At 48.9% G+C, this 60,948-nt stretch overlaps 1 long non-coding RNA gene across 1 annotated transcript; it reads right to left on the bottom strand.

Moving 5' to 3' along the window:
* Positions 1-19,832: 19,832 nt before the first annotated feature.
* Positions 19,833-24,680, bottom strand: LOC144163324 (uncharacterized). Its single transcript, XR_013320887.1, has 3 exons — positions 24,555-24,680; positions 24,346-24,468; positions 19,833-20,361 (listed from the first exon to the last, which is right to left on the bottom strand). It is a non-coding gene; the product is annotated as an uncharacterized LOC144163324 (long non-coding RNA).
* Positions 24,681-60,948: the final 36,268 nt, after the last annotated feature.

Below are 60,948 nucleotides of genomic sequence, written 5' to 3'. Positions count from 1 at the left end.
TTTATTTATTTATTTATTTATTTATTTGTACAGCAAGCCTCTATTTAGGCCCAGCACAGGAGGGTGAACAGAACAACTTCGACAACAACAAAAAGACTGATCAGCACGTACGAGACTAGCATCGTCCCGGACAAAGGAAGCACATCAAATACACAGCTTACAAAAGTTGATAATCTGCGTAAGAAGTTCTGAAACAGGCGCTACAAGGATGGGATGCACAGTCAAGGGCGCCGATTGTATCAAGTGACCATCGCAATGAAACCCCATGCTAGCGCCGATTTAGCTTAGTCATAACCAGCGCATATGACACGAATCGTGAGATCAGCTGTTCATCGCTGGGCTGAGCAAAATGTGCCCAATGCCTAGATCGCATACGCGGCTACACGCTTCTCGTTGCCGACGGCGTGCCGCGCGCCATGGAGGCCGCGCGCTCCCGTTTGACTTCGGCTCGCGGAGCGCAGCCACGGCGGAGAGGAAGCAGGCGGCGGAGGGGAAGCAGACGACGCAGGCGACGCGTCTCCGTTGCCATAACAACGCGGCGCATGCGCAGAGAGCAGTGGGGGTGAGATCAAGTGCGAAAAACCGCTCCCCAAAATAGCCGCTCTCGAGTAATGTTGACCTGTGACCGCTTGTTATGCTTGGTGTAGTACGCCGATGGTACCTGCGTACAGTTTCAGCGTACGTGAAGCGACATCGCACAGCTGACTGGCCCCGTTCGAACAAGCTACGTTCCACACAAGAAAAGACCCCGTCCGAGCGTAATTCTGTGAACCTTCCGACAGTTTATTCTAGTAACGTTGCCTTCCGACGCATGTCGGCGCGGCGGCATCTGCTATCAACAGTTTGCACCACGGCAAGTTCAGAATGCTTAAATGGGCGACCTGAAATCGCGGTGTGTGTTCTCTAAATGAAAGCAGCGCCAAAAGATAATCGGAATGTACAGTGCCGAGGACGAAGGGTAGTGGCGGCAACTGTTTTTTACTAGGCACATGTGCGCATTACAATTAGAACAAGACAATTGCGCCAAGAATAGGAAAGGTAATCTTTGGTGTCCCCACACATGTACCGCGTACGTACCACTACAGCAGATCTCCTCTTCTGAAATATTAGCAAGGAAAACTTCCGAAAATCGGGAAGTTCTTATTTTCTAGTGGGCGAAATTGTAGCTTAAAATTTGTTTTACACCCACGATACGTTTTATGAGCAGAAAAGTCATGTGAGCATGCGCCACAAGCATCATAATTGCGTGATATTCAGCGCTTAAAAAGATTTCCTAGTAGAAACCAAAGATTTTGTAGTAGAATACATGATTCTACGACAGTGTAGGACCTGCGACCTTCAAAAGGTAGACTAGCTAGGCGCTTCATCTCATAGCTACTGCACTGGTAACTTTCACGTCTCACTGTACCATGGTATACGCTATGTTGGCCAGACTTGACTGAGTCCCTCATGCAAAGGAAGTTAATTCAGGACACCCAGACGATAGGGTCAGAGAAGAGGCTGTACAGACGGTAATAGGAAGGGTGTACACTTGGCCGGCCATCATGTCTAATACACATACATGCACTCCAGCATATGAAAACCTATGGGTTCTGCACAGGCTCAATAAGCAACGTCAAAGAGGATCTTAAGATGTGCCTGGAACGTGAAAGCATCTACGGATTGTTTGTGTAAACAGGTATAAGCAGCGAGCATGCTGCAAATATAATTGATAGGCAAACGTCAAGGGTGTCATGGGGCGAATTTAACAAAAAGAAATGGTGAAAAAGATCCCAATTTCAAACTACATTGATTTTATATGTGCATGCACTATAAACACAGTCATCAGTATGTTAACTGTACGTAAACACTCAAGTGATATGATCAAACGGAACTAGAGGCCCTACTGCAATCGCCCAGTTATATTTCTTTGCATTGGAATTGGTCGGTATCTGTTAGTTGCACAAACAAAATTCTGTGATGGCATGGGGAAATAGCTGGAAAGTGGTTATGGAGCTCCGGCTGCTTTACACATTTTCTGTAATACCAATTATTTGTTTGAAGTTTGCAATAAAATTGATGTCATTTGTTAGTCTTTTTTAATGAACGAAACTTTTCGTAGCCACAAAACAGTGGTCGACAAACAAATGCTCACTTTCTTTGGTGGCTTGTAACGATTCACTAGAATTTCACATGGCCAACCCAAGGAACCCATGGCTCGTACACTGCAGGGTAGAGCTAGTCTCCAAAAACATTTGACAGGAGGACTGGAAACTAGCGCGGTCCACAGGCTCCATAGGTGGAAACCAGTAGCCCACCCACAGTGCCATAAAACAGCTAATGAATGGAGTGAGTCTCTGCTAAATATTAAGCAGGTTCAAAGGGTAGGTTCGCATTGATAGATCTTATGCCATCGTTCACTGTGCGTAGATTAACTATTTAACGAGCACAAGAGTAATTTTTGTTATTTCGGACAGTTCTTGAAGGGTTGCCTAAATGTTCTTTAACAAAACAAAAAGTGAAAGCTCTCAGTTAGAGATTTTAAAAACATTGTTTAGCCTCTCCAGCAATTGTCCCAGCCTGAAGGAACTCGGCTGATAGTTGGTGCCGACTGTCGTCCTCGCTTGCTAGCTCCCTGACCAAGCACATGAATGCAATGACTAAGAAAGATGGTGACCAAAGTGAGAAGAGAAGGTGGATCCCGTACAACAGCCCTTGATCATCTAAACACCAGAAAAAAGCGCCTATGACTCATAGGCCACAACTAGGGCGTTAAAATACCTTTTGACATACATTTACAGGGCATTTACAACCTTTTATAAAAAAAAAATCTTATGATTACACACAGTCCTTCCATGGAAGGGGTTTGTTTCTGACAAGGTAGTTGAAATTTGTTATTAGTGACAACATAAACTCATCGTTGGTCCCTTTCATTCAGCACACTTACGGGCTTCGTTTTAAAAACCCTGCTGTTTCTATTTCACGTAAAAATGAACTGCTTATGCAATATTCTCTTATTTACCTATGTTCGAAGTAAACTGTGATGTGCCGAGTGCATGCAGGTGTAACATTCTTCAATGGGACATGCGGAACATGAAGCTCAGTGCTGATAAACTTAAATCAGGAAAAGTAAAGCTTCCCATGTTGCTTCTTTATTTTTGTAACTATTCTCTCTACCAAATACCTTGGTGGTAACTCAACTAAGCTCACCTTTTCCCTAGGCCTTTATCATTGTTTTGCTCTGCAATTATACATTCTCAGCTGGTGCATGCCTGCTGAATTCAGGCCCCAACCACGCTTTGCAATTTCTCAATTGCAGCTGTATGAAATGTTGCCCTTTAGGTTTTGCCAATGATTTCCAACAGGCCATTTAATTGGTGTCAAAACCATTTTATTCCTTTAATTGCTATTTATAGCAAACAGTATTATATCATTTTTCATAACACATTTTGTTGTAACCTCATTCAATGATTTTGTTACCCCGCCAGCCTGGTTCATAAATTTTTGCGTGAACATGCCCGTCTCGCAGCTAATCTGCAGTAACAGACAGCACACATTTTGGCTTTCCAGCGTAGCTTTGGTGTCCGCAAAAAGGAATCTTTTTCTTGGCTCCTCTGCAGCGCTTTGTAGAAAAAGATCACTTGCTGGTTTGGCTTTCCCGCAGGGCTCTAGTGTAGTGCAAGAAAGTATCGCTTGCTTATTCCTTTTTTGTTGAGGTTTTAATGCTGTGCATCTTCCAGAGGAACCCTGGTATTTTGTTCAGAAATGGAGCTTCACAGCACAAACAGTGCACAGTAAGTAGAGCTACTCACTTTTTGCATAGACACGGAAGTTTGGCAGATCACTTGTCATTGACAAGCAAGTGTTTGATTTCTGGCTTAAGGTGCAACGCTGGGATAGTTTACTAGTTGGGGGGGAAAAAAACACAGCACTGATAAACGGTACTGAAGTACTAGGAAAGGTGCCGTGATCAACATGGTTTCCATGTGTTGGCAGCTTTTTGGTCCAGTGTTTTTCATGAATATTTGCCAGGGGGCCTCAACATGGCCTGCTTTTGTGTAACAAAAATGTCAACAGTGAAGCACTTATCAATGCTCACATGCTGCTCATTGATACCAGAGCAAAAGTACGTTCAGCAGTCATTTTATTGTTAAAGCCACCCATGATCCATACACCTTCCAGCTGTACTGCAACTTTCACAAACACCGATAGACATTCACATCCACGCATGTGGCCTTGGCTCCAGTTCTTGCACAAGGTATTAAGAAGTACTCTCGGGAGTGGGCAACCATTTTTTAAGCCTGTTGGCTTAAAGGATTGTTTAAGTGCCCGTTTTGTGGAAGAAAAAGAAACAGCTAATGGGCACACAACACACCCCGCGAATGTGTTTTCTAGCAGCTGGCTTCTGACGAGACTTGCATCATTGTGAACGAAATATGGGACATTTTATAATGCCCCTTACCACTAAGTAAATTCACTTGAGCAATTTTCCAAAACAGTTTACACAGTGTGGAGTTAAAAAGCAATAGAATGTGAAACGTCCCCTCACAATTGGAAACTCTTCCTGTTCACTACCCCAAAGTCTTGGACAGTAGACGCTTAAGCACGCTTCACCAGTTGCGAATACAACCATTAGTGTCAAGTTGAACTCCGCAGAGTGCTTGGGATGGGCCACTTGGAATTTGTGCATAGACTGCAAGCCTCTGAGATAAGCTCTCATCATCATTAGCCCATCCTGCTGAGAGTGAATTAAAGTATTGTGGCTTGTTATGTTCAGTTCCATCCAAGCCAAACACAAGAGTAAAGGAACGAGCCTATCAAAATACATACTCAAAGCAGATGCAGGAGGCAGTTTTGTTGCCTAACCAGGTTAGAGGAGGCGAAAGGTACTGGAGCGAAGGAAAGGAAAATAAAAGCCAAGCAGTAATTTTAAGCCTTGCCTATCATTTCACTAAGACTTTCTAAGTTGAAAGCACAATGGTACTCTAAGAAACAAATCTGAGCATAGACGAACAATAACTGAACTGTCACTTGTTAACCTTATGCACACCATAATTTTAAAGGACTATTAGCAGAAATTCCAAACTTGGCTCACACGGCGATCTTATCGGCTGCACTTCTCCCATGCTCGCACAGTTGGAGCTTGAGCCTCCTTGCACAAGAAGCCAGCCAGTCAGCGAATGGTTTCAGTAGTATCTTGAGTAGATATCTTTGGACGGGCAGTTGGGCTGCACCCACGGAAGTGAAACTGCGCTCCCTGCACGGATTCTGCAGCACCGCGTGCACAGATCGTTTCTGCGGAATAGTCAGGATACATTTCTCGGCGATAGTACTACTGCCCCAGGGGAAAAATTGCAGAAGCTACATGCGAGGTCGGATTGCGTTCGACGATGCCGTGCGCTACCTGACGACACTCCATTCGTGCACACGCTCACTACGTCGCTCGCGTTGGCATGTCATCAAAGACAGCTACCTCGTTAGCCACGGCGCGACGCGATGGAAAATACTGATCCCCACGTTTTATAATTGAGCCCCCACTCCAGAATTAGAACACAAGTCTTGGCATGGAAGAAGCGAGGCACAAGTAGACAACAAATGCAGGCGCGTAAAGCCGATAACACGCGAACTGCAAGACAACGTGAAGCTTACAAAATATTAAACGACAACACTACAGTTCTAGGAGCATGTAAAAAGCGGGGAGAAGCAGCGTGCAGAAAACAATGCGTTAGGCTTACCAAGACGTGCAACAGCAAGTTCACAAAAAATACCCAATCTAAATAATTACAAGCACACCTCCCAACAAGAAAAAAGCGCCCCGACGCAGCCGCTGTACAGGGAGATAAGGACGTAACGATGCGTCAGGCCTGCCATTCGAACCACGGGCGGAGAACATCGGGACACAAGACGTGAACACCCGGCTGCCGTCGTCGTCATCGTACACAAAATAAGCGTCATGATCAAATAACGTAAATATGACGTTTGTTTTGTGACGTCACAGGAAGTCACGTGATTACTTTAGCTTGACGTCACTTCTGCGTGGCAGCAGCCGTTACCAGGGGGGCGCAGCTCGTGCCACGCGTGTGGCAGGAGACTTAACCAAAATAAAAATCCCCATAACTGGAATGACATAAATGCGGGATACAAACTCTAGGAGAGTGCAGTGGCCCCTGGCCCGCGCATTTACGTTTCTGTGTTTCAAGCTGTAAAAGACCCCTTTGCAAAGCCGACAACACCGAAAACGGAATAATCTGTTCTGAAAGGCAACGGCATGTAGACAATGTAGATGCCGTTGATGCCCACATCAACGGCATCTATAACGGCATCTATAACGGCCCACATCAACGGCATCTATTATACTAGAGTGAACTAGAATTCTAGTTCACTCTAATTATACATACCACGGCCGCTGGATGAGAGCTTTCATCCAGCAGCCGTGTACATACCCATCAAGACCTCGGAATGTTGCTCCACCACATGGCTCCACCACAGAGCAAAGATCAGGGTGTTGCGACGATAGTTGGAACACTTTAAAAAAGTTTCCTGAGCGAACCGCCGCTCTGTTCGCGCTCAAACTTGCCACGAAGGTCTCAATTTGTGGTCTATTTTGTTTGATACCGGGAGCAACGATAGTACTTACCTGTGTATACTGAAAACAAATAAAAACGATTTTCGCCTATGGGAAAATGGCGGCTGATTTGGACGTGATGGTCCCGTCCCTAGAAATACTTGCTCATATTTCTAGGGACCATAGCAAGTTGAAGTCGGAACGACGGAACCACCTGCATAGTGAAACGCATGTTAGGAATTTACGTACGGAGCCAAATGGTGCAGCAGACGATATCAGAAAATGCACCGAGAAATGAGCTAACAGACAATCAGAAAACCCGGTTTTCGGGCTCGCACGTCCAAATCACCGCCATTTTCCCATAGGCAAAAATCATTTTTATTTATTTTCAGGATAATCAGGTAAGTACCGTCGTTGCTACCGGTGTCAAACAAAATAGACCACAAAATGCGACCTTCGTGTGAAGTTTGAGCGCGAACAGAGCGGCGATTCGCTCAGGAAAATTTTTTAGTGTTCCAATTACCGTCGCAACACACTGTATAGGAGGCGAAACGGCCCATTGCTGCAAGCGCGGGCAAATCGAAGAGACCCATTGGGTCTCTTCGATTTACAGTCTCGGACGCACCGCGGATAGTCCGCTGGTATACCGAGGATTCCCCGAAGCCATAGGGATACATGGGGAAAATCGAATGCCGGACGGCCGGACTGCTTCTCGGGGAGTCCGCAGTGAGTCGGAAACTGTAAATCGAAGAGCCCCAATTATCACAATGAAAACCTATGATGAAAACCTAGGCGGACTGTCCTCAACTTTGTACCATTGCTACTGTTGCTACCGCTCGAGAGAGGAGAGCATTTTGGGAGGCGATCTGAGGTCTGACGTCATGTCACATGACAACAGCTGCCTGCTTCCTGCTGGATGATGGAGTGACGTCACTTAAAGGCGGCAAATTTTGGCGCCTTGAATAGATACAGAACCGATCCCGATCCGGTAGGTTGCCAGAGTTCAGTGGCAGTACCAAAGGGAAAGGGGGGAGGGGAGAAGGGGGAGGGGGTTCTCGGCTTCTTGTGAGGAGGAGACTTAAACGCTAACCACATGGAGCGATTTTTCCAGCGACGCGACGAGCGACGCGACTAGGATCCGCAGTCGCTGATCCGAAGTCACTCGCCGAGGCAAGCGCATTGTTAATAAATAAAGATGCGCAGGCAGGGGGCGACAGTAGGGGGAGTAGAAGAAAAGGAGGAGAAGGATCGGGGGCGCACTGTCTCGCTAATCGACTCGATCACCACATCGGACGCCAGACGCTGGTCTTCTTTCGCTACACAATTTCTGGTGCCGAAACCCGGGAAACGAGGCACGAGCGGACCCACGTTCGACGGTGCATGCGGCTCCGAGGCACGCGAGGCTTGGATACCTTCGTACTGCTTTATCCTGGGAGCCTTGCCCTCGGCCGCCGCCCCTTTCGGCTCTTGCCCAAGCCCGCCCTTGACCCCTACAACTCGAAATCCCAGCGTCTTGCTTCATCGGCTGGTGCCATGGACGATCCTCGTATTCGCCGAGATTTCCTGCGAGCAACCATCTCCGGGACCATGACAGTCCTCGACGCCTTGCTGCGGAGCCAGGCAGCAACGGCCCTTGACCGACAAAATGTCCTCGACCTCATCTTGCGTGACCAGGTGAGCTTTCACAAACTCGACGCTCAAGTTCAGGAGAACATGAAGGATGAAGAATTTGATGCTGACGTTTTGGAGGCGATCGATTACGGCGAGCGTATCTGCGCCCTGCGAGCGCGCGTACGCTTCTCCGCGAGCCAAGACTCTTCCGCAAGCCCCGTACTTCAACCTAAGGCGGCCCTGTTTACCACCCGCATCGCAACCTCGACTATTCGCTCACTTCCCAAGGAGGCCTGGCGGACAATGGTCCCGGGTGACGTGCCGCCCGTCCGGGAAATAACTGGTGCGGCGGTAGAAGAACAGGACAACGACGACGGAGGCGCTGCAGCCTTTCAGGACGCCAAGCAAGACCCCCTGGGCTCAGCCCGGGAGAGTGGCTCCAGCGACCGTCCAACCCTGGTGTTGCCGAGATTTCCGTTGTGGAGAAATCTGAGGGACCCTGCTAAGACCTCGCCGTCGCTGACACGACCATCGTTTCCGAGACGTCTGACCGGCCTTGCCTCAGCGATGGCGTCACCGACGCGGCTCTCACGTCAGAGGCGTCATTACAGCCCTTCCGCAACCCTCGCATTCACGATTTGACTACCGCTACGGAGACGTCGGACCCGTTCTGCCACGGCCCTAGATTCGATGATGCGACTCTTGTTTTGGAGACCTCCGAGTTTGCCTGTTGCGACCCTTACGTCGGCGACGCATCTCTCGTTTTGCAAGCATTTCAGCAACACAGTTTCGAGTCAAATATATTTTAATTGGGTCCAGCAGCGAAAACGTGGTTTGTGCAGAAGATGGACTCGCTTCAGGGGACAACGAAGCGCCTGCTTCTCCGGCGCTCCGTGAGCGAGGTTCGACTCCAGAGGCGAGCAGCGGCCGCTCTCATACTATCCCGTTGGCGACAAATCCACGCGGCGGCACAGGACGGTTGCTTCCATGGTCGCGACCCCTTCTCTGGCAAGCACGATTCCATGCTGGACGCGCCTTTCTGCTACGCTTACGTGCCTGACCAAAGCAAAGTCTCCTTGTCCGCGGACGAAACAGCATTGTTACTTCAGCGCATCGATCGATTTGTGGAGGCCGGACAGGATATGAACACGACCACAGTGACACTGCATTCGCTGCATGTTCTCTGGGCACTTGGCTGCCCGCATGATTTGTTTCCTTTTGATCCTGGCGGGTGCCTTCTGACCGAAAACCGCGAGCACAGCCTGTTATCCCGGCTGACCTTATGAACATTCGTAGTCTTCACTTTTAGATCTAACTCACTTTGACCCAACAACTCCGCAAGCGCTCGTTGCCCGTGACGCTAGCTATGGACTTGTACTACCTCGCTCGAATGACAAGGCCGTGTACCGAGATCGACGGCACCGAGACACCCAGCCGAAGGCCCCACTAGATCCCCCAGCCAGCTTACAAGCATCGCTGCTGTGGAATCATGCACCGCTGCGGAAGTCGGACAACATGTCGTAGTGGGACCCAGACTTTGCCACTACCCCTGCAACTGCCTGCTAGGTCCTAACCAACTTGGCGCAGGCAGGGGGCGACAGTAGGGGGAGTAGAAGAAAAGGAGGAGGAGGATCGGGGGCGCACTGTCTCGCTAATCGACTCGATCACCACGTCGGAAGCCAGACGCTGGTCTTCTTTCGCTACACACATGACAGCGACGGCTCGAGCGACTGAGGACGGCGATTTCAATGTTGCCGCACTGCGCACAGTAACGCGCTTGGTACGCTGGTTGTTAACAAACACTTGTTTTATCATTTGTCATAACAAGCATGACTAAAAAGTATTACGCCTTTCTACCTTGCTTTTTGCACTTCATTGCATCTCTAAAACTGGTTTGGGTATGCATAGCGCGCGCTTTTCCTTCTGCGCCTCGTCTCTCGTGTCCAACATGAACGCCGTGAAGAATTCGCTTTCTTGACGTCGTTTTTGTCAAACGGGTCTCACTCAGTGTGTGCGGGAGCCTTCTTGCTTCTGCTTCAACATGTACAAAAGCTTTGCCATGCAAAGCTTTCTTTGCCGCTCTATCGCAAACGCCGTCTGCGCGGATTTTGCCGATTTTGCCCACGCGCCAAATCTTTCCCCCGTTCTCTTCCAAAACCGGAGGTTGCGTGCTTACGTAGGGGCTCTCCTATTGGCTAGTCGCTGAGGCCACTTCCGGGAGGCGAGCGACTGTTTCTGGCGACCCAGAACCGAGCGATTCGATGAGCGACTTGGTCCGCGGCGAAAAGTAGTTCGTCGCTAGTCGCGTCGCTCCCCAAGTCGCTTGCAAAATCGCTCCATGTGGTTAGCGCTTTATCGCTTTACGCCTCCTCACTTTCGCTCTTTCTGTGACCGCCGGAATTGCTTGCTTGTGGTCTGTCAGAGATCTATCAGAGATCTGACAGAGATCTGTCTGTCAGAGGTACAAATATCATTTGATACAAATATCATTTTTGAAAATGATATGTTAAAATCATTTTAAACCAAATCATTAAAAAAATGGTAAAAATGTCGTTTGTCCCTAAAACAAACAGGGTCATTCCACGCCAAACGTCCCAGAGAGTTCGCTCGACCACCCCCGATTACACTATAAAAATTTATGGTTGATCTCTTCCCCACACTATTCATTCTCCTAGACGATTTCTGCCGGGAAAAAAAATTTCCTGTTTCTTACAGCTATTTGAAAACCGCGGTGGTGACGACAACCATAATTGCGAGAAAAAAAATCGCAAAAATCAAATAATATACCGAGCAAAGTGAAATAATTCCAAGTGATAGAAAAAGAAGCGCGCTGACTTGCTACAACGCATTGAGAGTTTCTAGTGTGTTTCAAAATAGGCTTTGCGGTGAAGCAAAGTGGCGTTTCTGAGCAAATTTTTACACATTTTTTGCAGCTATTGAAACGTTTTTAGAGACAATGCAGCTGCATACATCGCTTATATTGTGGACGGTAAGTGCGGAAGAAACATATGGGAGCCGGGAAGCGGGTAGTTTCTGCGCGACAAAGTCATTAACTTTGAAAAATTTGCACAATTGTCTATGTTGAGACGCTTATCGCGCTGTGCGGCGGTCCATGTAAAAATACAGGGTTGGGTTCGTTTGAAAGGGAGTACAAAGGGGATTTATTTCAGAAAGTTTAATCGGAGTACGTTTGGTTTTAAACGAGAAAGTAATTTTTATATTGAGCACTCACCACGGCCCCAGACGGCGGGCCGTAAGTCCGCTTCACTGCAACGACGCTTCCTGCGCGGCAGCGGAGAGGTGGGGCGTCAGCGCCGGTCGCTCGCGTTTTGAGTTTTCACGCAGCTAGCTGTTCTAAAGGAGGGCGGCTGGCTGGTGCTGGATTTCGGAAGGGCGTCATCGGCAGATGATTAGTTGTTGGTGTTCTTAAATTAATTCCGCAAAGCTGCGTGAATGGAGGGGATACAGATGTAGTAGGAGGTCGCCTGCTGGTCCGGTCTTGATGTATTTACAGTCGACAGTTTTCATCGTGGTCGCGCAAGTAGGTTCTAGCGCCTAGTGACGGTGATTCTGACGATGGCTTCCAACTCTACCTTCTAAAAAGGGGTTAAAGGAGGCGGCACCCTCGCTGTCGCGCACCTCGACGGTGAGGCCCATGCCTATAGACGCCTTGTGCACACGATACTGTTGGTGCCGGAGGCCAAGACGGTTAAATTGAGGATGCTCAACAAGCAAGCGGTCTCCGCGTTCCTCGAGGCCACTGGGCCTGGAGAAGTCAAGGACGTAAGGGTCAATTCTCGAATAAACATCTTGGCTATCCACGTGGAGCATCGAAGTGCACTGAAGGTTTTGAGGAAGGTCACGTAATTACAGAACATAAAAGTGCAAGCTCATGACACACTGTATGGAGACACGACGGTAGGCGTGATTTACGGCGTGGATGCATCCATCCCTGAGAAGGACTTGCCTATACTAATCAAACCTGCGGATGAAGGTATTGTCATCAGACAAGTGAGCCGCATTGGCGCGTCCGGATGCGTGAAGATATAATTTTCAAAGGCGACAGCCTTCCCGCCCATGTTAAGGTGTGTCATTCCGTCAGCCTGTGCGACATTATGAGCCCAAACCCCTTCAGTGCCGCAAGTGCTTAAATGTTGGTCACGTAGCTGCAGTCTGCGAGAGCGCCACTATATGCCCCAAATGTGCTGGGCCCCACAAGGCTATAGCGACTGTAGTGAAGGTACCCTCAAGTGCGCCAACTGTGAGGGCCCTCACGATGCCTCATCGAAGAAGTGCCCACGTATGGAGAGGGAAGCCGCCTTCTTGAAGCAGGTGGCGAGGGACCACTCCACGTATAAGGAGGCTGCTGCGACGGTACGGCAGCGGCGCCGCCACCGGTCCGCCGGAGGTCTTCACGGAAGGCAGGTCATTCTCCAGCCAACGCTTCTACGCAAACGGCTCCTCCACCAGTGCAATTACTACGTTGCTACCACCACCGCTACCCCCGCGGCCGCTGCCGCCCCCGCCGCCTCCGCCGCCCCTGGCCCAGCAGGATTCGCCTAGCAGCCGTCGCAGCCAGGTACAACAGCCCTTGTCGGCTGACTCGTGCCCCCACCGCCACCGATCATACCGCCACCTGAGCCCCAACGCTCAGTGCTGAAGAAACCCATGCGATCTCCCGCCCCGACTTCAGGCCCAGATCGGCAGGCCGTAGCGGTCACCTCAGGTCCCTTATGAATGCCGGCCGCACTTTGCTCACTAGCATAAACACCACATCTGCGCTGAGTGCACGGCAGGTGCTGGAGGCCCTGGATCCAGTACTGGCAAGCCTCGAGTGAACAAATACCATGGCCGACGTGCGTCCTTCCCCGAGTGCAGACGTCAAGGACGCTTCCATTTTTCAGGGGAATGCCAGAGGATTGCTATCACGCATCGCTGATCTTCGCCAATTTGTGTTCATGAAGTCGATTCCCATCCTTTCATTTGTGAGCCGTACCTGCGTAAGCCTATTAGACTATCTGGCTATGACTTTTTCACTCAACCACAGACGGTGAGCCAAGTAAAGTCGTCGTTTTCATCAGGCGTGCGCTCACCTATGTACACCACCCCGTGAAAGCTTACAGGGGTAATGAGTACGTCTGCCTGACCATCAAGAAAAGCGACCTCACATTCCCACTTGTGGGTGCGTATATACACCCGGCATCTCGCTTTAATCGCAAGAGGCTGCAGGACATCTTAAGTGCAACGGCTGGTCCGTGGGTTATTACGGGTGATTTTAATGCCCACCACGTGGGGAAGCTCAAGCACTAACAGCAGAGGCCGGGACCTGGTGTCCTTTACGTCAGACCATGTCCTGTGCTTACTGAACGATGGAAGTCCGACTTTTCTACGTGGCACAAACTACGGCAGTTGCTTGGACCTAACGTTTGTGTCGCGATGCTTGTACGGACATACCCAATGGTTTGCAGACATAGAAACTCATGGAACACACAAAACACAAGTTAGCCTGAATGGGAGTTTTTTGGCTGGAATACGTCTTTTAAACTCCTCACGGCAGGCGGCCTGCTCCCATGTGTGGTAGTATGATGGTGGAAAAATTTACACCATCTTCCCGCGAGGGGAACCATGGGGTAGATGCGACGCATCGGGGGTTTCCGTTGCGTTTCCGTTATGTTAGCGTGTCCATTGTTGTGTGTTCATATTTTACGCAGCATGTTCACCCCCGATGCGTCGCATCTACCCCATGGTTCCCCTCGCGGGAAGATGGTCTAAATTGTTATCGGGGTGGCCGGTGCTTGTTACGGTTGCGCCGACCATCGCGATAGCAGGCCTGTTGGTCTCCATTCAAATCATCGGTGGTCATCGGAGGATGTCATCGGCAGAGCGGCGGCGGAATGACTGAGCGGAGCGGCGCAGTTACTGCGCTTATATGCAGCGGAATGAGAGAGAGCAGCGCATGCGCATGTGTTAACCGAGCGCAAGCTGCGCGCTAACCCGCACCCACGCACAGCTGGCACGGCGACGGAGCGAGCGCCGGCGAGCGCTAACACGCAGATGGCGCTGCGGTGAGAGCGGCGCTAGCGCGCAGCTGGCGCGGCGAGGAGAATGGGGGAGGGATGCGGACTACGCCGGATGACGCCGGAGGGACAAAGCGAGTGACAGAGATCCGTCGCATCTAAAAACTGCCAGTTTACACCGGGGGCCACAAGCCGTCGTAAATAGGCGCATTTACTACGATTGTACCTCTTCACAAAACGCAGTATCTAGCTGTGAATACTGTGTTTGTCCTAATGGGAGTATTAACAACTCCCACGCCTCCTCCATTTCTTTCTCCTCCTCCTTCACCCCTTCCTCCTCTACGCCTCCTTACAAAATGGCTGCCAGTTGGTGTCGTGTGTCGTGAGCTCCAGCTTCCCCGAAAATTTATTGTCGATGTGAACTGCGGCCGCACGTATGGACGTCGCGACAATCGAAGCTCGTTGCGGACATTGTGGAACCGGCCTGCACTGACGTGCGACACACTGCAACGTCGCCTAGGTGTCACCGACCTTCGAGCCGACGGAATACGCCAGCGAGCCGACGCTAGACCTAAATGCAGTGATCGCCGACTGGCTCGTTAAAAATAACGTGGTTGTGCTTCTGCGAGGTGGTTGAAGGTAAGATTTTCACGTTTTTTATTGTACCCAACATTTTGGGAGACTTGTGCCCCTTCTAGTGTCAAATAAACTCAGCCTGTTTCCCGCGTCACTGCACGGGCGATTCTCCGCCACTGGAGGTGAGCGTTGTGCGTGAGAGAGGGCGCCATGCCCGGAACGTCATTGGGGAGGCCCAACGGTGTGAAAGCAATGCGTATTTGCGCGGGTCTCGAGCAGACCACTCACTCATTCACACTCGCGAGCACAATGAAAACTGTCCGCACTGTGAACGGTAGGCTGTGTGTATGGCTTATTGGCAGGCGAAGGTGAAGTTGGCCGGTCAAACGTCGCAGGGCGGCCGCTTTTCTTGAGAAGTACGTGTGGTGCCAGCCGCGCCTGCTACGAGGAGAGTGACTGCCGCGCGCCGCCGGAGATTAATTGCTTTCACTGGAAAGGGAGAAGGTCGGGCCCCGTGGGAGCTCTCCGTACGCTAGGCCCGTGTAACTATAACCAGCAAACTCCAACGCATGTAATAAGTGCGGTGAAATATCCACCCTATTCCATGCATCCTGGGGTTGTCGTACTAATGGCCCTCAGTAAACGCCATTCGAGGGAGCATTCTGTAGAGTCGACGGACGACTGCGTTTTTTTTTTTGAAGGGGGGAGGGGCAGGCGCATGCGTCACACCGGCCGAATTTTTCCCTTAACTTTGGGTGAGGGGAGAGAGGGGCAGTGCGAGTGGTAAAACCTGAAGCTCGCTCCCGGAGCACTACACGCAAGGAAAAGAGGGAAAGGAAGCATTTTAAGAAGTTGGTCGCCACAAGGGTCGCGCTGCCTTTTGAACAGCAGATCACTTGGTTTTGACGAACCTGTGAGCGCTGGTGTCTCGGACGGAAGTGCAATTTTGCGTAGCTTTAAATAAACATTCAGACATTACGGAAAGTTGGACACAAGAGTGACAAGTTCAGCGTCTTTACAATGCCGTTTCTTTTTCTTTTTTTTTCAGTTTAGATGCCCAATATGCTTCTGTATTTGTTGCCGCAGATTTAAAGCGTTTTGCTATCCCTCTAATGCATGTGCTGCTGTAGCTTCCTGGGGAACGCGCCAGGAGGTGCGGAAACATCAGCGTTCGGGAGGAAGGTGCAAGCAAACAACGCACCGACGACATGCTGACCTCATTGTTTGCAAATGGCTTACATTTTTTTTGTTGTTGAGGAGTGTTGTAGTAGATAACGTTCTTACCAAGATACCTTGCGTTCTCGATGTAGGTGTTTTGTCGATTCAGTTTTTAAAGACGATAGTCTTTCTTGGGCTACTTAAACCCATAAATTTTGGTCTGTCTGTATGTCTGTCTGTCCGTCTGTCTGTCTGTGACTCGATTCAGCCACCCGGCCAAAGTAAAACAATGCCTGCGCAATAGTCTTATATAATCACAGCTAAATCTACCCGTCTAAGTCCGGTGTAATGTTCACACTTGTCAACATTGTTGAAGAAGAACAAGACATTACGCAAATATAAGACAACAAATTAATACAGAAGTGATAATTACAGTGTTCCTTTATAAACAATCATACATGCTTGACTTTTGCGAAATTAAATACTTCATCAACTGCAGAAAAAAAAATTTCCTTCGCCTTCGCCTGCTGTCGCCCGCGCAGCTTCTGGCGCCATTTTAAGAAATCAACCGGCAACAGTTACGAAAGGTTCCACTAGATAGGTTCCACGTTCTGCTGGCAACGCACGTGGAGTAGGGAAACGCAGTTCTATAGGAAACGCGGTTCTATAAACAATGAAGTAGGCCGCCTCGATTCACGCGTGTCTTCGCCGCACGGCAGCGTTGACATCGAGACACCCAGTTTTGAGCAGTGGAACGCGGGAAATTTCAAAGGATTTAAGCAAACCTGTGGCGTCTTTACCTTGGGAGGAGCGCGACGCAAGAGGAACAACATGAGAGGTGAGGGGGAAAGCGAAGGGAGGCATTTACTTGGCAAAAGTCGATAAAGACTATCGTCTTTTGACGACATTTGCAACGAAAGGAGCAGATACGCGGCCAATTTTTTATTGTGTTATTAACGTGTTCACACGTATATCGTATTTATGTAATTTTTATGCAATAAATTCACTCGGTGCTGAAAACAAACTTTTCACGTTTCGCCATTCAACGTTTGAAGCGGAAAAAGACTAGAAATTACGTAATCCTAAACGAAAAATGAAAATGCGGCCTGTGCGCTCATTAAGAACTTCCAAATACAGTAATAAATTCCTCTGCAGCGCTTATATCAAGCGCACAAAGACCAAAAAAATACCTCGAATGCAGGTCAGCACTGCTCCCAACGCGCCCCCTGAAAACTCCCAGTTGGAGGAAACCACACTCCCAATGGTACTTTCCACTCAAAAACGTTCCATTCAGCCAATAAATTGACTCATCTTCATGTCAGCACAAATTTAGACAAGTGTTCTTATTCTTGTACTGGAGTGATGCCCTATCGGAAAAATAGTGAATTTTTTTGGACAGCGGGGAATTCTTATTTGCGACGTTTTAGTGCCTTAGCTTGAAATGTAGCCACGGCCGCTGTCGTGTGGTCAAGACAGTCCTAAATGAGGGAAATCGATTTTACACAGAGGTCCCGAGAATTCCGAGCGATGGTATGCCGTGAATGGGTGTATCGTGGCTTGCGTATATAACCAGAGGTACGAATGTGGAGCGTCTTGCATGACGAAGCTGCAATTGTCTTCGAGTTCTAAAACAACAATCTTCCCGTCATTTTCGGCTGGTTTTTCTCTCTAGCAGGAACTTTGCCTGCTGTTTGCTTATTAAGTGGTGCATCTTGAGATCTGCTACACTCTTAATCTGGTTCCACGTAAGATCCACTTAGTAACTGGAACTTTTTTGCAAAAAAGTTCCAGTTATATATTTGGAACCGTGTTCCACATATCCTGAAAATTAAGTGGAACAGTGCACCACATATTTTTGCAACTAAATTATGTGGATCGGTGTTCCAAATACAAGTATACGGATCACTGTTCCAAATAAACGGGTAGTGTAAGTTACTGGAACATTGATCCATGTAAAATGATTATGGAATTTATCCGGTGCGCTGTTCCAGGTACCTTCAGGCCAGCTGTTTATATAAAACGGTGTTCCTATAGACATTGGGAAGCTGTCTATGGGACTCCACTTTTCCAATATTTCTGCTTTCCTCTCGGTATACACCGAGGTCATATGCCAGGCTGGTGGATGCATTGGTATTAGCAGGAAACCGCAAGCACCATTTTAACACAGCCTTGATATATGACCCGCAGTGATACCAATAATTGGAAAGCAGAAACCACCGCAGCAGTGTGGTCCCTGACAGTTCCCAACATTTGCCTATCGGAGCACAGTTCTATATAAAAGTTGGTCTGAGGCACCTGGAGCGGCACACAGTCTTTTGCTTCACCCGCAGAATCCTGTTCTGGGTTTCAGCTGCATGTAAAAGAAACAATACACTTGCATTAAAATACGCACGCAACCAACTATTATGACTCATACACTGATTTTCAACATACTATACAACTTTATTGGGTGTTAGTATGATACATTTGAGATTTGAATAGCTGTCTATTTTAAATTGCACAGAAAATGACCAACGTGCAAGGAATAAATACCATAACGATAACACTAGGCTCCAAGTGGCATTTTCACATATTCACCTTTACTCAAAAGCATGGTTAATAAAGACGGTATTAGGGCAACTGCTTCACAAATAAATAGACGTGTGCGTCTACCGCGGCACTGACACAGACATTATACAACAGTGAGCATCAAATATGCTGTCTTATCAGATAAATCAAGGTAATTCAAAAGCGGAATGACTCATTGCGCTTGCCATACTATGTTTACGCATAACTGTTTGGGAAAATGCAGTTTGCTATGAAATTGTAGGGAAAGGCCTAAAAACAAGCCATACACGGTTGTATTATCACAAACCTACAACACTGCAGTGCAAGAGTTTAGGAAAACAACGCTCGAGCCAAGATTAACGATAAAACATTTTGGCACGAGAGGTCACATGTGGCAGTATGCCACCATTAAAAGATGATTATTAAAGATAGTAGTTTCCTGACAGCACACATAAGTGTAAAATCAAGCTATTTGTAGGCAAAATAGACTTTATGAGCGTTCTGAAAAGGCCTTTGACTTAAGGCACGTCACTTGCCCAAACAATTTGTAGTTGTTTAAAATATTTCATCCCAAGAAGTCTCAGAAAAGCCAGCGTGAATCTTATATAATTTTGCAAACCAGGTAGCTGGAAGCATTTTACACATATTAAAATTTAACAAGCAGACTAATTATATACGTCATCAATTCAAGCGGGAACAAGTCAGACATCCTTAAGAAGCAAACAAGCCAGCGTTGAATCATACAGGTGACCAGTTTTATTGATTGATTGATTGAGGGGTTTAACGCGCCGACGCAACGCAGGCGATGAGGCGCGCCGTAGTGGAGGGCTCCGGATTAATTTTGACCACCTGGGGATCTTTATCGTGCGCCGAAATCTCGTACACACGGGCGTTTTTGCTTTCCGCCTCCATCAGAAAAGCGGCCGCCGCGGCCGGGAATCGAACCCGCGACCTCGTGCTCAGCAGCGCAACGCCTTAGCCACTGAACCACCGTGGCGGGTAGGTGACCAGTTTTACAAAGCAGACTTGAAAGCATTTTTTTTTTCCAGCCTCAACATTTTACCTTAGGTGAAATTCACAGTTGCGTGCTATAAAAACCCCCCTGTCTTGCTATCAGTGTAATTGTGACCAAAGCCCTGCTTCTGCCAAGCAAGAAATGCAGCTTTGTTCAAAGAAGAAAACTTGTTCAAGCCAAATACGCAAATTTTCAATTCTTCTAGGTCATGGGTGTAAGCTCACATCCGGTGCTAAAATTTATGAATGAAGGCGGAAGCCATCTGCGTAAATAATCACTGTAACTTTTGCATCAGCAGCAGCACTGCCATGAAAAAAATCTCATAAGCTACACTTGAATAATAAGGACGTTACAATGCGGTGCCATGAACTACATTAACGCCCACTATAGATTCAAAGGCAGCCTGCGCATTGTGCCAATGATGAAAAATAAGGCACGACTTCAGTGTTCAGTTGACATGAAACTTGCATGTGCCAGTAACTTAAACCTCTTCATCTGATTTCACCCCCTTCATGCCTTTCATCTGACCTCCTTCATGCCTTTCAAGAGATACTTAAACCTCTACCAATAATTTAAAATCCCAAGTAGAGCTGAACACTTCAAGTATTTCAACAGAGACTCCAACTTAAATGACACCAGGCAACTGTCAAACTTCTCATGCTTTTCAAGAACTCCCTGCAAAAGTCCCAAGAACTCTCCAAAGGCACACAACCATATGAACATGACGACACGATGAAAAAGATGACATATGCGGCGAAGAGGATGACCACATCCTGAAGTGACAATGCAGGCGGCGAATCCGTGATGTGTTTCTTGCGGGCAATATTGATGCCGCCAGTCCCTTCTCTCAGAATAACCGGGCCTCGAGAAGACTTACTGCTCACCTCATGTACCTTCAAGGAAACAAGAAACTTTTGTTACATGGTTGCTTTAAATGAGCGAGTTGCTTAGGCCCTTTCATAACACAGTAATTGATTTAAAATCAGTGATTCCTTGGGTTTTTTCTCGGAGTGCTATTAAAGGTGAAAGTGTGCTAAACAATATCACCATAGACAATGAATGAAATTGCCCTGATTCTGGAAAGTATCCAACTTTGCTGCCTTGGTATCCTGATTATAAGGTTTTTTTATCCTAGAGAGGTTTCGTTTATAATCAAATAATAATTACTATAATCGCCTTTCGGCATTATATTTTACACACCTTCTCTCTGCAAAAAATGTTCTCTGTACTGTATGATGTGCTTCCTAGAATGCTGTAGTGAGGCTGGCTTATTATAACTTACAGCTAAACCATGTTTCTACTACAAAGAAATAAATGGCCAGTCATAGGAAATCATAAATATCGCACTGTGGCAGAAATTTTTTGTCGAATTAGTTCCACCTAAAATATTTCCCTCTCGATATGTATTACCTCCATGGTTCGTAGTGGTATGAGGCAGAAGTTGAGTTGACTAATGCTGAACTAGGCTTGTGACAAGTGTGTGGCGCCCCCCATCCCTGATATTCGTTGGTCGCTAAGTTCAGGGGCCCCACCAGGCTCGGTGGGCAACCTTGTGTGTGGCCGGGCAATAAACACCGCCGAGCACGGTTGCTCGGGGGTCAGTCACCGTCACCACCAGCAAGGTCTATGTATTCTCTCGGCAGGAGGGTACCCCTACCCTCCAAGGTTCACGAACGCGGGTCTAGATCGTGACACTGGCGACGAGGATGGGATTCGTCGCCACTCGTCGCCACTGACACTGGCGACGAGGGAAGAAGCCCGCGGAGCGGCCGAAGCCACTGTGAACGCCGCCACCGAGAACGCCGAGACACCGCCCCCTCAAGCCAGCCGCCATTACGCCATGCCGCTGTACGGGAGGCTCGAGCCTTTCGAGGGTGAAGGGTCCGCCTGGCCGGTCTACGAGGAGCAAGTCGGCGTGTTTTTCCGGGCGAATGACACACCCGAGGCGAAACAGCGCGACATCTTCCTGGCCAGCTGCGGGACCCGCGTCTTCGCTCTCCTGCTCGACCTGCTCAAGCCGGCCAAGCCGCACGACAAGCCGCTGGGTGAGCTGCTCGCTACGCTACGCTCGCACTACAGCCCGGCTCCGTCGACTTTAATGGAGCGTTTTCGCTTCAATAACCGGAGCCGCCGAGACGGAGAGACGCTCGGGCAGTTCGTCGCAGCGCTGCGAGGGTTGGCGAGCGGCTGCGCCTTCGGGGAGCAGCTCTACTCGCTGCTCCGGGACCGTTTCGTTTGCGGCATCAACGACCCCGCCATGCAGACGCGACTCCTGGAGCTTCCCGACCCCTCGCTGGACGACGCCGTGAAGGCAGCGCTGGCGATGGAGGCTGCGGCCAAGGACGCGGGCGAGCTAGCGCGTGCGGCCGGCTCACCGTCGGCGGAGGCGGCGGTGAACAAGATGGCGGCACGGCATGGCAGGTGCAGTCGCTGCGGTGGTGACCACCCCCCTTCACAGTGCCAGTTCGCGGAAGCGGAGTGCTTTGCGTGCGGACGAACTGGGCACATTGCTCGGGCGTGCCGAGGGGGGACGACGGCGGACGGACGGAAGCAGCAGCCGGCGTCGAGCGCAGGTTCCGCGCCAGCCCACGGCCGAGGGAGTCCGCGCAAGGGTAGGCGGCGGGGGCGTGCGGCAGCAGCTTCGGGTGCAACGGCTAGGCTTCACGTCGTGGCCGAAGACCCGCAGATTTTCGACATGTGGCACGCGGCCACAGTGCAGTCGCCGGTGCCACCATACTGGCTGACCGTCAAAGTCTGCGGGCGCCCCATCTCCATGGAGCTGGACACAGGGGCCAGTGTGTCGGTCATGGCCGGGAAAGCCTTCAAGCGCACCTTCCCTGGCGTGGCCGTCGAGGCGTCGGGCGTCATGCTGCGCAGCTACTCCGGACAGCTCGCCCAAGTCGAGGGTAAAGCCCAGGTCAGCGTCCGCCTTGGCGACAGGGAGGCCACCCTTCCCCTGTACCTGACCAAGGGGCCGTCACCGACGCTGCTGGGCCGGAACTGGATCCTGGCGTTGGGCGTGAGGCTGCCGGAGTACCAGGAAGCAGTGCATGCAGTGGCAGACGGCCCGAGCCTCCTGACCAAGTTCGAGGCCCTGTTCCAGCCCGAGGTGGGGACATTCACCGGCACAGCGGCAAGTGTTGAGGTGCCAGAGGGAGCACTGCCCCGTCTAGCCCGACTACATGGACGGCGTCATCGAGCAGCTGCTGCACCGGCGATAGGCCGGCACCATCGGCGGCGGGGTGCTGGGCACCAACGGCCGCCTGCTGCACCTGGTGGTGCTGGGTGCCAGGGCCAGCGCCCAGCAGGTGGCGCAGGCTATGCGGTAGGCGCTCCCGCAGGGTTTCCGGCTCGACGACAAGGCACAGTACGCGCTGGATTTCAGGATCATCGATGGCGACGTGGGCCTGCCGCACAACTCGTTCCGCACGGAGCCCCTGCCCCACGGCTGCCTGTGCGTGTACGCCAGCCAGCCGGGGCTGGAGTACATCTGCGGGAGCCTCGAGAAGACCCTGCTGGCCAATCTGGAGCAGGAGGACCGGCTGCCCTTCCACGGCCTGCCCCTGGTCATGGTGTTTGCGGGCCAGGGGGACTTCCTGCGCGAGGAGGGCATCAACCGGGCCAAGAGCCTGCAGTGCCCCTTCGTGGACGACAGCGGCGGCCTGGACCCCGTGCGGCTGGAGCAGGCGCTGTGCGCGCTGGTGGAGAGCATCGAGCGGCGGGCGGGCCGGCTTCACATCTACCAGGTGCTGCCCGCGGTCGCGGGGCCCCGGCCGGACCTGCGGATGATGCTGTGCATGGTGTGCGGGGACCCGTACGCGCCCGAGCAGGTGCTGGCGCCCCTGCTGGCGCAGCCGGGCTGCCGGGCCACGGGCCCGCTGCACTGCCTCAGCCTGGACTCCTTCAAGGGGAGCCAGCTTCACCGACCGCTGCCAGCACAGCACCAGGGGCTGGTGCTACTCGTGCCACTGTGGCGCCACGCGCAAGTCCTTCGACACCAGGAAGGCTGACAGCTGGTGCAAGTGTGACACAGGTGGCACCCAATGCTGCCACACCTGCATCGACACCTGTGCCCAGGCGGAGTGCGAGACTGCGGAGACCTCCGGACCGGTACTCGCCGGGGGGACAGGTGTTGTTTTGTGTTTGTGTAGGACAAACAAACTTGGGGGTGAGGGGTGTGACAAGTGTGTGGCGCCCCACATCCCTGATATTCGTTGGCCGCTAAGTTCAGTGGCCCCACCAGGCTCGGTGGGCAACCTTGTGTGTGGCCGGGCAATAAACACCGCCGAGCACGGCTGCTCGGGGGTCAGTCACCGTCACCACCAGCACGCTGCATGTAGTCTCTCGGCAGGAGGGTACCCCTACCCTCCAAGGTTCACGAACGCGGGTCCAGATCGTGACAAGGCTGTTACACAATTTTCTTATAAATCGCAACTATAGCACATTTTCTAGCAGACGTCACTTTCTGTGCTTAAACAATTCCCTTAAAAAATTACCCCTTATTTAACCCCCTGTCAAAATCCAATGCAAGCATTACTCATGCTACGCCTGTATTTGGGAGTATTATTGGTGCTACGGGCGTATTAAAAGCGGGAAATTTCAATCGTCAGTTGCCACCGTATTGTAGCAGCAACCACGTTGGGCGTGTCCATGGTGCTGGCAAATCCCAGCAACAACTCTCAAGGTGTAAAAGCTAAATATTTAGAAAACTAAAATACAAAATACTGTTTTTTTGGCCACTGTTGGAGCATTCGTAATAGGCGGAATGTGAACACAATGGCCAATATTGGCGTGCACGATAACTTCTTAACAGTGAGATTTTATTAGGACGAACAGACCCAGAAATTGAGTCTCGCAAAAACAAAATGCCAGCTTACCCAACCAAAATTAAGACCCGGGTGTTTCTGCCAGGGCCGTCTCAAAGTGCACTTCCAGGAAAGTTTCGCTGACGTGTTCCGAAAAGCTCGTACTGTCACCTTGAGCCACAGGCCAAGCTGTCACTGAAAAGAAGTTTCAAACCATTAGTTATAAAGAAACTACCTAAAAACGTGCCATGAAAGACCCAAAAATGGCAGTGCGTACTTACTTGTAGAATGCAATGATTTCATCCCGTGCAAGAGCTTTAATGTGTTGCCTTCTGATGATACACTTCCAAGAAGGGGTCCAAAAACAATTAAAATGGCCCTATGCATTCCTTGTACCGCTGTTTTAGGTCTATTTTCGCCCTATTGCCTAGAAAATAAACAGTACAAAAATATCAGAGAATAAATTTATGCCTTGCTTTACCCAGGTAGCACGAGAAAATATTGAACAATGTCTGATTCGTTCCACGAAAGTAGAATGTCTTTTTTACAGCGGAAGCCCTGATAGTCTTTTTTTGCTAAACAATTTGAGATATGAAAATATTTGAATATACTTTAAGCTCACCTGTCCTTGGTCTATGAGAACTGGTGAATATCTGCACAATATGCACGACTCAAAAAGTACTCTTTTGTGGCTTATGAACTCCACAGGGCATTCATAATCCGCCACACTCTCCCCGACGACCCTTCAGCATGCCAAAGATGTCTTCAGCCAGTGAATGCCACAACCATGACTTCGCAGGAGCATGTAAAGAAATGAAATAATTTGTTTTCATTTTTTTTTGCAGAGGAACAAAAACATTTGTCACAACCTATCAGTGGAGGGCCAAATGTCTCCACAGTCAGCCATATACTCTTTCTGAACAGGTCATAGAGTATGAATACAGAATGTAGCAATCTGCTTTTGCAGTATAATTTCCACGTTCAAAGGAGAACAGAAATGGATTAATGTTTGGTGCACATCATGATGCAACAACTTTGCACCCGAGCGTTTTGAAAATTATTCCAACTCTCGAGCTTCCACTGACATTGATAGCATAAAATGGCAGGAATGGATTATTTCTAAACTTACTTTGTGACGTTAAAACTTCTAATAGTCCACACGGGAGTTTTATGGGCAATTATTCTGAGGTCTCAGGTTACCACTGACATTGACAGCATAGAAACGGCACCACACTTTCTGCGTGTTTCCACCTGCCTTCCCCTCCACAAAATGAACGTTTTGTTACTACGCTACTGCTCAGACAACCACTTTCCCTTGCATTTCACTACACGTCAGGGAGCCAACTAACGTTGACTAGTGTAAATAGACCATCTAAATTCATCGAAGGCATTGGAAGAAACAAGGAACAACTACACACACAGCACAGATAAAAAGCAGTGCTGCCGCCAACGCCTTGAACGCTCATCAACATTAGGCGGAATATCGTGATTAGCACAGTAAATTTATGGCTCTCAGAAGACCAACACAACGCAATTAACACGGAAGTTCGAAAATACCGATAAGTCTAAAGACAGACGCTCCGACAAACATGTTGTGTAGTGTGTGCGCGTGAGACAATAGCGTGCGACTAACCCGAGAAGATTCAGTACCGCTGACAGGTACAGCAACCGTCAATATACAACTAAGCAACACCACACCATAAGGGGACATGCAGACTCGAGAAATGCGCGCACCAGCCACTTTCTAAATAGCACTAGCTAACCTACGCAGTCAGAAATGTCAAGCCGACTCCGACCCACAAACACACAAGCTATACGCCTCGAGCGTGGCCTGTAGGGGCGCCACTGAAATCCCCCTAGCGGCCCGTTTCGAAAGCAGACGCGGGAGTCTCCGTGCAGCTCCCCACTGCCGCCGCTGCTTTTGCGGCATGTTCACGACTGAGATTCAGCGTTTGCGGGCGTTGGAAATCCATGGTTATGTGGAGCAGTCACTCTGTTCGCAACTGGGGTGTGTTTACGAGAGTGTACATGTTTCTGACGCGACCTTAGTGTGGTATATTCGGTCTGGTGTGTGTCACAGGCCAGGGTCGCGGAACCGGCGTATGCATGAACCTGATTGTAGTTACACTGCCCTGAATTTACTAGCACTGTCTCCGTAACCACCGGTTCCTCAGATGTTCATGCTACGGGTGTAAATCAGTTTTGTGCGCTTACATATTCAGCGGAACACTCATACCTGACAGCACTCCAGTTACTTTTGCCAATAATATACCTCAGATATTGATCACCACCATTTACAAGCCAGTGTGTGTTAATTTCGGGAATATTCAACGTAAGTAGCATGGATAATGCAGAATTATATTCAGGGATCAGCACACGACAAAGAGTCGTCTTGTCGTGAGGTGAGCGCCGGCAAACATTCATCCGCAACATATATCCTCGCAAGCAGCAAGCAGATGGGCTTAGAATATAATCGGCATCCGCGACTAAACTCTTCTTCGAAATATCGTCACATGGCACAGGGAGCCTGAAGAATAAAGCACAAACTGAAATCAGAAGGCCTTATTTAATACCACACTCTTCTAACGGCACCTTTCATCGCTTGTGGACTGTATACTTCCAAAAATGCGTCCGCCGAACGATCAGCTGTTCGTTGAAGTCGAAAAACAAAACGACAGTGAAGGCGAGATTTGTGTGTGTGATTACTAAAACGTTCAATGCTTGATTCCGCTCTGCATTTGTACACAGCGTCCCCGTCCCCTACACCCCACCTATGTCTCGCGAAATAGCAGTGCATTTCGCATATAGTACGTTGGTGTGATGAACCCTACCTGGCTTAAAGGGACACTGAAGTGAATTTGTCAAGCTCCCGTTTTTGCTTGCACTGCGTAGACTGGCTCAAATTAGCACACTTTTCATCGTTTATCCGGTTGACAAATCGGTAATTATTTTACAAAGCGCGAAAGAAGAAAAACTACCATGCGCGGTTTGCGGCGGCCCCACCAACTAAAGCTGTGACGTTGGGAGGAGCGGACACTGTGATTGGACGATGCCCAAGGTGAGCAACCAAACAAGTTTCGGTTCCGGTTCTGTAAAACACAACCGGTGGCGTTGTTGGATGGGCATTCTCAATAACTCAGTAATCATCTTACCGCGCTTCTGCCATGTTGTCAGCTGTAAAAATGCATAAAGATGAGCCTCCTGGGACGGCTTGGAATCGTAGCATTCACTAGCCGAGGCCTACGCAGTGCATGGACGCCCTCCGCGTACCCGCAGACGACCAAATGTCATGCGCTTTTCCCCCATATTTGGAGCTTGCCTCTCTCATGCCTGTACCGTTAAAAAACGTGTTCGCACAAGGCCAAGGGTCTGTTCATTCTGGCCTGTGCCCATTGCCCGCAAGCAGTCGGTGCTTATGGCAACAGCACGCCAACGAGAACTCGCTAGCGCGCCAGTGCCAGCGTGCGCGCGTTCTGTAAACTAGTTCGTGGAGCCATGAACGTTGCGGCCCCCCCCCCCAAAAAAAAGGTGAACTCAGTGTAGAAAACATCGGCAGAAAACGAAAAAGTTAACTTACAGAAAAAAAAAGCACATACCCGCGGGGATTCGAACGCGTGACTTTCAAAATACTTGCGGCAACATACCTCTCGGCCACGGGACGGGGTTGGCCGACCTTCGTAATATAAGGTATATATTGTACAACAAGTTTACATTTTTATTTAGTTTTGACATTTCAATCAGCTTAGGTGACTGTTGTATTGCGCTTGTGCAGTAAGCGTCCCCGGAGTTTCCACAATAGCTCACGTCTAGCAATTGCATTTCGTAGACGGAAAAGCGTTCGCAGATGCGTAGTCGTGCTGCTGACCGCTGTGCTTGTTCGCCCAGCGCAAAAAAGTTCTTCCCGCACCCTATTTTTACGCTGTACAGTAAAAATATCAGTTGATTTTATTTCCTTAGTACCTATTCGCCGCGAGCTCGACATGTAGGTGGCGACAGCGTCGCGCTGCTAGTGTGGATGCTCCGCTGAGCGGCCCGTAAGAATGCACACTGCGGGCGCGCTTCGTGCTTTTTTCTCGTCGTATGTGCGCACGAAAGGTGCAAAAAAGAGTAGTATGCAGTAGTTCGGTTCCTCAACGTTCAATGTATAGCATGCAAGCGGCAGTCAGTTTTCATTACTACGCCAAAAAAAGCGACGACTCATCGAGAATCTCAGAATGGCCATAATTGTGACAATGAACTTGTACGCTGTGGCTCGTAGCAAGCTCCATCTTTCCAGACTATGGCTTTGAGCCTTCAATAAAAGCGTAAATAGAAACAAATCAGGAAGCCTCGATCTCTGAAATTCAGTTTACAACGGCAATCTCAATCACTTTCACTGGTAGCATGACGCGTTCTTGCATTTGTGGGATGCCCTGAAATGGTAACACTAAGTACTTAACTGCCCCGAAATTCTTTCTAAGAGCTGACGATATTTTTGTGTGTTCAAAAGGCAACATAAAATTACTGAATTTTGATCAGCCAGAGATGTACATGTAACCGCTCTAACGGGTCTTTTAAATGAAATTTTAGCGACTCTGAAGGAAGGTTTGATGAATAACGGTTTCAGATCACTTATTTACGGTTTTCGTCGCAAGTGAACTTGCGAATTGTATTGTCAACGCACGCAGTACAATCAAAATATGTTTAGCTAGGTTTTTGCCAAGTGACAAGCAGGTTTACTGGGTGTAAACCAAACTTCTGGGGCCTCACAGTGAGCACAAAGTTTCTGTTACGGCTGCTCTGTTGACCATTTGCGTTCCTTTTAAAATCTAACAGGTGCCTGGAACAGCGAGATGTTTGCATTCTTGCGTATAAGGTCGCTTACGAACCCTAAAGACTTCATTTATTGCCAGTGGCAATAAATGAAGCTGCGCTGTTGCAAATGTAGTAAAACATTTCCTTTTTATTTCTCGTTGCGAATCAGCGCAACGGTTCCCGGTAACCACTTTGTTTTGTAAACTGAATATCGCCTTTGTCTTGGCACTTAATTCTTAACGATTGGTTAAAAAATAAAATTCTGTGCATTTCTATTTTTTTCTTTCGGGAGGAAGGGGGGGGGGGGGGGTCCTGCCAACGTTGCAAGAGCAGCGGGAAGAGAACGCATGTAACGCGAAAAGCCAAACTACGGTTATCAATATTACTTACAATCGAAACTACACTAGGCGTCGTGTTCTGTAGCGGTGAAAAAGCAGTACTTTAACACGTATTTTCAAAACTGATTAACCCCTTTGGTCCGAGATTGTCCAGGAATTGTGGCTCGCATTTTTCAAAATTGTATTGAAAGCAAGCATTGTGAGGAAAAAATTAAAAAAAAAAACAGCTAGTCATGGCACACACCCCTCACACATGTGGGCACGCATGCATTATATTACGCGTTTTCTTCGCTTTCTTTAAACTTAAGTCCAGCTTAAGAGGTTAAGACGTGACCATATTAGGCATTTGGTTATGCTGAGTGAGACACGTTTCTGGACAAGGTGATTCATGTCGGATTTGAAAATGATATATATGAAAATGACACACGAAATGCCACATGACAGACGCAAACTCACAACTGCTTAATTTTACCGAAAAATACCCCCTAAATACTCTTGCGCATCCATAGAAACGTATTTTAAATAATACGTAAAATTAGCAACTCGATACAGTTGAATATATGTTTATTCCTCCTCCACAGTGTAAACAACGACTGTCCAAAAATGGTATTTATTTTAGAAAAGGTACGGGAAGGACACGATCCCACAGGCGCTTGCGGGTGTAAAATACGTGACCGGTAATGTATGGGAGATAGCGCACGGGTCGTGTGCAGTGTAAATGTTTTTGTTTGTTTCTTCTTTCTATAAGGACACAGCGCAATTTTACAAGGGTGTGGAATTCGCACGCGTATGCACAGGTCTTGTCGCTTCTTACCCGTTTCGCGTACTAAACTTTTATCCTTTAAATAATCACCACCACCTTCAAAAAGCACCCTTCGACCTTCCCGAAACGGCAGACGACTGCACTCAACAATAAGAAAAGTGCAATGTGTGGAAGCAATGTTTATAACACGTTTCACACTTAAGCAGTGACCACGGCGAAGATGTTCCGTGGAATTAAACCAGCGTAATAACCCTCAACGGCCGCTGATTATTACGTTTCTAGAGGAAATGCGCAAGCAGAGGTAACTATGTCATTGCTTACTGCCAAACGAGCACACATATTGGTTGTTTTGTCGTGTGCAGCACGCGTCTTGCGCCGCACGCAACGTGAAAAAGCAGACGACGCGAGAGTGCCATCCACACTAGGAGCGGTTCGTCCCGCCGCCGCCAAGGGCCGACTGTGTTCGCGCTCGGGGCGAATATTGACTTCGCTGACTCTTCTCCCGCCTTCAAGAGGCCTTATATTTTCCTACTGGCGTACCAGTCAGCGAAGCGTCGCATGTGCGCTAGTGCAGCGCTTGTGCGAAGCGACCTTGACTTGGAGCTAGATACAGTGTACAAACTAACAAAGTAAAGAAAGGCCCATTCTTCCATTCACAAACGTGTCCTGGCTTCGTTTCAACTGAGCGAACGAATTGCGACGACCCGTCGGCGGCCGGCGGAATAAACGCTGGGCCGACTGACTCTGTCTGAAGGCCGGGGAGCCGTGCAGTAGCGCAGCCAATTGCGAGCTCGGCTCCTCGTGACGTCACACGAAAACGCCGCAGAAAATGGGCGAGCGTAAAGAGAGGAGGACAGCATTTTCGAATTAATTTTTCTACTAAATAAAATCGCGTAAACGCGCCCAGAGTGGTCGTAACATGGCCTGGGGACTCCGGACTACAATTTGCGCAAGTAATCCCGCAATGTTTACATATCACTTTAGTGTCCCTTTAAGTTTCAACGAACGTCTTTAGCATGTCAGAAGCTGCACTGTATTTTTTTTTTCATTTCCGTTAGAGCTATTATGTTTCTTCCGCACTTGTACAGCATGTATTTTTCCGTGGTTTTATATTAGATTGCCTTGGTTCTTGCTATAAGGTGTGTGTGGGCACATATTTAACGAATATACTTAACATTTTCGCATGGTTTATATTCTTATAAAAGGCATAAGTTATTGTCCGGGATTGGCTAATCACATCCCCGAAACACATTTTTCTGCGACGTATATATTCGAAACGAAGCCGCATTCGTTGTCCACGCTGCAAAATGACGCCAACCTCTCACTGTGCCAGTATCAGGTCTAAACGAGGCGACAGTACAATTCATTTGTGCCTGACGTATTTGGAGGTGACAGGGGTGATATGCTGCTACCGTCGCCGACGCCCGGAAGAGCGGTGACGATGCGCGCAGAACCGCGTCCCCAGGTAGCTCTTGCAGGCGATCGCGTGCTCTACGAAGACGCAGCTGCTTTTTAAGTGACCTAAGCGTACTCTTTGCTTATAGACGTCACCATAACAAGTTTTTGTAGGGCGCGGAAAGGCAAAAAGAAGCGAAACAGAACCAAAACACTGCACGAGCCCCTATCAGCCACGCAGCGCACATCCCGTCAACGCCGCGGAGAAGCGGCGGCAGGCGGAGCAGCGATCGCGAAGCTCGAGGCGTATAGTGAATAACGGCAGCAAACGTTCCTCGCATCGAACAGGCAGCGGAGCGGCACGTTTATCGGACGCAGTGATGAACAAGTCAAAGAACAACAACCGTTACCAGAACATAAATAAGCAGCACTGACCTTTTTTGCGCCTCCCGGGAAAACTTCACTTCGTCGAACAGTAAATACAGCCCGAGGACATGAAGAAATCCGCAGTTTCACGCCACAACCAAACTGGTAACCGTTCCCGCCAGTCTGACCGACAGTTCATTTAGTACATAAGGCGCATAACGCGAGCAATCGAGAAAACCGCTATAGAAGGCCACTAGTTGCACTGCATGCGGACGAACAAAAACTAGCTTCCGTAAACGTTGAGACGTAGGGGCGCTGCTGTCGTTAAAAGTGTTCACGCAGTCCCGTTTTTCCCTCATCGTCGTTGTACCCGTTGCCGTCCCACTATACCATGCATCAACGCATGCGCACGGCATGCCACACTGAAGTGGCGGTCGTTTCATAATCGTTTCGGCCAACTTTTTCTTCCTCCGTGCCTTTGGCGATGCATGCCGTGGCCAGTGACCAGTCCGCGGAAGAGATCACAAGCTCGGCACCCTTGATCGCTTATATTTGCTTCGGAAAATGGGAGTAGGCCTCTAAGCGGACGTCTACGCGGCTCTGAGACTGGAACAATGAGCTCAGATACCAGCCAATTTAACACGTTAGTTGGGCTAAAGTTGTTTCTCTCCGCGGGCCGTGAGCGCGTGCGGTATGTGTGCATAAACTTTGATGACAGCTTTATTTCGTTCTTTGCAGTGAAAACAAAACCACGCTTCTTTATTGACTGCGTTCTCTTGACAACAAGTCTTTCCAATACCAATGATATATACTACGACGCTCTTTGATACCCACGTTATAGAAAACTACTTCCGCATAGTGAATCAAGTGTGATTACTCGCTAATTCTCGCTAATACTCGCTAATTACTCGCTAATACTCGTAGTTGGTGCCTAATACAAAAAAATATTTTCGCCACGACCTGCGAGTGGATCCAATACCCAGAAACGTAGATCCAGAGCACAGCAAGGGCCGACGTCAAGCAAGAGCCAAGGCCCTCTTCGAAAAGTCCGGCGAGGACCTAATAGCCCGCTTCATCGACGCCGCGGTATGCGCGGGTGGACGCCGCTGCGTGGCGGCCGCGGTCGACGGCACGGGTAACACAAGATCGGCGGCGAGCGTAAAATGCGACCAGGCTGAAGAAGCCGAGGAGGTGGCCATTGCCTTGGCGATAATCGACGAGAGATGCACCGCGGTACTCAGCGACTCGCGTCAAGCAGTGCGAAATTTCGCCAAGGGGGAAGTTTCACCGACGGCTGCTCGCATCCTGGAGCGAGCCCATACTCGAGCCAAAAAACGCATCATCTGGTTCCCGGCGCACGAAGGCAAAGTGTCGGAGAGCAAGATCAAGCGGAACGAGTCGGCCCACGCCGCGGCGCGCGCGCTATCCCTCCGCGCCGACGGTGACGACGAGGCCTCGCGACTCTGGTATAGCGCCAAAGACAGACTAGTCGGGTACAACGAGATCACGAAGGCGCACCGCCTGGCTCGAAGGAATCTCCCTTCACCCAGCGAAAAGCTGGACAGAGCCCAGGTGGTTACATTCCGACAACTCCAAACGAGGACCGTTCCGACGCCGCAAATGATGCACAGGATGTATCCCGATGCCTACCCAGACAGCAAGTGCAAGGTCTGCCGAAGGTCGACGGCCAGGCTAACGCACATGCTGTGGGACTGCAAGACACTCCCGGACGAAGCTAGCTCAGGACTCCTACCGCCGCGGCTAGAAGCGGCGCTGGCATCATACAACCAAGAAGACCAATGGGCCGTCCAGCAGGTCCGAGAGGCAATTAATGGCTGGGCAGGCCGTTTCTCGTTTCTCGTTTAAAACCAAACGTACTCCGATTAAACTTTCTGAAATTAATCCCCTTTGTACACCCTTTCAAACGAGCCCAACCCTGTATTTTTACATGGACCGCCGCACAGCGCGTTAAGCGTCTCAACATGGACAATTGTGCAAATTTCTCAAAGTTCATGACTTTGTCGCGCAGAAACTACCCGCTTCCCGGCTCCCATATGTTTCTTCCGCACTTACCGTCCACAATATAAGCGATGTGTGCAGCTGCATTGTATCTACAAAAATGACAACAGCCGTAAAAAATTGTGTGAAAATTTGCTCAGAAACGCCACTTTGCTTCACCGCAAAGCCTATTTTGAAACACACTAGAAACTCTCAATGCGTTGCAGCAAGGCAGCGCGCTTCTATTTCTATCACTTGGAATTATTTCACTTTGCTCGGTATATTATTTGACTTTTGCGATTTTTTCTCGCAATTATGGTTGTCGTCACCACCGCGGTTTTCAAATAGCTGTAAGGAACAGGAAATTTTTTTCCTGGCAGAAATCGTCTAGGAGAATGAATAGTGTGGGGAAGTGATCAACCATAAATTTTTATAGTGTAATCGGAGGTGGTCGAGCGAACTCTCCGGGACGTTTGGCGCGGAATGACCCAACAATAAAAAGGAAGAGTACAGGAAAGGCAGGGAGATTAGCCAGGGAGGTTAAACAACAAAGTCTCGTTTGAAGTACTGCAATTCGTCAGGGTCTAATATGTTGAGTTCCTCACACACAGCATGGTCGCATCACTAAATGCACGTGAAGATTGCCGTCAGGAAATCATATTTCGATAATTACCCGTAGGCTAGAAAAACAAACTTCTTGAACTTCTTTTTTTTTTTAATCAACGCATGATCTATCCAATTGAGTTGGCCGGAGCAATACTAAAACTTGATTCAAGTTAAGCTTGACGGGAATAAACGTGCAGACAGAACCAGCTCGAGCGATAGCGGAATACATAATTGAATCGGTGCAGTATCGGCAAACAGCCCTGTCACTCTTTCGCTCCGTCATTTCAAATAAAGCTGTTCATTATTGTACAGTCATAGTGAGAAGTGATCCGAAGATGACAAACATTTTCGAAGTGTTAAAATTCAGTTCAAACTGGAAATTTCCGAGCAAAACATACTGTGAGGCTTTGTGGATGGGAGGGGGGGGGGGAGGTGCTACGGACCAATTTATGACGTCTAATTGGTTTGAACGTGCACAGCTCTCGAGTTACATAGACGTTTTTGCGCAGGCTACTTTAGCGTTCTGCTGCCTTGTTTTTACTTGACGGAAAGTAAGACCTCGGGCGGCCGCATGCGCCTTTTCGTTCCCGATGAGACCCCGATGAGCTGGAGCCCAAATAAGCGTTACCTGTTCCGCTGTCACTTCCGCATTTGCGAGAATTTTCCAGGCAGCGTTGGAAATCCTGCCTCGGTCGTAATTTCTAATGGCTGACTTAGAGTCGCTAACTATCACCCTCGTTCCTGGCTTAGTAAGCGCCAGGGCGATGGCAGCCTCCTCAGCATCTTGCGTGTCGCAACTAAGTATTGTGCAGCACGAGTGCGGGACGCCGTCTTCCATTACTGCCACTGCCGTGTAAGCTTTCTTTCCTATGTGTTCTGCGGCGTCGGTGTATAGGACGTCCGGCCTGCCTCCGTATCTGATTTGCAGGGTGATGGCCCTGCTCCTACGTCTGCCCTCGTGATATGCCGGATTCATGTTCCTGGGCAGGGGCGATATTGTTAGCTTTTCTCTAACATTCTTAGGGAGGTCCTTCATGTCCTTTGCAATCTCTCTGGATTTGTAACCCAGTCGTTCTAGTATTCTCCGACCTGTTCTGCTGCCTAGCAGTCGTTGTTGCTGTGACGCCCTGGTCGCCTCGATGAGCTCGTCTATGGTGTTCGAGACGCCTAGGCTGAGTATCTTGGCCGTCGAGGTGTTCGGGGGAAGACCCAATGCACTTTTGATACCTTTTCTTATGATAATGTCTAACTTACTTTTCTCTGCCTTGGTGAGTTTCAGGAACGGGGCTACAAACAGAATGCGGCAAACGCCAAAGGTCTGAAACAGCCTGAGGAGGTTTGCTTCCTTCATCCCACCGTGTTTGTTAGATATGCGTTTTAACATTCTACAGATTTGCTCTATACTGTTTTCTAGTTTCCTAATTGTCTCTGTGTTTTTGCCATTTGCCTGGACGTAAAGTCCGAGTCCGAATTTTAAGGAAACTGCACAACCTAGTTAATGGGTTGCTAAGTCACAACCAACCGCATTTTTTAAATTTGTTTAACTTCCGTTTGTGTTTGCATTGCATAGACGGGCGGAAATAAACATGGCTTTCATCGTTTATGCTGCCGCATATGTCGTATTTAAGTTTGAAAGCCCGAAAGAAGAAAAAATACCTTGCGAGTGATGCGGCGGCAGCAATTAACTGCAGCAGTACCACGAAATGGCGCTAACTCATCTTGCGATGCAATGGACGATGGCCAAGATTTCTGAGTTCATGCATGCGCACCTGAGTTTGTGTAAATGATGTTTAAGGAAATATTTTATTGCCATTCGCTACAAGTATGTTTGGAATATAGTTATTGTGGGTTATTTTTTGAGAGTTCGAACTAGTTTCGGTTTCACCGTGCAACACGCGCACGGCTTCCCACATTATCTGGGATCGCGCATTAGCCATACTTCAGGAGTCACCATAACCCGCACGTCACATGTTCTTGACTTCGGAGGCGGACCGGATAAACCGGATGAAATAAAGAAATTCAGGGGTAAACAGTGGACTCGAGCACTGCAGGACCGGAACGGTTGGAGGTCAATGGGCAAGGCCTTCGTCCTGCAGTGGACCTGAGTAGGATGATGATGATGATGATGATGATGATGATGATGACGACGACCGTTTCTAGCGGGCAAGTATTGCTTTGTATAATCGACGTACGACGCTTCGCCGTAATCTGCACATGCCTGTGAGTCGACTACGCCAGTAGAAAATCTAAAGCCAATTAAATTCGAAGTAATGCACTATTATGAGCAATCTGAAAAGGTAGACAGGAACGCGTAGAAAACAGCCTCAGACCTAGCTATGAGTGATACGCAGCGGCCGTCGTTTGAAACAAAGTGGAAAGGGGGACGCTGTTCTAACAACTGTTCCCATTGCCGCCGTGCGTCTTATCGGCTGTCGGACGACATCATATTACTGTCGAAATGCCGTAAGATGCTGCTTTGTAGAAATGCCAGCATGGTGGGAGTGCCAACAGTTAGTGGAAGAGCGCCCTCCTTTCCCCCTTTGTTTTTCACAGCGCCGTCCGCGTATCGCGCCGAGTGGGTTTCGAGGCTGTTTGCCACGCGTTCCTGTGTTCCCTTTCAAATTGCTCATAAGAGTACGTAATAAGGAAATAAATTTCCATGAGTGGGCGCCGGCCCACTCCTCCATGGAGGGCAATGATCAAGCCCACCCCAAGGCCCGAGGTTTCGTCGACCAGGCCGCGGAGGACTCACATGAACCTATGCTACTCACGACGTACCAGGAAATTACAGAGCACTACAGACTCGGTCACAGAACACTTCCACAGCCCCACCCACAATACAAAGACACAAGAAACTACGCTCAGACTTGTTCAAACAAACACGTATCCCCACCCAACACTGATGCCCCTTATGTTTCCAAATCAACACGAAGCCCAATGCAAATTTTGTGCGCAATCAGGAACACTTAGGCACATTATTCTTAATTGCATTCAGAACCCTGATTTGCCACCTCCATCCCCTCCTCATTCCCCCGGGCAGTGAGAGACGCTGCTGTCCAGCTCCCTCTTTTGCGATGAGCTCCTGCTGGCTGAGAGAGCGGTGGCATCAAGGACGCACATAGCTACCTGTAAGAAGGCTCCACTCCCACAAGGCTCTGCCAAATAAAAAAAAAATTCTCTCTCTCTCTCTCTCTCTCTCTCTCTCTCTCTCTCTCTCTCTCTCTCTCTCTCTCTCTCTCTCTCTCTCTCTCTCTCTCTCTCTCGGCTGCATGATCAGCCAAATAAGGCTGCCAGCCCCGCTTAGGATCGTAACGTTCACTGGCTGAGGCGTACTTAGTGGGCTGCACGCCATCCGCGCCTTTGGAGACGCTCAACTGCGAGGCGCTTCTCCCTCAACTTCGGAGCTTGCCTGGCTCGTATCTGTGTCGTAAAAGGCGCGTTCGCACGAGGCCGACAGTCGGCGGATTCGGCACTGTGCCTGAAAGCGGTCGTTATAGTATGTCAACACCGCGTCAACGGAAACTCGCCAGCGCGCCAGTGTGTCTGCGCGCAGTCTCGAAACTCGCTCATAATGCAACGGTGATTGCAGCGCAAAATGGTGAATGAGGTAGAGGAAGCATTACCTATACAAAAAGAAATCAACTAAAAAAATTCAACCGGGGATTCGAACCTGCTCCTACGATGCACTGCATCCAGTGCTTCAGACAACTCGTCGATGCCAGATTTTTTTTCTTAATTTTATGAAAAACTTGCAGTTATTATACAATACAAAAGTTAGCAGTTCTTGAAGAAGAAAAACACCACAGCAGCTACTATAAGGCGGCAGCCAAAACTTCAAGAAGCAGACACGCAAATCCAATAGGGGCAGCCACTCTGGTGGGTCACTTTACCCCGCATAGATGCTCTGCACCAAAGCAGCCTGCTCCCAAAAAAACGGGCTTCGTTAGGCGGGGGGGGGGGGGAGGGGGGGGGGGAGGGGGGGTCACATGCCGGTGAGTCATACGGCACTTCTACAAGCTATACAATCCAATCACAAAAAATATATATCGCAGGGCATTCCAGTTATATATAAAAAGGCAAGAACCGCATTGTGGGTAATGTCCATGTCCCTTTTCACAGTTCGTTGCAAAGCAGCCTAGAAAAACACCGCATCCCGGCGCAGAACAAAGCAACGATTAATGGTTTCTGTAGTTGATATAAGCGGGTATTATCCGACCAAGAAATAAACATTCCCTTTCCGGGCAAGCATGTTTTTAGTGAGAGTTTCTATGTAGGAGCTTAAAGAAAACTTTTTTGCGTCCCCCAAATCCCCGCAAATGTATTATCACTAGTGGCTGCGTCCTTCAACGGGAAAAAAGAGATAGCGAATGTGCGGTCCTGCTGCTGCCCTCGGTGCACTGCTGGGTCTTTCCCGTGCCTTGGTTTTACGCTTTACACAAAAAAGTATTGGTTGGTTGTTCTTGTTTATTACCCACATTAAATTCGCGGAATCTTCTGACACTTTTTACTGGCCTTAGATTTTTTGCAAGCGTACTATTTGCACGGACAAGTGCAGCTTACAGCTCCCGTGAAGCGAGCCCAGAGAACCGTTGTAAGCCCACCTACGTATTGCAAGTGCGCTAGTGTAGAGATACACGGTCCTAAATTTTTTCAAAATAACAAAATAAAGCCACCTTCTTCGGGGCACAACTCTTGTCGTGGCTTAGTTTTAATTGAGCGAATGAATTGCGACGACCCACCGGCAGCCGGCGTAGGGTCGGCGAGCCGCAGTAGGCGCAGTCAAGCTAAGCCTGCAAGAATAAGCGTCACACGAAACGTGATAGAATACCGGCAAGCAGGGCCGTACCCAGAGGGGGGGTTTGGAGGTTCAAACCCCTCCCGAAATCTTTTCCAGGTAGCACGTAAACAATACTTACTCTTGCTTTCAGCAAAACTACCCCATTCCCAAAATTCATAACCCCCCCCCCCCCCCCCCCCCCAGAAAAAAATTTCTGGGTACGGCCCTGCCGGCAAGGAGGATGCAGAGACTAGTAGAGCCCTTTAAATTTATTTTTTTCTACTAAATAAAGTCGCGTAAACGCACCCACAATGGTCGATACCTGGCCTAGGTACTCCAGACTGCAATCTCCGCAACTAATCCCGCTATGTTTACAAATAACTTCACTGTCCCCTAAAGATAATTGGTGATGTGTATGGCACAACGTCACAGGTGGTCCGCATATGTTAAGGGTGCATATTCCTGCTCTACGAATAAAGAAATCCGTTCACCGTCACATTTAAATGCTTAGAGAATTTGACAGGTGTTCGCAACCCCCGGCCAACCCCTCGGCCGACACAAATCACGCAGGTATCGCCGTACGCTAAACACTCGATACAGGCTACCTACCACAAGTATGTGCCTTCGGCTTTTACAAGGAGTGGGCAAAAATGAATCGCGAAGCTTCGTTTTTTAGTTAAAGAACTCGATAGGATTTCACCGAGCCGCCGCCGGACCAACCCCGTAAAATGTTAGGTGGCTAGGCGATTGAGGCCCGAGAGCAACACTTTTGTATAAGAGTGGCATAATTCCACTGCACTGTTACCCGTCGGGTCAATATACCGCCCTTATTTAACTTACTCAGTTCCTTAAAACAGTTGAACCATCACCAAAGAACCAAACTCAGACTTCCAGGCTTTATTCCAGACTTCCATTCACTCTGGTGAATCCGGTATAGCTCCCAGTCTTGCGCAGGATCGAAAGCCGGCACAGTAAAATGGCACAATTTCTGATACCTATAAATAGTTAGGCTCCCAGGTAGGAAATATGAAATTATCTGAATGGTATAAAGGGGACTTGAGCGCTCCTGCAAACCTTCATAAAAAATAAATGAAAATAACAAAGAGCACAATTGAGCCCGTGAATGTTCGCAGATTTCAGTTACGCTGGACATGCACGCGGCGGGAAGGAAGTTGAGTTCGTTCGAAGGCAGATATTATTTTGACATAGGTGGTTGGCGCGTTCTTGCGAAGAGGATTTTAACAAATCTTGCACGCACGCAAACAAAGCCATAAATGAGAACCCAGCGCACCCGCAAAAAAATATTTGTTGTGGGCGTTTTGTCAGTTGATACGGCAGTGATAGCATATATATCGTAAACTAGTCATCCCATCTTTGTGAAGCTATTGTTCGGAAATAGCGTTGCTGAAATAGCTGACCACGTGCAAAGGCTAATGCCGGGAGTACACTTAAATTTAAACTATCGTCTATTTAGGTGAACTTATTCGCACCTGAAACGCAGACGTTCTCTCTATTAAATTGTGTGTTTATTAAATTGTGGCAGAGTTTTCTTGGAGTTGAGACCAGGTATGCTAATGTTTATGTCCAGGGGTGGGAGAGTCCAGGGAGGGAAATCAGACGGCATGGTTTGTCGTGCTTGGGAGGGTACAGAAATGTTTATAGAGTTCATCGTTTCTGGGAAGCGGGAATGTTCGTTGCGCTGTACATTACTGGACAAGAAATTGCTTTGTGAGTGCAACCGATGCCTCAGGTATATTCGAACTGTTTCCTGCAGCCGGAGAGCATCTAAGGGCAAGCAACCAGCCTCCGCAACTGTACCAGACCAAGACAGGCGCGCAGACAATTATTTCTTCCTCCGTCAAGCTGCTTTTTGCTTGAAGTCGAGAGCCGCTGTAAAACAGGCAGGCTGTAACGTAGGAAGCCATCGACATAAGCCTTGCAGAGCAGCGGCATCGATCGACAGTCACTGCCCCAGCGGCTGCCGGTAAGGTACCCAATAACTTGCGACACTGCAGAAACTCCAGTACGCAGTCTGTGGACCTCAGGGGCCGACGAGAGGTTCCTGTCCAGAGTTATCTCGAGGTATCTTTGGGTGCGCACATAATGCAGTCGATGACCCCCAAGGATTAAAGGCAAGGGCTCCCATTTCGTAGCGGTGCATGTAAATGACGAAACGTTGTTCATCATGACGCATTGAAGCTAGTATATACAGTCAAACCTCGATATATCGAACACGGATATATCGTATTATTGCCTATACCGAACACTTTCTATATCACGCGGCACATCACATGCATTTTTAATTTTTTATTTCGAACTGGGACGGACATGAAATGGGTATATCGAACTCCGCCACCCCAGACTGCCCAGGCCGCTCGCGCTCTGTTGACAGGCGGCGGGCTATCCCACAGTACCCTCGAGGATAGCGGTGGCGCGATGGGCGTTCCCGACTGCTGCGCATCGGTTTCACCGAAGCTGAATTAGACGGTGCAAAAGAAGAATGCGACCTTGAAGAAACCTGGGCCAGCTGGAGCGCTTTGTTGGGGCTGAGCCACGAAGCATGTGCATTGATGACTTAGTTGGCGGTGACGACAGCACCGGTACGACGGCGGTTGTTGACGGGTGTGGAGATCCTAGCGGAAGTTACTACTGAGCGCACAAACGAAGGCGCTGCTGAGGTTGTACCCGCAAGCGCTGATAGTGCCCCGCTCCCGACTTCGACCGAGGCTTCAGCGGTTTTGGCCCTACCGCACCGCTACTGCAGCGCTATAAAAGGCACCGGCATGTCGCTTGTGGAACGTTTGGACTACGTTGAGGAAGTCGTGTATAAAACGCCAGGCTACCCTGCTGCAGTACCTTAAGCCAAAAGAATAAATGCTTTGAAGCACCAAGTGAGTATTTACTGCACACTTCGTTCATTTACTGATTTGTACCAGTTTATGACGCGTTTTCTACGTGATTATATATATCGAATTCTGGTATATCGAACTATTTCGCGGGCACCGCGCTGTTCGATATATCGAAGTTTCACTGTATTCCGTGCTTTAGTTACAGCGCACCGCAGATGACGACGCATGTAAGGTGGAAACGCAAGCAGCAAGCTATAGGAAACGCCACGTATTACCTCGTCAGTTGCAGTTGCGATCTGCTCACGGTACTGCTACCACGGCACTTAATTTGGGGTGCTTGGACAATTTATTGTTCAAATGATATGCAAAACGAAACAAAGCAACATAATTTCAACAATGTGGTGTGTACTCGCACGCAAACGAAGGTCTCAAAACCTTCTTTTATAAGACACCGAGAATTACCTAAGCGCTTTGTATAAGTTGTCAGTACAAAAGCATTAAGATCCGATTGAGCACTGCCGAATGCAACTTCAACTTCTCGATGCGTGTAATGTTTTCCAGTCTCGCAACGTGGGATTTAATTACTTGGGATTAGTGTAGACGGGCTCTATTCTAGCATGTTGGCTGCATACCGTTATCATTTGGACGGCGTAACTTGCGAATGAATTTAATTTATTTTTAAGTAGTGGGTTCGGAAATTGTTTGGCACGTTTAATTGCACCTAGTTCTCGTCCAACGCGCTGCGGGGGGACGGGCTCGGTGCCGGGGTAGGGTTAGAAGACAGGTGAGGGGGGAGGGCATGGGCCATGGACGCTGCAGCTGGGTCCTCCAGGAGGGAAAACGGAGGCGACAAATGCACGCAGTGTCTCCGTCTCACGACGCGTGCGGCCTATGGGGTCACACCATTCGCGGTGCTTCCAAGGCCATAATAGCTCCAGAGAAAATAGTTTGCCCTCGGAGATTCTGAAAACGCAGTGTCTAGAGTGCCGTCCGACGGCTCTGCAAGCGTATGCTCCCGTGCCGTCCGGCCGGTCCGGCGCTTGAGCGGCTCCTGTACGGAGCTTTCAGCACGCGGCCAGCACGGCGCCTTTGAGCCTCAGTCGCCTTGAGATACCTAAACGAAAAAAAGAAAAAAAGAAAAAGTTTCTTACGGCGCATCATCCAGCTAAAGATCGGACGCTCGCGGGTAGTTATATAAGACGTTGTGGTAATGTATCCCCGTGAGCAAGCGAGCCGAAACCAAAATGCAATGTGCGCTGACCAAGTGGCTCGGTTGCTGGGAGGGTCGCGTCATGAGGCGGTGTTCGCACTTGCGACGAGATATGATGCGACTGCATTTAGCTAGTGTAATTTAGCGGAGCTGCTACCCGGTCTGTACGACTTCCTTGGTGCTTCAACTATTCGCAGTCAAAGAAAATGTATGTTACACGAATTCGCGACGAAAACAGGTGAAAGTCACTCTCAAACACGTGCTACTAACCTGGCGAAAGCATTGCGGGTTGCGGGAGGAGTCGAAAATAACGAACTCAAGCATGCAGGCACTTTTCAACTTATTATTGCGGGAAGGAATACACACGTTTGCTTTCACCCCAGAACACTTGCAATGTATCCCAGACCGCTAAGTTCGCTTGTTTTCACAGACGCAGACGTGTTGGCACCTTCGAACTCCACGGTGGTTACCATAGAGTTTCATACAATGAAACTCTGTGGGTATTTACTACTCTCCGGTAGAGGTACCGAAAGGCTGCAAGTGAGCCCACGACCGGCTGTGTCAAAATACAGCCGGTCGTGAATCAGCCTACCGTCCCGCTATCATGTACGAAGATTACTTGCTTTCGCAAATCAAACACGTTTCTCTACACTGATGGGTCCCACGCTGTTCGTCGCTCGATTGGTACATGTGTACTCTGACACTGACCAAATGTGTACACTGACATGTGTACACTGACCAAAGAACCGGAGCTCACGGGCCCGGCGGGCCCGCCTCGACCGGACGGGCCAACTTTGGCCGGGCGGTGACTCGCCGCCGTTTGACATGGTAACGAAACAAACGTTTCGTTACCGGCTACGCCAGCCGACTCCGCAGCCATGATTGGCTATTTAGTTTTGCGATGTCGTCGTGCGACGAGGGACTTGGGTCCGAAAGCGATCGGCTCCGCCGTCGCAAAGCAACGAAAAGTGACGGCCGGCTCATCGCTTTGCCACGCCGCGCGACGTGCTAAGTCGCCACTGGGAATGTGACTTAACCCGAGTGAGCGCAAATTGTGCCTTGATTTCGGCTCGCTTGCTCACAGGTATTCATTAACACAACGTCTTATATAACCATTCGCGAGCGTCCGATCTTGAGCTCGATGATGCGTCGTTGGAAACGTCTTTTGAAAGACGACTGAAGCTCGAAGGCGCCGCGCTGGTCGCGTGCTGAAAGCTCCGTACAGGGGCCACTTAAGCGCCGGACCTGCCGGACGGCACGGGAGCATACGCTTGCAGAGCTGTCAGACGGCACTGCAAGGCCCCGCTAAAGAGCCATCGGACGGTACTCTAGACACTGCGTTCTGAGGAATAGGGAGTGTACGGATGATATGTTGAGCTGTCGACGATGCATGTAGTACATAATCTGGTGCAGTTATCTTGATTGGGCTCGTTGTGGTATAATTTTTTGGAGAGTTACTCTATGGAGTTTACAGACCACCTGCGTACTCATGACATTCATTTAGTGCGGGAGAAGCTTTGACGGGAGGCCTGGCAAGTTCCGTCGGGTTATTTAGGTGTCGCAAAACAAAAATTCTGAGATTCAAGCCTAAAATTTCTGCTTTGGCGGCCGCAATGCCTCTATCGTCTGACGGATACAGCAGGGAGGCCACCAAGGGTTTGGATGTTCCGTGTTTTAGTCAACTGCTGGGAGCATTGCTTTCTGATCCGTAAAGTATACATAGATGTACTTTGCTTTCTCGAAGCTCCCCCCAGCATTAAGAGAGATAACGACGATGGTGTATTTTGCTGCCTGCCTGTTCGCTAATTTTTACGCGTTCTTCCGCTCCCGGACGTCATATTCTGTGTACCTGCTTCGTAGACGACTCCGTTTAGCATTTGCGAAGATTGCGGCCCCTGCTCAGAAGAGGCACTCGGCTAAGTGGGAAAAGGGGAGAGGGACACTCTTGCTTCGTGTCTTATTTCAGAGCGCAGCTGTTAGGCGCCCGCTCCTGTGGTTCGGCGCCTTCTGTAGCAGGGAGAACAAAGAGGACACCGAACATAGTCGAAATAGAGCGAGGAGGAAAGCTGAGGAGGAAACTATGACGAAAGTGTGAGCGGGAGGGCGGTATGCCGAGGCCGCGCACGACATGCTGCGAGATAACGCCAGAGTAGCGCGTGTCGTGGAGCTTTCGATGATGACCCCATCACTTCCTGAGACACAGCAACTATGTGCTACCACCGAAAACACTTCAGTACGTGCTGCGCTCAAATTTCGCGCAAGGAAGTATCGTAATCGCCCGCCCATTTGTTTTCATGTGTTTGTTTGACAGACCGGTTTTCGGCGACACGCACGAAAGAAAGCTTTCGTTGAAACCAGAGGCAAATGTTTCGCGCAGTGTTAGTATTCATGCGCGCAGCGACGATAGTTACCGGCTCAATTTCTCCTGAATACTTAAAAACAGATATAGCTTCTCGCAATAAGAAAACCAAATGTTAAACAATGTTGCAATTACCAAATAAAAATGGTTAGTAGCGAACAAGTTAGAAGGTCATAAGATGCGTACGTAGCTCCGAACTGTTTTCTAGCGCGATGGACGCTGTTACATTGGCGAAGGGTTCACCGTACCGAGCTCCGTCGCCTCCATCGTAGTGGTAGCGTGATGATCGAGCGGCGAGCAGGAGAGATGTCTCGGTGTTGACGACAAAGAGCCGAGGCAAAACTTAACTGCTTTACTGCATGGCGAGGGATGAACCGCGATGATACAGGACCGGCTGCGAGCTTACAGCATGTCTCGGGCGCAGCAATTTGCCTCTACGGAAACCTGAAGGGATCTGACAGCGAGGCGCTGAAAGAGCGAAACTTAATACACAGAATATATACTCCCGTATATACCCATTGTATGCTCTTTCTTTGTGATCAATAAAAACACCATCGAATCGAGGAGCATCAGTGGTTCCGCCGGCTTCCAGCGCTTTGCACACGGCCCGAAAAAAATTACACACATACAAGAACACCCTTTCCCGGTCTCGTAATAGTCGGCGCACATTGAGTCTGAGAGGAGGGAAAACGATACATCGGTGAGAAGTGTCTGTTCGAGGAGTCAAGTATAAAGACCACCCCGCTTATCGTAACTTGTTTGAGCGCGGGCGGGCTTTGCTGCAGTACACAAAGCTTCGCCGCACTACACCAAACTTGCTGAACGCGCGCACAGGGTAGCAAAAAAAAAAAAAGTTCCTGCGTTTTTGCAGCCGACCCTTTCCAGCCGCCCCTTTCCATAGGGGCGATTTCCCGTGCAAGCCGGGTGAACTTCCCAAGCGTTGTAGTCTCACACTAGAGCCGAGCGCCAGGCCGGGGAGTCGCTTGTACCTATTTTACCAGTAGGTGCCCGGCGCCACCAATGAACACGAATTCACATGGTGCCTTCCACAGCCACGATGGACGCTCAACTCGCAACCGCCTGTGGCAGGACATGCCGCCAGACTCTTTCACCCCCGGCAATAGCGCAACGCGGCATGATGGCCGGGGGCCCCGCCAGATGGACAAGGGTCAGGGGCCCCTCGATAGGGTAAAGGCAGCTTTCCAGATGTGGATACACCTCTCAAGGGTCCGCACTCGACCAGGGACGCCTGTACCCATTAAAGAAACCGGTGGGTGTCCGGCGGTACTAGGATTCGAACCCAGTACCTCCCGCATACGAGGCGGGTGCTGTACCTCTGAGCCACCGCTGAGCCACGCACTCATACCAGCGTAACAACGTGCTCATACCAGCGCGGGGTCCTTCAGCCACTTTTTATCTCCTTGCTTCCACATGCGCGCGTGTTGTTGCGTTACGCTGTGAGGAAGAGGCGGAGTCGTATAGATGCCGTATAGACGAGCACGTGTGCCGCTGTTCGAGGTCCTAACTTTACCGGTGTTTACGGTTTTTGGGTTCCGATTAATGCACACGAAGTCCAGCGAAAACGGACACCTGCGATACTACGAGGAAAATTTCATCCTCGGAAAACTCAGCGGTGATAAGTCTACGAACTGAAGAGACCGTACAGGGCGATAAATGCCTCGACTCTTCTCGGTCATCAAGAATACGTTTCCAAACACACCTGTGCCATATAGGCGTCGGCAACGTATTCAGAACTGAAGAAGATTTGGCCACAGTGATGTGGCAGGTATATTTATTTTTCCGCGAACTGAGCGAACTTACACAGAACTAACGGAGCGGACTGTGTCGTTGTTGTTTTATTAAGAGTTCTGTTATTATTATTAAGCCGCTGTACTAGGTGCTTTGCGCGTTAAGTATAGAGTGTGGTGAAAGAATACTGAGCGTTCTTTAGTTTCCGGACCACGCGGAACCTGAGTGAATTTGTGTTACGGGGGTTGTTCGCGACGAGCGGGGCGCTCAGTGTGGGAGTCGAGCGGGTGACGTGAGAGTGACCGGGAGTGTTCCAGTGGGTGTTCTGTGCGCTTTGATCGACTTATGCGAGCACCCGTAGACTGTTCGCGAAGTGGCGTAGAGTTACTCTTGTGTAACGAAGTGAACTAATAAGTGCCGTGGTTTTAGTTTCCTTGAATGCCTGTGTCTAAGCGTACTTTGAATCAGGCTGAAGCAATATAAAACTAGCAAGAAGAGAATCACATAATATAAGACTCTTTTCGAGAACAAGTTTTGAAACAAATGGCGATGCAGAGAGTACACACACAGATACATTTTGCGCTGTGTGTCACCATCTACTATGTACTATCCAGCTGCCTTTTAAGGTCTGGCGAAGTGTTTCCATTCATCACCTCGTCATCCCCCCTTTATTAAGAGGGTTCAGCAGTGCCGGTCTCCCGTAGACAATACCTGGCCACTTTCAGAAGCCCTAGTGCGCCTAATATTTGTTCTAGCCTCATGCGGTTAGTATCAGCTTTTTCCGCTATCATAAATGGCAGATTTTTTATCTAGGACCTTGATTTTTTACAAACGAGTAAGAAATATGAGCAAAAACATATGTTTTCCGGGTGCCAGTGCTTCTACACAACGCATTGAAAAAAATCGCCCAGTATCGAAATTCTGTTCCCAACATTCCCTCCCTTTGGCTCTTCTGATTGCATACATGCCGGTAGAATTCTTCTGAGGCCCATGGTTTTAGCGCTAGGCTTTCTGAACTTTCTGCAGCCTGACAGCGCCCGCAATTGAATTTCCCACTCATGATGGCGGCTCCATCTTTCGTAATCAGGAGGTAACATTATTAGGCTCTGCCCCTGCCCGCGTACACGCTGTGGTCTTGCTATGTTACTGCGCGGGTCGCCGAACTTTTGGGCTCATGCGGCTTGCGCGCGGGAGAGTGAAAAAAAAACAAAAACAAAAGGTCCGTTCGATTCGCCCTGCACGACGTGCACTAGTTCACGTCAGTTCAGAAAAAGTTCCGTGCTCATGCAGCGCCAGTTCAGCAGTGCAGACTTATCGCGGCACTAGCGACGATCATAAACGAACGTCAAAGTGCAGCAGTCGTGCAAGCTTTCTGCTTTTCGTCTGCTCTTGAATGTCGAGTCAACGCCGCGCGTTGGTCGCCTCGTTCCTTTGGTTCCGTCGTAGCGGTGGTTGTGTACGGAGGACAGTGATCTAGATTTTGACTGCAGCACCGCCAACCAGGCCATCGCCCAAAAGCAGCGCTGAGTGCATGCTAGTTTGTGTACAGCACATTTTGCAACTGCCTGTTGGATACACGTTCATTTATGGTAAACAATGAATGCATGTTTTCGTAGTGTAATATTGATGAAAAGTCATAAAGTGTTCTCATGATTCGGCTTGGTGTTTGTTCACTCTGCCCCCCTATGGTTCTCCTTGCGTTTTTTTCTTGTGCGCTGAGGCTCAGGCTGATCATGGCCAAGGGCTGCTTCAGGTGCTGAGCTGGGCTCGAGTCGCAACTCCATGTCTTGTTGCTGCCCGCTGCTGATGTCTGTGTCACCAGACGTGCTGCGGGTAATGAATGGCTGTTATATAAATTGGTCTCCGCTGGCATTCGCGAATACGGCGGTAACAACATTTCCATCCGTACAGCTATTCTGTAAACACCACACCGTGCTTGCAGTCACCACAAAAGTAAAAATCGACCAGTTCGCATATTGCGTTTCATTTCTTTGGTTCGAGTATGCTTGCTCGAGCATGCATACTCGCGCAGTACACACCAGGCATGACAAACGACGCAAGGAACTTTTTTTTTTCTGCGCCAAGTTATTATTATCTTATTATTATTACGCACCAATGTGGATGGACGTGTAATAACGACGTACTCGCGCGTCGGCATAAGTGCGCGTAAAAGCGCGCGAAAAACTACGCCCCGGCGAGGGAGAGCAGCCGCATTGCGGCGTCACGGGGGTAAGCCTATTCCGCTTCACATACCTGATGTCCAGTAGGCGTAGCCGTTCCCCTGTCGAACTCGTTCGCCGTTCACGTCGACGACTGAAATGACACACGTCTCCTCGCCGTCTATTACTCGCAATCCGTCGTCTGCTTCCATGGCGGGCGGCTGCTTGCACGGCCTGCACGACTTCGGCACTGAGCGATGAGGAGGTGCACAGATTTCGCGAACTTTTGCTGAACTAGACCTGCACGACGTCCGCACTTTTCGAAACGAACGGGGTCGTGCAGAAGGCGCCGTGTTGCACCGCTGAAACGAATGGCGGAGTGCAGCGCCGCGTGAACCAGTTCAGGTAGTGCAGGCGAATCGAACGGACCTAAAGATTGCCGTCACTCATGCGGGTGCCACTACCGCTACCGCTTTGATAGCAAGTATGCATTGCAGCGTCATCTCTTGCGAGTCGGGTTCCACGCTTTACGGCGTGCGGCGAATAAGTTTAGACCGATGGCGTTGGTCGAAGTGGTGCATATCTTGCTTTTTCAACGAACGATGGCTTGCTTCTTTAAGGTTATTAAAGTGAAAATATTAGTCTCCCTATATTGAGGTTAATGAAAGTTCTTCAGGTAGACTTATGAGTTATTTTTACTGTCCGTATGAAGCTTAATTCTTCTGCAGTTTAGATGTGCCCTTCCAAAATTTCTACCTCAATTCCAATTCACACCGTCCCATTTTCATTCCCCAAGAGAAAGAAATGCGCAGTGTGTTGTAGGATACATTGATACAGCGTACAGGTAAGAAAGCCACGCTCGGAAGTTTAGCTTAGTCTTTGGAAGAAGGAAATCCGATTTTTAGATGCAACGCATCTCATGCTCTCTCCCTCTGTCCTTCCTGCGTCTGTCCGGCGTTGTCCGCACAGCTGCGCCTCTCCTCCTCTCCTCTCTCCGATAGCGAACGCTGTCCCCCAAACAGCTGAGGGTTGGCGCAGCGCGCTCTCACTCGGTTGCTAGGCGCCGGTGGGCGGCGCTGCGCATGTGCAGAACTCTCTCTCTCTCCGCGCTCTCCTCTCCTTCGGGCGCGGTGAATATAAAGCGGCATGCCGCGCTCCGACGGTCTCAGTCGACGGTCGCCCGCGTTAAGCCCGTTCTACATGGAGCGAATTTCGCCTGCGAATCCGCTGGAACGAACATTCGCACTTGCGAAGTTCGCAATGCCTGGAATTGTCGTCTACATGGGGCCTGCGAACGCCGCGATTTTCGCATTTCAGATGCGCCTTGTTTGCAGACTGAATTAAGTTTGCCACCAGCAAAGGTTGTTGTGATTTTAACAAGGGTGGTTTTATTTTATTTCTTGGCAAGTTGTTTCTGCCTGGTTTGCGGTAAATATAAGTTTATTTGCGGTTTTATATAAGAATCGCTAATTCTTTATCACACACAGCAGAGAAGACAAACGTTTTGGTGTGCCCGCGCTTTTGTCGGTTTTGTCGCGCTCAGACAAGCAACGCCATCTGGTTTCCAAGCGTGCAAGTGGTGCCGAGCTGTGGTCCTATTGGCCGCAGGTCCGGCCCCTCTACGCCGCACACGCCGCACGAGCGGCGTTTGCTCGACTGCTTCAAATGTTTGGCACTTTGCCGCAGCAACGAAAAAAGGTGGTTTTGCCGCACGAGCGGCGCCGCATCAGCGAATTCGCTGGCGAAATCGCTCCATACGGGCTTTACGCTTGCACATCTCTCGCACTACTCGGCGATTGCTTGATGCAATCGTCGAGCCCCTAACTGTGCACTTTACGGAACACAAGGCACTCATTCTCGTCTGCAATAAAGACCGTACTTGAGCATACGTGTACTGCATGTGCATTGCATGGGGAAAATGGAAAATTACGCTCACCTCCCGTTCGCGTGAGAATCCCTGCTATAAGCGTAATCAATACGATGGAAAATGCCAATGGAACCCCCCATGAGATGCGTTGCATCACACCAGGGTTCCCGCGAGAAGAGGTGGGCGTAATTTTTTTTAAATTTTTTCTGTTTGTTTATCTTCCATTTTCTTTTACATCCCTGCTTGCGCGGTCTTTCCTTATAGTGACTTTGTTTTTATTTCCCTTTTTTTAAAGCAAATCTTTCTACCCCTACCAGCCAGCGGTTCTTTTGCCGAGTGCGGGACAATAAACTCCCAACGCGGCGGGGGCGGGGGCGGGGGGAGGGTTTCACCCCCGGAACACACTGTAGATGCTGTAGATGGAGCGGCGAATTTACCCAGCATTCCCCGCGCCGAGGTGCATGCCCGCCGGTGGGCGCGTCGGTGATACGGCTGTGTCGTCTGCTTTAGCAACGGTTGTTTTGGGCCTGTTTTGGCGCAGCTTCGCCTCCAATGCGCGCTTCCTTCGCACATCTTGATTAAGTTGTTCGACAGCCCCTCCTGGGTTGCCCGGACCCGACGAAATAAGTGGTGGCACGGCAAAGATAATTCAAGGATTGGTTTGAAGGGCGGGAAAAACAAAATGACCACCTACAGGCATCTGGCCGCCAGAGAAATGCTACCATTTGCGCAGTGCTTGCCACGAATGGGGCTCCGTTTTCTAAATTGATGAATAGCAATTTGGTTGTGTTTTAACAGGTATTACAAAAGGCGGAAGGAGAAACTGGTCCTGTCAAATAGCGATTATAAAAGTTCCGTCAGCTTTCTCGTAATTCTCAAACTTGATAAACTAACTTGTTTAAATAGGTATAAAAGGGAATCACTAAGCTCACATGCCGAATTGTTTCGGTTTCTACGCTTGTGTCGCGGGGTGGTGAAGCCCCGAGCTAGCACATCAGGATGGCTAGGTTCTGCTGTCTCACCCTTCGAAAGACGCTCCTCTCCGTTTTCTTTCTGGCGAACGCACGGCCGGGCAACGGCGGCGGCGGCTTCCACCGCTCTAGTCTGGCCGTGGCCGACGCTGCTGCGTTCGGGACGCCGTCCCCGCGAATTCCAAGTGACGGCTGGCAGAATCTCTGGTTTCACTGTTTGTAGAGCCACGTGTGTGAATTCAAGTGACGTCGTATGGGCAATTGTGTGTGTCGTTTAAAACTTTGCTTTCCAACCACCTAAAAAGCGTGGATTGGAGCCAATTTTTTTATCACGTTTAGGGTTCGTCGCTCATTTTGATTCCTTTAAAGCACGGATAAAAGATTGGTCGTTCATGACCATTCACCGTTGTTTGCGTTCTCTTATTATGTTTTAAAAATTTTATTTGTGTCAATTCACGCACAAACATATTTATGTATTATTGAAGACTGTTCACTTTGTGTACTAATGAGTCACGAATGTTCCAATGTTTTTTCTTGTATCTGCGCATAATAGGGAGTTTTAGTACATCGTTTGTTGCCCTTGCGTACGGTAAACGCTAAATGTTTGCGTCACGCTACGCAAACACCGCGAGAGAAGTCTTAGTATAGCGTCTCATCAGTTTTGCGTTGCGACACGCTAATGCATACGGCGCCATCTGTCGAATGTTTTGCGAAATGAATCTCCGGCTGGTCTGCCAGCGGAGTGCCGGAGTTCTGGGGCATTTTACAACTATCCCAACAAGTTTAAACAAACTCTTTCCAGTTAGTATTGAATGCAACACGGCCATAACACGACATGGATATTCTCTTACCTGAGTACGTTCCATAAAGAAAGCGTTGAAGCCCCGTGGCACTTCTTTCGTGCAATCGCAGAGAACGCCCTGAACCGAATGCCCGGGTTTGACGCATACATTTTATTCAACTTCAAAACAATCCAGAGACGTGTTTCGAGCGAACACAACGTCACAATACGCGTTGCAAGTCTGAACCGCGATTGACGGGCGATTGGTTGCTCCTGCCCGTCGTAAATTCGGCACTCACCTCGCGCGCGGTTTGCGGGGACGAACAGCAAGTCACTTAACTCTGGCGTGCAAGTCGAGAAGGCTTTTAGCCACTCACACTGCACATACCCGATGTGCGGTTGAGTCGTACGTCGCTCGAGAAAGATAATCCAGAGCATGGGAAGCACTATCCACACGCAGAAGTACAACATCGCATTTCATCGCGAAGCGAACGCGTCCACAACACACACTCACACCCATAGCTTCGGTCGCTGGCTTGGCTGCAAGCTTCGTTCGGACAGTCAGCGATGTTACGACGGTACAGAGCTGCGCAAGGGCGACGTGCTAACCACTCGACATATATAAAACACCGGAGCAAAGAACTTGGTCCATCGGAAGCAAATTACTGTCCACAGAAGAGCGGAACCATGGACGGTTGTCGCGCCACTTGCCGCCATGTTGGAAACGCAAGCGGCCTCACGTGAGTACGCACGCTATTTTGCTGAAATAGCGTCCGCTATTCTTCCGTACGCTAAACGCAGAAACGGCTTAACGTACGGCGCATGCGCAGTGCGAACGACGCAAAAAATAGCGTTCGCTAACTCTTTGCGTACGGCTGCGTACGTTATTCTAAAACTCTCTAATATGTATTTTTATACGAAAGTGTAACTTGTATGTAATTGTAACTTGTATCGACCTGTCGAGGCGCAGCATAAGACGAGGGACAAAAACACGGAAGACACGCAGCGCACTGGTGTCGTTTGTGTTCTGGTCCCTAGTCTTGTGCTGCTCATCGACTCATAAGTATGTACAAACTCGCCCAAACCAGTACTCTGCTGTAACTCGTATGCATTTATATGCCTAGTCCGTTCGCTACAACAGCACTTGCCTTGTTTACGCAGCCCTTTCTTCATCAAGCAGATCAATGGCTGTATGATTGTCCCCCCCCCCCCCCCCAACATCAGGAACCTCTGCTGTTAATGTTCAAATAATTATTTCAGTGATTTGTATGTGTTAAAATGCTCTTTAGCGGGTACATAATTCCTTTTCACTTTTTTGTTTTCCATCGGAGCATGCTCGGCACATTTTTGTTACAGGCGACGGACCAACCCCCCCCTTCCCCTACCCCCATGCCATGACGGTGACTTGTTTGATTTGGGCTCTTCCATCATGTTTACGCCATGGCATGGGCTAACTGAGCATATGTTCTGCCCTTGTACAGCTACATTGAATACTGCCATCGTAGTCTTAGCACTGCTATTAGAAGAGGCCTTAAATCGCATTTTGGTTGGAAAAGGTTGGAAGTGTTGCTCATTATATCTCCATGTTTCCCTTCTTTTTGCGTGTACTTGAATCTCATTCTGGTCCCATACATGGATGAGTAATTTACGCTGTATGTTACCCGATGGATTTGGGATGCCAGTCATGTCCTGTTCAGAGAGATGTTTTCGCTTTCAAGTAAAATGTGTGCACTTGTTTTTGCTTCTTTTCTAGGGACCACACATTGCTTCTTATTCTGCGTATGAACCCTATGCAACGCTCTTGGGTGTGTTTTTTGTGGCTTATCCACCGCATTTCATACGCACTTGGGACGGCGAGTTTCATTGACCATAATCATTCAGATTCTTGAGCCCATTTCGATAACTCCGCCCCCAGTAAATGCATTTGGGCCGCTACCCGGCAGAGTAAGTGCAGCCGCACAACTTTTGGATTAAACTTCAGCACGCCCATGTTATTCTGGGAACATCTAATAGAAAGGGCGGGTATGTAACTGGTGCTGGTGTTTAGATGTCTAAATTACATGGCTCAATGCGCTTAGTTGGCTGTCCTCCTCAATGGAGCGGTTTGGGTGTGGGTTGATGTGTTACAGAGACATCTTACACACACATTAAGACGCATACGAGGGGGAAGGAAAACGGACAGGTACTGTTTGCGCGCGAGAATAGAGCTCAAGGGCTTCCAGGTTTTAAATCGGTATGGGACGAATGTATGCCGTTCGTTTGCAGGAACAAGAGAAAGAATCGAAGCGTTGGCCCTAACATAAGCGCGAATGGGCGCAAAAACAACGGAAAGCTGCTGGCACCGCCGTTACTGCCTCAAGTTCAGCTCATGGAGTAGCGGCGAATCCCTCCTGGATGAACAGCGAATTGCCTGCTTGGAACGCTGGCGTCAGCAAATATCACTTCTTCAGAGGGCTTTCCGGGGATATTTTCGACGGCGTCTGTCACTGCTAAGCACGCGCAACTGACCGCGCTGCCGGTTTGTGCGTGCGCCGGATTGTAGTGGTGAATAGTGGGAGGGAGGAGAAGGGGCGTGCACGCGAAGCTACAGGTTTCACGCCAGTACTGATGGATGGCATGTCCGTTGTGCTGGTGCGAGATTTAAACGCGGACATTAAACCGCCCAATGGGACCTGTCTGGAGCCCTTAGTGATAGAGCGGATTGGGTTTGCGTGTTAGGCTATGTTCAGATTACCGACGCAAAACCCGTATCATGATCTATCCACGTAAAAAAAAACGGCATGTACCGCAGTTCGGTTGGCAGGGATGTGGAACGACGTCATTCTTTAGAGTTATTACGACAGGTGCGGCAACAGTCTGAACCCGGTCTTACACAAGCAGTAAGATGCTTACGACGCGGGAGGGACACAGGGACACAGGCAGGGAGGGACACAGCATCTTTGGCTGCTTAGCGGTATACTGCTTCGCAGTAAAAGAACAGGACTCCCGCTCGTGCTGGTCCAAGCAGAGGGCGCGCTAGCAGCTCGAAGACGGAAAGTTTGAATTGCGTTGGACAAACATATTCATTTCATCAACAGAGGAGTTAGACAGGGAGGGGAAGAGCGTGAGCAGTTATCGCAATGACCGGATAACGGCGCCACAGCCTCTCTGCCATCTCACTGCTCTGCACTTCCGGCAGCTTTTACGCTGATTAGAGCTACTTTATTTTTTTTTTGAGGCACACACTCCCAACACCTGCTCGTGGAATGCTTGCGTCCTTGCCATTTTCCCTCACACTGCTTGGCTTGGCATTGTCTCCATCTCCACTCCGCTGAACGTAATTTTCTGTTAACGATCCGCACGGACAGAAAACTTGTACAGCTCTGCTCTTAAAAAGACGAAATCGGTAAATAACCAGCTCCAATCAGTCTTTTGCCCAAAAGGTGGGTGCACCTAAATTTGTTATAGGCAAATACTGGAGCCGCGGTTCTAGGTGTGGTGAAGTTTGCCTGGTATAGGGTACTTCGGTGGTGCAGGCTGCTCAGTTGCAGTTGGAGTGGATAAAAATCTCGTGGTTCGGGATCATCGGTCACTCCGGAATATTTTCGATTCTTTATCACAAAGGCACAACATTGCGGCGGCACCGCAACAATGTGGTCACGCAGTCCATTCTTGCTTTTTCCACAGATATGGCCGATATTGCTCCTGCCTATCGCCAACGCATCAGCCAACTTCTCTGGCCACGCCAATGCTTCCGGAAGTGTCACGGACAGCCAAGCGCCGCGACTGCGGAATCTGCCTTGGATTCGGGACTCAGGACCGGCGACAGCATGCGGCGCTGACTGTGCACGTGCAAGCGCTTCACCGCCACCAGGGGCTTCGCCTATATACGGCACATCTTGGAGCAGCTCCTTCACTGGGCGCGGCGGCACCGCAACAATGTGGTCACGCAGTCCATTCTTGCTTTTTCCACAGGTGAGAAAACGCTATGGAAAGTGTATTCGCTCTAGTGACCCGTTTTTGCTTGGGCTGCCGCGCCCACGGCTATGTTCTTTGGTGTTTGAGGTGCTTGCATTGTTGAAAGAATTGTTGTTGTTAAGCGGCGACATCGAGGCAAATCCTGGCCCTGACTTAGCGAAGATTGCCAAACAACTAAGCGAGATCGCTCTCGATATCAAAGATATAAAGGAAAAACGACTCACTGACATTGAAGCCAAACTAGATACCTTATCATCACTTGAAAGCAGGATTGTCTGTTACCAGGACCAGCTTGATTCCATGACCCAGACTATTCATGATCTACAAAGAAAGGTTGACGATTTAGAAAATCGTAGCAGAATGCCCAATTTAATTGTTTACGGGGTGCAGGAAGTCAATGAGGAGACTACAGAAGTCCTTGAACGAGCTGTTAATAAGAACATTTTTGAAGATATTCTCCAACTGCGCCACATTGCTATTGAAAAAATTCATCGTGTCGGCAGGCCAGCACCTAACAAAACCAGACCGATAATCTTGAAACTTCTGGATCTGCGACAAAAAGCGGATATACTGAAGAATGCGCACAAACTTAAAGACACCAACTTATCTATCGGCCAGGATTTTTCCCAAAGTGTACGCTTTATCAGAAAAAAGCTCTGGGACAGCGCTAAGTTGAATCGAGAAAGAAAAGAGAAGGCATCGCTATCCTTCACTACGTTATACATTAACAAAAAAGCTTACGTTTGGGACGAATCTCGGGACGAAAGAGTGCCACTTAAAAAAAAACGAACCAGGCGACTCGGCAACTGCAGACCGGCCTTTGACGAGGATGCGCGCGCATTTGACAGCATCGTAAGCGTTTCCCAAAATGAAGAACGTGCAATACCTCCTATTAACACTTTGAGGCCTCAAAAATTGTTTAAGATTCTGAACTCTGCCTCGAAAAAAACGAAGCGGCTAAGAATTATAAATGTTAACGCGAGAAGTGTAGCCAATAAAGCCGAGCAGCTCGAAATCGCCCTCCTGCAATATGACCCACATGTTGCAATCCTAACGGAAACATGGCTGCATCAGGATATTACGGACGACGTAGTTTTTCCACCATCATATAAAGTATTCCGCAAAGACAGACAGTCAAGAGGTGGTGGTGTTGCGGTTCTCGGGAAGGAGCAATTCCAAGCTTATGTTCTTGAAGACATTGTTGATCTAGAATGTATTTGCCTGAAACTAACTTGCTCGGGGAAATGCTTAATTCTTTACGCTCTCTATCGACCTCCTGATGTCTCGCCTGATTACTTACAACAGTTAGAAACTCATATGTCCCGACATACGAACAACAAGGTTTTCCTGATAGGAGATTTCAATCTGCCTGGCCTAAATTGGGACAACTTGCACCCTTGCACTACGGGCAACAACCACGTCAATTACTTATGTAATATCATGCTGTCACATGACCTGGTCCAGTTGGTGGAAGAACCGACTCGCGAGCAGGGTAAGAGTAGCTCTATCCTAGACCTGGTGTTCTTGCCGCGGAGTTTTCACGACTTCAGTTTGTCTATTGAGGAAGGGCTTTCTGATCATTATCTCGTAAACATTGAAATTAACATAGACTCCCCTGCTGACAGGTCTCAACAAGACGTGCGCTGTTTTAAAGACTTTTCCCGCTCTAGAAACATGCGTTTTGAGCTTCGATAACCCTGACGCATGCGTACTCTGGGACCAGTTCAAGGCCATTTGCCACTTTTGTATAGATAAATTTGTACCAACAAAACCGAAAAAAGTACACAAGAACACTCCTTGGATGACGCGAGAGATCATTCAAATGAAGCGTAAGATCAAGCGATTAAAAAAAGCGCGTACTGCATCTGAAGTTACCAGGAAATTGAAAAAGGATCTTGCAAGCGCAGTGAAACGGTCTAAAGATTACTACTTCAACGTATCGCTGCCAAACTTTATCAGAAGCGACCTTACAAAATTTTGGAACTACATAAGTGAAAAGAAAAAGCCCATCTCCGAAATAAAAATTCGTGATGAAATAGTTACTGATCAGAGGGCCATTGCACATCATTTTAATGACTACTTTCACAGTGTATACTCTTGCTCCCAACCCTGTAACCCAACAGCTGCAACTACTCATTCTTCAGATGCCGACTTTATTTCTTACCACGGTATTGTTTCTATGTTACTGAACTTGAAGACTAAGACATCATCAGGTCCTGATGATATTCCAAATGTATTCCTCCGCAGATATGCCGAGTCTTTGGCTAAATTTCTTGTTATTATATTCCGCATTTGGTTCTTAACTGGAAAAGTCCCAAGCGACTGGAAGATAGCAAGAGTCGTGCCCATTTATAAAAAAGGCTGCCGGTTTTCAATAGAAAACTACCGACCTTTATCTTTATTATCTACGTGTTCGAAAATAATGGAGCACATTATTGCCAACCACATAAACGATTTTCTCCAACGTAACTCTGTACTAACCGGGCATCAGCATGGATTTAGGAAAGGATATTCCACATCCACACAATTAGTATCTGTCATACACTCCTTCGCTTCGGTACTAGATTGCAATGGCCAAATTGACGCAATATTTTTGGATTTTAGTAAAGCCTTTGACAAGGTTCCCCATCACAGTTTAATCATAAAATTAAGGAATATTGGACTTTCTAATGTTATTGTCTCATGGATAGCGGACTACCTATGTAATCGTAAGCAATTTGTCTCGCTCCGCGATGAAAAATCTCACTTTCTTCCAGTTCGCTCTGGCGTTCCCCAAGGAAGCGTCTTGGGACCATTGCTTTTCTTACTTTTTGTGAATGATATCGTTTATGAAGCTTGCCCTGGTGTGGAAATGCGGTTATTTGCGGACGACTGTGTCCTGTTTTGTAACATCAGCTCTCCAAGTGACCAAGAAAACCTGTCTAAAAGTCTCGGTAGAATTGGTGATTGGTGTTCCCGCTGGGGAATGGTTTTAAACACAGAAAAAAGTGTGATAATGCGCATTACACGCAAGAAAGCGCCTTTAAGCTTTAACTACAAGTTGGGATCATCGCCACTGAAAGAGGTCACTTCTGTAAAATATTTGGGTTTGACATTAACGAATACTTTATCATGGAACGAGCACATTGACAATGTATGTTCATCTGCGTTTCGTAAGCTGTGTTTTTTAAGACATAAACTTAAAGCCGCACCCTCTAATGTTAAGCTGTTGAGTTATTATTCCTTGATTAGACCAAAACTCGAGTACGCATGTATAATTTGGGACCCGTTCACATCTTCAAACATCAGTAAGTTGGAAAAAATTCAAAGGAAGGCCACCAGGTTCATATATTCGAAATTTTCCCCTTACGATTCCCCCTCAGACTTACTGCGTGATAATAACATTCTATTACTTCAGGCACGTCGGAAGAAACTCCGTTTAGATTTCCTTTCTCTTGTCGTCAACAGAAAGCTTGGGTTAGACCCCAGTAACTATTTAATTCCTTTGTCAAGAAGGCCTACACGCCACTTTTACCCGGGTATGTTTACGCCATATTTCGCTCGCACAGACCTGTTCAAGTTCTCTTTTTTTTCCCCAAACGATAAATGATTGGAACGCTGATATTCAATCCCGTTGTGTTAACTCCCTTACTTGATGTTCTCATGTTTATTGTGCATTGTTGTTTATGTTCTTCCTTTTTGCGTCTTGTTGTAAAGCGCCTGTCCTGCTTGGACCTATGAAAGGTCTGCAGTATGT

This window comes from Haemaphysalis longicornis, unplaced genomic scaffold, assembly GCF_048455015.1.
Source record: "Haemaphysalis longicornis isolate Haplotype H1 unplaced genomic scaffold, Haemaphysalis longicornis Haplotype H1 scaffold_1, whole genome shotgun sequence".
NCBI lineage: Eukaryota > Metazoa > Arthropoda > Arachnida > Ixodida > Ixodidae > Haemaphysalis > Haemaphysalis longicornis.
This window is presented reverse-complemented; position numbering and strand designations above follow the sequence as displayed.